At 41.0% G+C, this 72,089-nt stretch overlaps 2 protein-coding genes across 8 annotated transcripts in view; one reads left to right on the top strand and one right to left on the bottom strand.

Moving 5' to 3' along the window:
* Positions 1 to 5,940, top strand: part of KDM6A (lysine demethylase 6A) — a 176,430-nt gene extending 170,490 nt beyond the window's left edge. For 4 of the 6 annotated variants that reach the window (XM_019529051.1, XM_019529050.1, XM_019529046.1 and 1 more), the window contains 2 exons: positions 829 to 999; positions 4,276 to 5,940. In XM_019529051.1, the coding sequence (XP_019384596.1) occupies positions 829 to 999; positions 4,276 to 4,305 (201 nt within the window). In that variant the 3' untranslated portion in view covers positions 4,306 to 5,940. Of the gene's footprint in view, positions 1 to 828; positions 1,000 to 1,866; positions 2,095 to 4,275 lie in introns of those variants that run through there. The other 2 variants (XM_019529047.1, XM_019529048.1) reach the window with 2 other exon arrangements.
* Positions 5,941 to 39,526: 33,586 nt separating this feature from the next.
* Positions 39,527 to 64,653, bottom strand: CUNHXorf36 (chromosome unknown CXorf36 homolog). Of its 2 annotated transcripts, XM_019529043.1 has the most exons (6): positions 64,259 to 64,653; positions 57,434 to 57,583; positions 55,968 to 56,232; positions 45,133 to 45,306; positions 41,395 to 41,683; positions 39,527 to 40,200 (listed from the first exon to the last, which is right to left on the bottom strand). In XM_019529043.1, the coding sequence occupies exons 1-6, from the start codon at positions 64,480 to 64,482 to the stop codon at positions 39,860 to 39,862; spliced, it is 1,443 nt and encodes a 480-aa protein (XP_019384588.1). In that variant the 5' UTR covers positions 64,483 to 64,653; the 3' UTR covers positions 39,527 to 39,859. The 2 variants fall into 2 exon arrangements, with proteins under 2 accessions (XP_019384588.1, XP_019384589.1); XM_019529044.1 differs by lacking the exon at positions 57,434 to 57,583 and having other exon boundaries at positions 64,259 to 64,650.
* Between the last annotated feature and the right edge of the window lie 7,436 nt (positions 64,654 to 72,089).

The following is a 72,089-nucleotide window of genomic DNA, read 5'->3' as shown; positions in this document are numbered from 1 at the left end:
CATTCTATATGTAAGAAGGACACAGTACCATTTCCAGAAGAGCTTACAAGCAAGTCTTCTAGATATATGTTATAGTTGTTTTTGCAGTAAGAAAGCAAGTTATTTTTCCATTAGGGTAGATTCTTAAATTAGTCCATCTACACTGAATTTGATACACTGGGCTCCATTTTTAAAGTCTTTAGGCCTGTTTCTGACCACTGAAATAGACAAACAGCTGCAGTGTGGCATCTTCACAGAACATGTCATTCTTGCTTGGCAATTTGAGTCTCCCTAGTGTTCAATAATATATTGTTTTGAAGAATTGGGTAGCAGCTTTGAAGACCAAATGAAAAGCAGTATTTTAACAGCTCTGAAAAAAATCTGGCTGACAGGTTGTCTCAGGCTAAGCACCCAAAAACAGGCGACTGAAGATCAGTAGATGGGGGAAATATTGCCCTTAATTTCAGTCTTTACCCAGCTCTGCAAAATAGGTAGAATAAGGCTTTTAAGTTAGCTTTCTTTACAGGCGTGTAAGGATTATAGGAGTAAATGTCACTCAGAATGTGAAACTTGCTTAGTTAATACTGGGGAAAGATTTGTCCCTTTCCGAGTGTCATTTAGCCAAACATCTTAAAATACTAATAGTAGCATTACCTCTCTGGATTGAATAAAAGAGAGTACCTTATCCTGTGTCTGAATCCTAGAAGTTTGGATTTTCACTGGCTATCGTTATTTTTATTTTCTGCAGACCCTTAAAGTCAGGATGTAAATACCAAACCAGGCAAGCTTTATTTTTCGTAACTTTCCAAAGTGAGATCTTAACATTGCTTTCTGTTTCTCATTCAACAGGTAGAAGTCTTTGATCTGCTTTTTGTCACAAGTGAGAGCAATTCTCGGAAGACTTACATTGTACATTGCCAAGACTGTGCACGAAAGATAAGCGCAAACCTGGAAAACTTTGTGGTGCTAGAACAGTACAAAATGGAGGACTTGATGCATGTCTATGACCAATTTACATTAGTAAGTCAAATCAATAAGTGGCTGCGTAACTCTCTGATTTGTAAAGCATTTCTACCATCTTGGTGCCCGTTGTGTTAGAGCACTATCGACTGTCTGTTTCAAATGGAGGTATTTGATTATTTAATTTTTACAGGGAAAGAAAATTGATGGGATAGAAATCTGTGGAAAAAGTACAATAATTTACCAGAACGTCCCATTGAGTTTGCAGGGACTGTTGCAATTCATAAAGACGTGGCTTTAAAAATCCATGCGAGACCATCTGAAAATCATAATGGTTAAATCGAGAGTGAGGAAGAATGAGGACAATAAAAGTTGGAGACACTAGCACCAATTTCAAGAGCAACTCTAATACATTGGTCTGGTAGGAAGTCAGTACAGCTGCAAGATGTTCTGTATACTAAAAACCTTAAATCAGCCTTGTTTTCCTACTGAGCAAGTGGATGTTCTCAAATAATTTTTTCTTTGATGTGGGGTCTCCTTTGCATTTCTAATACAGAGCAAAAAAGACCAGGTCCATATCTGTCTGCAGACTTGTGCTGTACGTTGTAGCCTGTTAGTTTGTACCAGTGCATGATTACCTGTATGTTTCTCTAGGTTTTGTAGTTGCAGGCAGGTCAGGTGGCGTGGCTGAACACAGTGTGTGTGTGTGGTGCTGGATTTATTCATGACAAATCTTGCCTCCTTAGCAAAGTAAACAATAACTGGAGAAAGTGTTTTGAGAATTTAGAATTGTAATTGAATATGCAACCCAGAAATTGTTACGGCTTTTGATGCCTTTCTAGGTGCAACAAAAAGTGTTTGGAGATCTGCTTTTCACTTTATTTAGACTGATTTAGCTCAAAGCTCACTACTTACCTTATTTTTAAGGTTAAACTATCTTTGGGCTGGTGACTTCTTGTTCTCCTGTGCAATTCACCCCCTCTGTTAGTCTAACAGAAACCAACATTGTTGACCTCCACTTCATGCTTAAAAGATCAGACCCATTAATTTTTGTGAAGTCCTCTGGTACTAAAATGATGAACATCAGAAATCCTGCAAATGCCTGTTATCGCATATTTCTGAGGGAGAGAATTGTGCAGGAAGGGTTGTGTAGAGGCAAGTTCTATTTTTAATATTATGTTCACCTAAGTAATTGCTGTGTTGATTTTTAAATTATTTTATCTGAGCCTGAAGTAAAAAGATTTTGACTTTTGGACCCCATAGCTAGTATCTTCAGCCTTTGGGAGCCATTATTAGTATCATTTTAAGAGTGAACATCACCTTTTAAAGAACAGATGATGTGGCTGGTGTCAAGAGTAAGTGTAGTCACAACTGAGGAGAGAAGAAAGAAGCGTCAGTGTTGACAAGCCAAGTTGAGTCTTTGCAGAGGGAGCAAACAGGGTTGGCAAGTCACAGAAACAAGTTACCTCAGTACGTTTAATGAAGAGGACGTGGTATGTTTGGGTGGACAAAAGGGAATCAGCCTGGTGCCAGGTAGTGTTTTACGGCTGAGTCTGGTGTTGTTTGTTGTGGGGAAAATCAGCCTTTTGTAAGGAATCCTCCAAGACCTGGTGAAGAGAAATCAATGCGGACATGTCTTAATGGTGGTGTGGCACAACCAAGGCTTTGAATCGAATGGTCAAATGTCATTTGGACTCAAACTTCTGCCACAAATTGCTAGGAATGAACAAGACCCAGGTTCTTATCCACACAGGGTGCCATTACTACCATGTTCTCATGGATACTTCCTTGTTTTTGTGTGGGGAAGTCTCAGGCTCTCTCCATGGCCATCCTGTAGATTTATGTATGTATCATAAGTCACTAGGTAGTGGTGACATTTGGAGGACTTCTTACCGCCCAAGAACTTGTTTCTGTGACTTGCCAACCCTGCCTGTGGCCAAAGATAAAAGGGTTGAAGTATAGTTGATAGCCAAGTAGCTTTGAACAAAAAAATAGAGTATGTTAATTTGCGTGGCTCTCCATGTTGCCCTGGCTAGACTGCTTCCAGGCCCAAGTTGGCTTATTTTAAAGCTAACTTGGATATCTCTACACTACACTACATCAGCGATACACAAGCTTTTGGCCTTACAGGCCAGATGATTCACAGCCTGGGTGAAGCCCTGTGCACCAAGATTTAGGCCCCTTGCTTTCTCTGCCCAGCCCTGTGGAGCCTTGGCTGGCTTCTGCACACTGGGATCGAGCCCCACACAGGCACTGCACACCAGAATTCAGCCCTGGGACCATGCACACCAGGATCAAACTTTAGCACCTGGTGCCACCCCACTCAGCCCTGCACACCAGGATCAAGCTCTGTATGCTGGGATCTTGGGTCCTGTGTGTGACAGTTAAGTCTGGGCCCTCTGCTACTCCCACCCAGCCCCACATATCAAGATCAGAGCCCTGGGCTCTCCACAGGTCCAGAAATTTAGCAGCAGGAAAGCAATGCCACTGCTCCCCTGCCATCAAATTTTAAGATGGGGCAGGCAATTATTTTAAGCAGAGAGCTGCTTACTCAGTTTTGGCAGGCTGTTGAGGGCTGCATGGGTAGTCCTGCGCCTTGACAGGTGCCCCACCCTCTGGTCACCATCTTGGGACCAGTGTCTCAGGGCCAGCATTGGTGGGGCTCAGAGTGGGGCACAGGCTGGCAGGGGTCCGTGGAGCTGGGCTGGGCTGCACCAGTAGGGAGCTGGCCCGGCTCCATAGAGCCTCTGCTGGCTGGGACCCCGCGTTCCTGCCACCCTGCTCTGGGCCCTGCTGGCATTGGCCCTGGGACACCAGTGTGGGCCCTGTGCTCCCACTGGCTCCCCACCCTGTGCCCCCCAGCCTCACAGTATAGGCAGGGGGCAGCGCACAGCCCTGATCCCCTGGTCGCCAGCAGGGAAGAAGCTGGTCGTTTTTGACAGGAATGAAGGGCAGAGAAATATTAATTTTCCAAATTTTTTTAGGGTCCCTGCAGGCTGTATTTTGCCCACCTCTGTTTTAAGACCTGTGGGGAGCCCCGCAGGCTGGATGATGCAGCACTGGGGAGGGCCGGGATCTGGTCTGTGGGCCAGGTGTTGAGCACCCCTGTACTACACGATGGGTGGTATTATTGACATACTCTAAATGTAAAATACATGTTGTGATTGTATGTGCAGGAAAATATAAGACAGCATGCAAATGAAGAACCCTCAAACATAAAGCTAATTGTACAACATTTAAACGACATGAGTACATATTGTTTGCACACATATTGAATGAATAATTTGAACTTTATACCACTGTAGGAAAGATAATCTAATATATTTTCTTTTTCAGGCTCCTCCATTGCCATCCTCCTCATCTTGACATTTTTCCATGGACATTAAATGAATATTTTTCTGATATTCAGGAAGTGACCCAGTTCTGCACCACTGATTTTTGTAGCTATCCCGTAAGGCTGCTGGCTGAAAGCTGTGTCTATGCAACCTTCCAAGTGCGGAGTGTCAACCAACTGGACAGGAGAGAGCACTGCCTCCTACTCCAGAACTCAAAACAAATAAAGCTCATCCAGCTGTACTTCAAAAAAAAAAATAATTCCATGTTTTGTATATATCTGACAAAACTGGCAACATTATACAGACTACTGACTTGAAGACCACCTCTTTTGTATTTCTCTGTTTCTGGGCTGATGAGTTGGTTTCATTCATTTTCCCCTTCAGAATTTCCCTTGGAATAAGTACTAGCTTAGCTGGTCATTTCTTTGTAAGGTAGTTAGAAATTTTAAGTCTTTCTTTGGGCAACATTTTTTTTTAATGTGAAAAGTTAGGTGATAAATTTTTTACTGTTTTTATGTTTTTCTGTCTTGTTTTGAAACCACAACGGTTACACTTTTGGTTCCTAAATAAAATTTAAAAAAATTAACAGCCAAGTCACAAAGATAAATGGGTTGCACATAGACTAAGGAATAAACTTCAGATTTGTGATTTTTGTTTCTAATCTTGATGTAAATTTACACTATTTATAAATACATATTTATTGCTTGAAAATATTTGTGAATGGAATGCTGTTATTTTTTCCAGATTACCTGCCATTGAAATTTTAAGGAGTTCTGTAATTTCAAACACTACTCCTATTACATTTTCTATATGTAAATAAAACTGCTTAGCATTGTACAGAAACTTTTATTAAAATTGTTTAATGTTTAAAGTTTTTCTATTGTTTGAGTTTTAAAAAGATATTATGTACAGTGCCCAGTTTTTGTTCAGTTTTTGAATCTGATTATATATATTTTATATATACTCTTGTGTGTGTGTATATATATAATATATATAGAAATCTGAATATAAATATGTGTATAAAGATTTAGAGCCTAAATTTTTCTCGTTTTAAGTTTTACATCTATGGTAGATTTGAGGTGTCTACTGTAAAGTATTGCTTACAAAAGTATGATTATTTTTAAAGAAATATATGGTATGTATCCTCAAGATATAAAATGACCTTCAGACTGGTTTATTGTTATATTGCACTTTTTGCAATAACAGACCAATAAATAGTTGCTGCCAAAACATAGTAGTAGAAAATAAGTAATGGCTAAACATAAAGGTCTTAGAAAAATACTGGTTTTGACAGAAGGTTTGGCAGTAGTTTTAGAGGAGGGATGAGAAAGGTAAACATACAGTTGAGTGGGGATGGTATTTAGAATTCAACCAAACTGAGATTTGTATATTTCAATACATACAGTTAACAAACTAAATATAAGAGCTAGTCATCTTGGTGTCATTGTTGACCCAAAAAGGACATTGTTTGTGGTATTTTATTGTATTTTCACATATTTTGTAATACAAATTCATTGGTAAAATTTTTGAAGCACTAGGTTTATTTAGGACAACTTTACAGTATATCACTGTAACAATTTTCAGTATGAATTATTGCAGTATTTATTTTAAGTTGCTCCTATTCTTTCTCAGCAGTTCCTTGAAAACACATTAAATCTGAATTTCAAAGTGTATAGTTTTCTTATCGATCAGAGGTGACTGATGCATAAAGCTCTGCATCAAATGAACAGAATTCTTATTCCTAGTGGGTTACCCTTGCTGATTGCATTGTTATATTTTCCTGTAATCAATGTGAGGTGTTACAGGCATAAAGTGTGCAGATAATATATTTTGAAAAATAATAACTAAAAACAATTGCCTCTTATGTTTGTAATTTCAAAAGGAGAAAGTCTGGTTTAATCAAGAATCAGTACAGCTTGGCTAAGTACAGTTTTGCCATAGTTAAAAAAAAAAAAAATTGATAAGAATCATTTACAGCTGTTAAACAAAAACGGATAGCAATTAAAAAGGTGGTATGACAACTCTTACACTCTTGCCAGCCAAATTATAAACTAGGAGTGAGGAAGCAAATATTTGAGGTTCATTTAAAATGAGAAGCATCTTTTGATAACCAATTCTACAAATTGCTTTTTTAATTATATATTTTGTGCAGTCATAAATACTGTAATCCTGAGATGCTGTGCTGCAGCTGAAAATCTACACATTTATGGTAGTTTTAAATCTGAATACAGGCAAGAAAACCAATCTCAGATGCAAAAGACAACAAAAGATCTTCTTGTCTCTATTACTAGGGAAACTAACCAGGAAAAGGGGTAATCTGTATTAACCAAAGGTCTTTGTAGCTTCTTTCTTCACTTGGAAAGGAGATAGTCTCACATTCTATGAAAAAAAGTTTTTATTACAGCAATGAAGCTGGAGTCAAAATAGATCAGAGACTACTGAGCAACCTAACTGAAGTTTTTTGCTGCTTTAAATGGCTATGAAGCTTCAGTGTTTTGCAGTTATAATTTTTATCTCAATTACAGTATGCTTCTGAGATGTGGACAGTTTTAGCTCTATAAACTGCTGTAATTTAGAGTACTTTTTGTTTCAATTTTATTAAAAAGACACAAGTTAACATAATTGTAATATATTAACAGTATAACAATATTTTGCTACTTTAAAATATGAGGCACCTGGTATACAGTGTCATGCTGTCTGAATGCTTATAAGTAGGGGTCTATTTAAATTGTGGTGGTACTTACCAGTTTCATAGTGGCCATGCCCATCAGCGCTGATTAGTAAAGAGGCCCTGGAGGGATTAGGGGGCAGCTGCCATCTTGACAGCTGTCTGCTCTTCTTCTGGCCCTGTCCCTCAGTGCTGATTGGCAGAGGCCCCAGCAGGAGGAGAAGGGACAAGAGGATAGCTCCCACCAGGGAGCTAGTATTTTATTTTTGTTAAGGTTTATTTGTTGTTGTTTCATGGACAATCCTGGATTTTGCGGTTTCCATAAAATCTATAAGCTGCAAATTAAGTAGATCTCTACTTCTGAGCCCTAAAATTGTGAAGAAAAGTGACTTCTGAGCAGGAGTCAGGAACCAAAACCAACCTATATTCTTTTTCAGTCTTTGAGCTCAACAGATGTACAATAGTTAAGTGAATGATTGGCCCATTTGCTTATTGTTACAAATTGCTTTGGCCAGCAAAATACGTCACAGTGTAATAGAATTAATAGGCAGTTCTTCCTTATAAAAATGTCTCAGAGATGCCCCAGACCATTAGATTGATCCTTCATAATTATCAGTACTCCAGACCCTGACCTTTGATACTGAAGTACTACAAAGCCCCAAGCACCCGCATTGACCTTCCCTTCTCCTTCTCCAGAGCATCGGAGTACAAATCATACAGGAGAGATGGGGGGAGACGTGCACATAAAAGTGCTCATAAAACGAGAGAGAGAGAAATTTATGATGAATAGAAAGTAACAGCAAACAAGTTGGGGTAAAGGATAAAGGGAATTAAAAAGAAATGGCATATAGCAGTCAGTATCTGGTCTTGACCACAAAGTTTTAGGAAACCCAAATAAGCTCCTAAACATTGAGAAGCTTGGAAACCAAATGACTTGTATATTAGGCAGGGAAGGGACGGGTGTCTTCTGTTTGAGGCATTCTGCTTGAAGACTGAAATTACGGGTTCATTTCTGACCCCATCAAAAACTTCTCAACAACTCATTTAATCTCTCTGTACCTTGTGTTACATGTGTAAAATGAGTTAACGCCTCTATCTTACATGGGTGCTCTGAGACTAAATCCACTAGTGTTCATGTTCACGTGCACTAGTATTGGGGTCCATGAAAACAAGTTCGAATGCATGTCAGGCAGGCAGCAAGGCAGCATGGTGTGTTTAAAGACTCATTTAAAAAGGTGCATTCAACAAAGGCTGTCACCTATGAAAATTTACGCCTTTGAACAAGTTTTTGAGATGTCATGTTGCCCTACTTTCTGCTTGACTTCAGAGTAACATGGCTACATACGTCTTTGTACTCATAGATGCATGTTGGATAGTGTATACTGAAAAACATGGCTCAGAAGTTCCCAACGTGTTAAGAAGACAACTTCATACCCCTTTGCAAAGAATTTGAATTCAGCATAGTAAAGAATAGGTTCCTTGGAATAAAGATGCTGCATTTCAGTGAAGCAAATCTCCAAAGAAATTAATAACATGGTTGCATGATACTAGTGAGGAAGTATTAAAACTATGGATTGAGAAATGGATAATTTTAAAAGGCTTACTTGAGGTGCAATGGCATTCATTTGTTCGGGAAAATTGAAAGAAGAGGAAATGGTTGATTACTTCATAATTTATCCCAAGATTAAAACATGGCTTTGAAGACAAGTGGGCATGGGTGTAGGAAATGAGTTGGAAAGGAAAAGGAAACCTTACAGGAAAATTATGAACAGACCAAAAGTGGAGGGGGGGAGGAGAACCTAATCCCAAAAGGAGCGGTGTAAAATAAGCGGTTTTGGTTTGTTTCTTTTTAAAATTAAGGATATGGTGATATGAATGGATTTATTATTTACTTTCACTAGACAGACTATAAATAATAAATGAAGCAGTTCTGGGTGATTTTTACATCCCTAGGTCCTGAAATAATCAAATAATCTGTTGAACAGCTATCATTTACTTTTGAAAAATCTCTCTTGTATAGTGCAAAGGAAAAGGGCAAATGTGGTGAGTATTATCCACCAAATAGGGAGAAACTGCTTTTTGTGATTAAGATGAGGTAAATTCAACTTTAGTCCTTTTTTAACACTGAAAAAAATCTGAATACATAAAAAGTAATGGAACCTATAGTCATTTTAACAGTTTGCTTTTAAAAAAGGCAAGTTTCATAAGATTTGCTAATTTTTTTTAATTGGTTTAAAGATTAGGGCAGGAAGAAGCTTCTTTAGATGACATGTTTATTATCCTTTGTAGAACCTGTGATGTTATACAGGTAGGCCTCGGACTTACAACACAATTGGTTCCTAAAAACCACGTCTTAAGTTGAAAAGTTGTAATTTGGAACCAATTTTGTCATGAGAAACAATGTTATAAGTGGGGGATTGGTTCCAGTACCCTATTTTCACCAAAAATACCCCAGAATTTTGTACTCAATCAATTATAGATGAGTAATATAGCTACGTTAATATATTTACATTATAAATAGCAATCATATTGATTTGGAAAGACTTCTTTGAGGTGACTTTGCTGGTTTTTTTGAAAGGCCCTTGGTTGGACTTTCTAAAGGGTTCTTGGCTAGCGTCTTCTCAGGAGTCTTGGCTGCAGGTTTTTATGAAATCCTGTCTGCTTTCTTAAAGCATCCAAGTAAGTTTGGACAGATATTTTCCAGGGAGATGAGCGACGCAGCAAACTTGTTTGCTGGCATGCTGTCACATCAGATCAAGCGTTATAAAGTCAAAACTGGTGTCATAAAGTTGAAACAGTTCAATTTATAAACGTTGTAAGTGGGGAAGCATTGTAACTCGAAACGTTATAATTGGAGGACTGCCTGTACTGGAAGTAGTTCAAATGGGTAGTATAGATGTACTCCAATCTTAGGTGTCCTATGTAGTCAGATTCTGTAAAATGGTGGTGCCAGGTCCTATCAAGGTATCTTGACAGAATACATACTTATAGGTGCCAATAACTAAGGTCATGGATAGATTTAACATTTATAGTATATTGAACAACTTTATAGCACTAAAAATTAAGTGGACAGATAAGAGAGAATGCTACTGCACTACAAATCAACCTGAACTATATAAAAATGACCCTGGGTGAAATGGAGATCATTCTGAAGTGTATCATAGTAACACTTTAGCTGGAAGGCAGTTGTACTCTATACAGTTGAAGCACTGCAATGAAAAGCTCTTCAAAGAAAGGTGGGATCCAACGGGTTTTATATTTGTAGCTCTCCATATTGGCACAGTGCTTCCAATGGCTTCCAGCCTATAACTTCTGGCTGCAAAGGGGGCTGAGTCAGAGCAGCTCAGATAGGGACTTGGTTTAGCTGTCAGCAGCGAACAAATGAAACCCATTCCTGCTTTTGGAATGAAAAATGAGAACATTATTCCCTGTAAAGACAAATAGTACAGTGAGGTATTCATTGCATGTAATAAGTAAATACAAGAAAATGTGTATCAATATTTGAGAGGTAATTTTTGGCAGGTGAGCAGGCCTGGATTAAGCGGTGTAATCCAGAAAGACATGTCAACTGTTTTTTGGTTTTATCCCCATATTTTTTTAAATAAGCTAGTTCTTGGGATGAAGCAAACCTTCAAAACATAGTGTGAGTGTAAGTAGCAGGGGTAGCTGACTGAATTTTCAGAGAGCCTGAAACAGGGAAGTATGACCCCATTCGTTTCAATGGCTCTCACTCAAATCTAGATCCTTTAAATGTCAGCATCAAATACTTTACTGCTCATTAAAGCATACAAATAAGGAGAGAATGTATCACTGAATATCTGAGCCAGCACTTCACAAAATGAGAGTGTGTATGTGAAGTGCTTGCCGGTATACTGAGCTGTGCAATGTAAAAAAATCAGGATTTACCTTGTTAAAAGCCTAATTTTTCCCCCTAAGGAGGAGATCTATTTTAAAGCTTCCACTTTTGTCCTCACAAGTTTTCTGTTCTGCTAAGCTTTGCTTACTCTTTGCTGTTCTGTGTTTATTCTACTCAACTTTCCTTCTTAGTTTCCTCGCATCCCTTTCCACAGGCTTCCTAGCTCTCATCCTTTGTCTTCCCTCCCACACACCTTTTTTGTTCCTTTACTCCTAGCTGTCCTCAGTGTAGTCTCTCTGCCTCTCTTCCACCTTCTCATATTGTATTTCTGGCATTTGTATCCATCTACCCTCACTCTATCTAGGGGTGAGAGAAAAGGGCAGGAATTTTGGCCTGAGGAACATGTATCAGAAAAGATTACATGGCAGCAGATGTAAACCTACTGCCTGTGCATCACCTGCCTGCTTAAGTGAGGAAAAAATAATGAAGACCAGCTATGATGCATTAAGGAGTGATGTAGCTGTTATAGTCCAGGAAATATGTGGGAAGCAAAGTTTTTTGTGGGTGATACCAGACCAAGTGCATGGAAGAAAAATGGCTTGGGTCCCATAGACTGACTGGGTTAGATTGTTTATACTTCACCAGCCATCAATTTGTGGTCTAAAAACTGTCTGGACCTTTTGAAATTATTATGACTTCATATATTTATAGACATTAAGGGCTGGAAGGGACCTTGCAAGATCATCAAGCCAGCCTCCCTGCCATAGGCAGGAAGTCTGCTGGGGTCAAATAACCCCAGCAAGATAAAGCATCCAAGCGCCTTTGGAAAGAAGGCATTCCAATTCGGCCTTGCAAAATCTTGAGCTATATGTCAGTCTTCATTTAGACCTCCTGTTTGGCCGCCTTGTTCTTGTTTCTTTCTACTCCAAAATGGCATAGCTAAATTTGTGTTTTGTTGGTCACTGCAGTAATTCATTCTCTTTCTGTCTGTTTCCTCCTTGAATTGATCCCCTGTTACTTACCACTTAGAACCCATGATCTTTGCCCTCGCTCAAACTATATATTGCCAAGATCAGTAGATTTCCTTCCTTATCTCAGATTGGGCCTCTATATATGTACATTATTGGCTCCAAGTTTTCAGATTCAATTTTAAGGAAAGCAGCCTTTTCACTAGGTTGAGGTTAATAACTACAGAGAAAGCTTCTGAACTGCCATTGCTTTTGCAGAATCCCACAGTGGAATCAAATAATTCAAGACAGAATCCAAATGAGTTAAATGGACTAAAAATGTGAACATAAGGGTATTCTCTGTACCAATAGTGCTCAACCTTCCATCCCTGTGGACTGAATGAATGGCACAGGACTGGCCCATGGGTGCAGTCTGGCATGTTGAAGTGACCCCAGATGCCAGAGAACAACCTGGCACACTGGTGGAATTTGGCGTGCGGAGTCTAGTCATCAGGCCTGTGGGGCTTCCCATGGGCCTGGAATTTGGTGGGTTTCAGAACAGAGACAGGTAATACCACTACTGCTCCCACACTTGCACTGTGTGGAGCCCCACAGGCCACAGGTTGAGCACCACCACTCTACCAAAGATAATTGTGCCCAAAGCTTATCTTCTTGTCTTCCACCTAAAATCTTGTGGCACTACATGGAATCTTGTCACGGTAGGGGTGGAATGAATGATCCTGCATGGCACCCTTAAGAGCCAGCCATTTTCATGGCGCAGTGTCACCTGCTCTATGCAATAGAATCCTTTTGTTCCAATTATAGGTTAACTCCATGTGTGTGTCAGGTAATTTTTATGGTTCTTGGGAGTGGGGGGAGGAGGAAATTGTGGGCCTATAACAGGAGCAATATGGTACTAGTGCCATAGAATTAATAATTGAAAAAGAACATGAGGAAATGAACTGCAGTAGTTAGGATGGGCCATGCTGCAAAGAATGTGCTGAAACAGAACCAAAAAAACCTGAAGATAGGAAGTGCTAAAAGAAAAAAAAAGAAATGTTTTTAACATGCACTATTTGAGGAAAAGCCCATAAAAATTGAAAAGATCAAATCAAAATATGGCATGTATGAGTGTGACACAGTAAGCTATGACATTAAATAAGCATTCTATACTGTGTTCTCATTGGCTAGTTCTGCCGTGTTATAAAAGTGCATTGTTCTCATCTTTTTGGCAATAAATCAAATGATCTATTCCTTCATGAAGTACTCATGGTAGCTTAGAGCACTGGTGCTTAATATTTTCAGAAATATTAAGGGGAGCCAGAGTTGAGTGATAAGCTGGTGGGTCTCCTAGAGTATTTTCTTTGTACATGAGGCAAATCTGAAGGGTCTCTGAGGTCTGTCTTCCCATCTCAATGCTTCCCAGGTGGAGCAATGCTCACTGAGCTTGTTTTAAGTTGGTCATGGCTTTCTTTCCTTCTGAACTAGAGAATATACTGACAGCATGTTTCTGAAATTTGTGATCAACTTTTTGTAAGGCGGACAGATTTCTGTCTTCTATCCAGGTCTCTCCTTGGGGGAATAATTATATCTAGTTCTCTTCCTCAGATGTCATCATGGATTTTATTTATTTTTAGCTGGAATCTGAACAAAGAAAGCAGAGAAATATAAAAAAAAAAAAAAAAAAAAAGCAAGCTCACATCCACAACTAAGACCCCTGCTGAAATGGAAAAGAAAAAAATTAAAAAAATTCAAGAGGGCCATGAAGAAATGAAAAAAAACAGGCTTTCAAAATTATCAAACTCTTCCTTAGAGGAAAGTAAGTTTTCAGTCTAAGGAGGGACTCCCAAACCAGAAAAAGCAAGGGGGGAATCTTTTCTCTGGACACGTCTGAAGTTCTGAGGGGAAAAACTGGCAGACAGTTCACATATAGCTAGCTGAAAGTTGTTTCAGATCTTGCAAGAAAGAGCTGCTGGAGATAACCTGCCCTCCAAAGTCAAATTAGGCTCACTTTTATCTCTTTCCTTTTCTTTTGACAGTGTACTAAATTCTGAATTGAACTTCCCAGAAAAAGCCAAATGGCTTAGCAGGCAAATTTATTTTCTTGTGTACAAGATGAACTCTTATTTCCCAAAAACTAGAATTGAAGCATACACTATAACCTAAGACATATGGTAAAAGCAGCTTCTGCTACCTGTGCCTCTGCCAGGGAAAAGCAAAAGTAATACCACACATGCTCTATAGGGAGGAACATAATGATCTCACTGGGCTCCCTAGCTGCTCCTATACAGATATGTATTGCTACTTACCAGTATTTTCAAGGAAACATCTTTTTTTTCTTCATTGTGCCTTTCAAAAGCAAAGTGTGTATCTGATCTAGGGCCATGTTATACTCAAGATAATATGGTGATAGTTTGACTAAACCTGAACCTCAAATATTTCACATGCTACCCCTCCTTCCTCCATTCTCCACAAATTCCTGAAGTGAAGGCAGCCAGTTTGTGTAGCTGGGATAAGATTATTTCTTCTAAGTGTTTTTATTCAGAGGATCCTATCAGTGAAATCTTAAAAGATTTCTTTAGAAGAAACTGAACGACCAGTAGCTGCAGTGCAGGTGTTTTTTTTCCATAGATGCTGCTAAAGCCACCATAGGTTGAAGGCATCACAAAGCAAGTACTTTAACATGAGAGAAATTTCTGTAGTGGATGTTTGCTGGGACATCAGATCTGAGCCCTCCAGCACTAGACTGGCATTGTGGCTGGCTTCTATGTTCTTCCAAATTCACTATTCCCAGGGCTATGCAAGAAACCTTTGGTTAAAAGTAATGGGACTAATACTAGCAAATCAAAACTTCTCCATGTCATTTGTAATGACAGCAAGGACTTTTAAGTGGGAACCAAAGTCACCAGATGTGTTGTGTGGAGAGGGACAAAAGAAGGCAATGAAGTATAGTAGACTCACTTGGTTTAGTACCTCAATTCAAGTGGTGCAGACCAAAATGTGGAAAGCTGCAAACTAGGCTTGTGAGAAGCAGCTAGTATTTGCTTTGGATTTGGTTTTGGCTGATTCAGGGGACAGTGATTCAATTCGGTGATTCAAATCACTGTCCCAAATCAATTTGGAGATTTGGCCACTGCTGAATTGGCCAGATCTCTGAATCTAACAGGCCCCATCCCCTGCCTGCTCTCCCAGCCCCATCAATGGCTGCCCTTCATCAGTGGGCCCTCCCATGGTCCCCTCCTCTCTCTATCAGCCCCCCCCCTTTACTTAGCAGCACACAGCCTGGGTCCAGCTCCCTGTGGCAGCGAGCAGGGACTGCCTGAAACTCCTTCAAATCTTTTCCAAATCAATTCAGAGACTTCAAATTGATTCAGACCTTTTTATTGGTTGATTCAATTTGGATTCAGAGATTCAGCTGCTGAATCGGGCCGAATCTCCTCCGACTTGAATCAGCAACTGAAGCTTTGCACAGCCCTACTGCAAACCATTATTTCTGCATATGGCAGGTGAAGGGGTGAAAGCAATATCTAACACGTTTCATTTTTAAAATCCCAACAGAGAGAGAAAAATGCAAATCTTAATAAATTTGAGGCATACCAAGTAAAAAAAACATGACGTATGAGACATAAATTTGTCATGAGAAGTCACGCAGTACGGGAAAATATAAACCAATATATGACTAAATTAAAACTGCCAGCACAAACTTGTGAATTTTGGGGGCTGTGTGAATCCCTCATTAGAAATCTTATCAGACTCACTGCATGCAAGGTTTTCAGGAGAGATTGACTTAACTCTTGGATGTGCTGTAGATATGGCAAGCAATGGAAATGATGGCAAAAAATTGAAAGGACTGGGTGAACCGGAAAAACGTGCACTTTTCCAGATAAGCTCATATTTAATACTCAGTTATAAAGTCAGCGGCCAGTTGGTATCCTTTTGCCAATAAAAGTCTGAGACCAAAAGAAATGAAAATAGGTTAGAGGCGCTAAAAGGTAGTTTTAAATGTGGCTATAGTTATGCTGGAAGAAACGGTCCTGAACATGGGCCAGAATGCCATAGATATGGCAAAGGTAATTGTTTTATCATCGTGTTCCCCACTAAAGGAAGCAGATTTTTATCCTTGAAGAAGCATAAGCAATCATATGAGCTATATCTAGGTATGATAAGTGCTGAGCCTTCTGACGAGTGGTAAGTAAATCTGTTTAACTGTTATAGTGAGATTTAAACTTGATAAAGGGGCTCTGACCAATGTGATGTCTCTAAAATTGTATAATGATTTAACAGCTGAGCCACTTCGCAGCTCAAGTATTTGGTTATTAATCAGCACAAGGGAAAAATGCAAGTATATGGTAAATTTAATTTATCCTCTGGGTACTGGAATAAGAGAGCATTCCTGGGATTTTGGGTGGTAGCATTTGAAACAAGCCATACTGCACCTACTAGCTGTGGTAAGTTTGAATGTAATGCAAAGAGTTGATGTAGTAAAGAAAGAAGGAAAAGATAACTGTATACTTAGAAAATACGAGATATTTGAAGGTTTAAAGTTCTTGCCAGATAAACACACCGTAAAGTTAAACTTACAAGTGCCACGTGTAATACAGGCACCTTGTAAAATTCCATAGCATTATGGAATAAGGAAAAAAATACAAAAGAATTACAATGTATAGAACTTTTTGCAAAAGTGCAAGCTCCTATAGATATTGTGAGCAAACCAGGGAGACATGATATAAGCATGCTTGGATCCAAACAAAACAATAAGGAGAGAATGCTTTCAGTTGCTTAATGTAGAAGAAATCACAGGTAAGCAGAAGGTAGATTTTTCACTGTCTTTGATGCTGGTAGTATCAAGTACAGCTAGATGACAAAAGCTCTAGACTTTGCAGATTCAGTATGCTTTTCGACAGGTATATGTTTACCCCTCTTCCTTTTGGTGTCTAGCTCTTGAAGCGTAGTCAGGAGAAATACAAGTGACATTTGACAGTCTGGTAGACATACAGATGATATGCTTATGTAGGGACCATGAAGAGAAGTGCAGAACAGAGTTTTGGACAGATGTTGCGAAAGGAATCGGGCTGAATAGGAACAAATGCAAAGTGGCTCTGACTGAGAAAATATTTGAATCATTACTTGTCACAAGAACACCCGATAACTCAAAAATTGCTGCAACAATGGTCACAGAACCTGCAAGACTGAATTGCAAAGGCTGGTTACTTTTTTGGGTAAAGAATAGATAACTTAGCAGGGTAAATTTATTCCACATGCATCTACAATAACCGCTAATTTAACACAATAGTACTGGCAAGAACTGGTGAACTGGCCTGGATGCCAAAGCATGAGATGGCATACAGACTTTTTGAAGGAACTGCCTATGGCACCCCCAGTGCTGAAGTACTTTAGTATGTTTAAAAAAAAAAGAGTTAGCTCTGTCGGTGGATGCCTACTGGTTTTGCAGAGAGGAATTAAGTTTACAAAATTAACTTGTCCTTAAAATTGAAAATCATAGTGCCAGAGAGCCTCAAAAGGGAGAACTTAGCTACTATTCATGAAAGAAATTTAAGAGTACAGTAATGTAAAAAAGAGATCTGAGATGCCATTTATTGGCCAGGTAGGGACAGTATGTATGCACCTATAAATGAAGATATGTTCCAGTCCAGCGAGATGTGCTAAGCTACAGAAATAAAAATTAAGAAAGAACCACTGCAAGACTTAGAGGTCCTTAATACACCTTAGCAGGAACTAGACACGGAAAACTAAAAAGGTGATTAAGTACCACACAACTACCAAGTCTTATATCATGGAAACCAAGGAAGGAGTTGTTTTATAGAAGAAACAGAAAATATCTGATGAACATTGAAAGAACTGTCCATGAGGGGAATGATGAGAGAGAAAGAAATCATCTGGAGTCAACACCCCGATCAGAAATGCAAGAAGTATCATACTAGTTTACCGAACTTCCCATATCAAATGGAAAAATTCAAATAAAAAGTAAAAAGTGGGCAATGATATTCTGTTACCACCTCTGAAGGCAAAGTGAGGGGAAAACATGGTGGATACAAAGACTGACTAACTGCTTTATGTTGCCAAAGGGTCAAATGGCCATTATAAAAATGAAGAAGGCAAGCTGCAATGTTGGTTGTGGGAACCAATGCCACTAGAATCTGCTTTATGGGGTGACAGGATAAGGCAGTGTTGTGGAACAAGCACACACGTGGGCTAGGAAAGTAGGCAATGTAGCCACGTATAGATGTATATAGTTGAAATTACAAGTTAAGTAAAGAGACTAATGTTAATTAAAAATGTCAGGTTTTTTTAGTTGGTACACATATTATAGATATTACAGCCTCTCCATAAGGCCAAAAATTAATTCATTTTTATTCTAGTGATCATTCTACTGATCAAACAGTCCTTGAGGCCCCAGCCACAACAAACACGCCTCCCTGAACAAAGTGCAACCAGTACTAGATAAAATCATCTGCCCACAATGTCTGTCTTTCACGTGCTTTTAGAGAAGATGGCCAGGTCTGGGACTTCCTGTCCAATATCTTCTTGCCGTGGCAGGACCTCATGACAGACAAGTAGGTCTGAGAAATATGCTAACTGTTCTGCTGTCAGCTGCCTCAGCTACCATGGAAACGTAGAAAAAAGGCAGGTGGTTTCCACGCAGCCTCCCACAATAGCAGATATGTGTCTGCATTTGGGAACAGAGAGCATTTGGAGTTGTACAGCTTCCCCTGTCATCCCTAGCTTTGCCCATGTATCCTCTATTAGCTAGTGCCCTTTTCCATTGTCCACCCTTGTCCATCTGGCTTGTAAACTAGTTCAGAAGAAATCCACCTGATGAAATCTTTCAGAAACATGGGTGTTGGAATATGATGTCCTGTTCAGAAACTCTGCTCACAATTTATAGCTGCATTGATGATGGCCTTGGTGATTCTCTGCAGTTTGGGTTTTTGTGTTTCCTTAGCATCCCTCTGTCTTCGATTCAGTGTTAACAGTGAGAGTACTCTGTTGGTCTCCCTTTCCTGGTACATCTTTGGACAATTCAACCTTAGACAGAGGCTCTCATCTTTATTATATAAAAGCAACAAACTAAACATCGAAACACTTCTTTCTCCATACCCTTTCTGATGAAGGCATACAACGAAACTATTTTATCTTCTTGGCATTGTTCCTATTCTCCACTGTGATGATGATTCAGTAGATGCAATAACTTACCTTTCCTGTTTCTTCTATCCGATATGCTGAAATACGAATTTGCATTTATTTCTGGCCATTTCATCTTTAAGTTTCTTCTTAAACGGAAAATATAATCTACTTGGTAATTTTCACTTTCACTTTCCACATCTGTTGTCCTTTCTGCTCCTTTCTCTTGGGTCTACTAGGACTGAATCACCATTTGCTGAAGGTGACATAACTGATGCAAATAACTCCACTGACCCCTGCTTGCTCTGGGATTTTCTTTTAGCCTTCCTGCTCCAGGGATGGGAGTACCTTCTCTGACTCCCTTATGCTGTGCTTCAAGTGCATCCCTGCTAAGTTGGGGTGAAAGGGAGAGGTTAAGCTACACTACCCTACCAAAAGTGGTTCTAAAGTCTCTTAATGAGAAGGATATTAAAATATTCAAGTGAGAGTAGCTGAACCTAACATCTTAAGTTCAAGAAAGCTAAGCATGGTAAACTTTTCCAAATTCCCACAAGGAACAGGAAGGGTTATTGAGTTTCATTGGACCTAATATTCTACCATATCATTTTCTAAAATGTAATGTAACTTACTAGAGTACAAAATAAATTATATATTTTTAATTCCTGAGAATCTTTTAAAATGTTTAAGTTATTTGGCTACCGAAGTTTTCCCTGTTTTATTCAAATTTTTAATTATATTTTAATTGATGGACTTTTTAAATATTCTCCTGCTCCTAGAATTTAAAATAGCTGCAGCTTATAAAGTTATATCCATCTACTGCTGTGAATGATGAATGGGAGTCCTTATTAGAATTCTGCCGTCTGTGTTCTGCTTCTCATCAGACTGTCTCTCCAGGGGAGTTTCTGTGAACTGCTACCTCTGGAGCAGGGGAATATATTTCAGGGCACCAGGAAGTATAATTTGGCTTCAGTACTTCTTTCTCTCTTTGGAAGCTAAATCATGCTATTTGCCACTTACATTCTTTGAAATTTGTACTAAGTCATGTTGCACATATATGGAGCCATTCAGCTTTGGGGAGTATTGAACAGGAATCTAGAATTCGACAAATGATTTATCTTCTAGGAGTCTTCCATTATTTTGGAATCTTTCTTGCCACCCATTTCTTTTTGTCTTGATCAAGCCCTTTAGTCAACCTAGTTTCCCAAACTGTAAAGCTCCCTTTCTGGCAGTACAATGTGGGAAGTTTAACATCAGTGGCCCTTCTATGAGTGAGCATTTGAGCTGATAGATAACTGGTCTCTTGGGGTTTGGGCAACTGTCCTATCCCCTTCCCAACTTGCTGCAGAGATTTTCACTTTGAAACATGACAGTTGATACAGTTTACTGTATTTAATTGATTTTTGTCCCATTTAACAATGTAACATTTGTCATTGTCATTGTCATCAATCCCTCAGTTTTAGCTAGGATTCTGCCAAGGCATGAAGGGGCTCTCAATCTAGTCGTCTTACCAGATGGAGACATCCATTGGCGAATTCTCTGTGATGTGATGACTTCATATATGAGTGATTAGACCAATTTATGACAAAAAGCCATATTTCATATGATGCCCTCTTACAGTCCTAGGGCAGGTGAGCAGTTTTTTATGCTGCTGTTGGTGAAACCCAGCATGTTTTTCTTGCAGATCAGCACTGCATTGTTCCTTAAAGAGATCACAGCCCTTTTGATCCTTACATGCCCTGGCTTTCTCCCTGCAGCCAGCAATTCCCAGTAGTCATGATTGTTTTATTCTGCACAAAATGGAACTTCATTAGGACAACTTCAACTTTGGCTGGCTTCACTTTTGCTTGCCACATACAGCTAGTTCTGCATACTCCAGCTTCATGCAGCATAGGCAGCCCAACGGAACAATGCCTCCATTATCAGTGGTTCAGCTCTAACAACCAGCCCACTGCAGAACCTCAACATAAGATACTCAGTCAAACCATTCCATCCTCATGAGGGAATGACATGAACAATGGTGGACTTTCTCCAACTGCTAGAAGTGTCATCTGTATAATATCTTGGTTCACACCCATAAAGTTAAATAATAAGTGGCTTTAAAAATCCTTTAATGGAGACCTTGGTTCCTTGTTGCCTCCAAACTTGCTTTCTCAGTTTGCCAATGGCTGCATTTACTTGCAGGATGCACGAAACATGCTCCTCATCAATACCAAGTCTGTCAGCACACTGCCCACGTATCAGAAATCATGGGTAGAGGAAGTCACTGTCCTCTAACATGCGGTGTAGGCAGCACCTAACTAGCGGTGGGTGCCAGCTAATAGATGGTCCCTGTCTTGTTAAACTATGAGCCTCAAACAGTCACAGTCAGCCATCACCTGCAAGCCCTGTTTGGAATGTGCCCCTAACTAAAACACAGTTACTTTCATAGAGTAGTTATTCTACTCTAACATAAACCCAGATTTCAAATAGGACCCCATGGTATCAAAACCATTCTGATCTGTTGTGATCTTTCTGAGTTCTTTGCACATGAAAAATTGCTCTATTCACTTTCTTTAGTCAAAAAGGATGAGTGAAAACTAAGAGCTGGCATTTTCCAAAGGGAGGCTTTGGGTCTGGAAAGGTTGAGAACAACTGGCATAGCCTGCTCAAAGCCTTGCACAATTGAATAGTGACCCAGAGGAGTGGAATCTTAACATCACATCAACCAAAATGTCATTAACCACCTGCTTCACAAGTGCTGCATAGGCCAGATTGAACAATATTGGTCCAAGCTGACAACCTTGTTTCACTCCATTGGAGTTGGAGAAAGGCTCAGACAGATCAATACAAATCCTTACTCTGTTGCACATTTTTCATTGAGTTATAATTAAACTCCATTACATATTTTCAGGACATCTGAGCCTGTCCAGCTGGCTCCAGAGGCAACACTAACAGACCTTATCACATACCTTCTTGAAGTCGGTGAATACCATACAGAGATTGCAGTTCCATTTGTGATATTTCTGTTGACAATCTTACACAACTGAAATCATATCCATTGCCCCAATTCATTCTAAATCCACAGCTGAAGCACTGGGAGCTTGCCATCCACATGTATAGGAGGAGGCAGTTGAGGAGTATGAGTGCCAATATTTTACCAGCAGTCACTAACAGTGAGGTCCCTCAGGAGTGAACTACATGCAGCTAACTCTCCGTCTTCATTGTACATATTGCTTATGGTTGCATCTCTGAACTCTGGAGGGAAAACTCCATCCTCCCAAATTTGGCAGAAGAAGCTCACACGTAGGGTTATACACTCAAAGACTTTAACTGGAATATTATCAGGCTTAATTTTTTGTCCGGCTTCCAACATCTGCATGACATTTAGGACTTCCAAGCATAGATGCATGGTCTCAGACATCAGTACATCTTGCCATATGTTGACTTGCATATCATCAGCATTAGATCAAGTATTCAACAAGTGGTACCCAACAAGGTCCATAATTAGCACCTAAGTTGCTGCCCTTTCCTGGCAGTGATTAGTCACAAGCAGGACCATACGTGGTCTTAAGCCCCCTGTAGAGCTGCTACACAATGGGTGCATCTACACATGCACTGTAGTGTGCAATGGCTTATTTTACTCCACATTAAAGCAACACTTACAAACAAGTGTGATTACACTAATGTGCAGTAAAATAGGATACTGCACATTAAGCATCACTTTAAAACCATGTACATTTGTTACTGTGCATTAAGGCAACCTAATGCATATTTTTTTCATATTTTACATTGGAGGTACTAAATTTAATGTTCTTTAGAAAAAGTGTCTTTGCACATGTAGACACATCCAGTATGTATATCACGATGCTGTTGCAGTTCATCTGCTTTGACATTCCACCTGTAAAGGTGTTGAAGGGTTTCCTCCAAGCTTGCATGCTCAATCAGGGTGTTTGCACTCTTGGGACAAGGATCTGCAGCAGGCTGTGAACACAGAATGCTTGCATGTGATTGAACAGCTGTAACTCCAGGGCAGGAAACCCAGGAAAACAGGGGAGACAAGCTGGGGAGACGGGAGCTGAAGCTGTGCAGAGAAGGGCTGCTTCTGAGGGGGCTGCTACCAGGACAGTTGTTTCTGAGAGGACGACTGGCAGAAGAATTGCGACTGAGTGAGCTGCTGCTAAGGGTGGAGGAGCCACTGGCTAATGAGTAACCAGCAGGATCAGCTGGTATCCTTTACTAAAGGAGCAGGGGTTGTGCAAATAGGTTCCCCATCCCAATCTTAAGTTTCTTGGGAGCAGGGAGTGACTGGGAGGGAATTGGGGGCAGGGGTTGCTAGAGGGAATCATGGCTGTGTGGGAGCTCCACCAAAGCTCAATAAAGCACAGCCGAGAAGGGGCACTCCAGGTGCCAAACATGGGAGCTGCCTTGGGAAGTGTCTGGCGGATGGTGTGATTGATTGATTGCAGGCACCCAGGAAAGACTGGAAAAGGAAGAAACCCTGGTCTCCAGAGCAGCCACACCTGAGATTCTGACAGGCACCCACATCTTCTGTTCAGACGAAGGTATCACCACCCCTCTTCTGAGGCAGAGCGAGCACAGCTCTACTTTGCTGCACACAGAGCGATTCTGTGGGGTTCTGGCTGATTAAGTGTATACACCTGTTATAAGTTGCCTAAGTGTTGATAATAAAATTGTTTTTTGCTATATACTAAGTATTTGCTCTATCTGCTGGTATAGATTATTATTGAGCTCATTGAAAATTGTTTGTTATTTATGGGATGTTGAATTTGCTACTCTCTCAGTTATAATTGTAAATAATAAATTAATGTAAGTGTTTATTTAGTGTGTGGTCTGGTGCAGGGAGACCCACGGGAGAGCACTCTATTGAGTGGTGGCTCCTAGGCTGTAGTCGGAGTGGGAGTAGATCAAGATCTATTAGCACCCCAGGACCCCGAAAATATGGATGTGGCTGCAGGTAGCACTGCCACCAGGGTTACACACCAGTTGTTCTACATTTGATCAAGCAGGACATGAACCTCATAACAAACCTCTAATTCTATTGACAGCCAAGGGAATCGGGAGTCGAGACATTTCTGATGAAATGTCCCCTGTTTATCTAACAGCTTTTCAGTTACATCAGTATTTGCATCAAATCAGTCCTGATGGTGCTGGGTCAGAAATCCAACCATTTGCTTAGAGAGGTAGTATGCAGAGTCCCAGATGTTACTCTGTCATATCAACAGGTACCATGATATGACCAGACAAAGTAGGGGTCAGAGTTTTGAGTAACTCCATGTGAACCTGTTTGTATTTCAATGGATCCACAGAACCTATTTGTATTTCATCGGATCCATATTCAACCTTTGTGGAAAAAATAACTGCAATGACATGCCATTTCAGATGAAATTTTTGGAGCCAGTTGTGAACAAGTCATCCAATAATCTGTGCATCAGTCAGCCCCTTGCATGACTTGGTTAACCCTGACATCATTAAGATCTCTCTGCTGCATGGCATCTTTAATTAGATGCCACTGGCAGGATCACAGAGGTGTCTGTCTTTTGCCTGTTTGCTGAAAAAATGTGGTTTTTTTTGAGCCAGCTCAAGATTTGAGACAACTGCAGAAGTATGTGACCACAAGCAGTGGCAGATCCAATGCTATGCCTGCCTAATTCATGATGCAAGCTATTTAAAAAATTCCTTCCAGGTGGCTTGAAGTCCTAGGACAATCACTGTGTCTGATTCGGGAGTTGCAGAGAAAAGTCAAGTCCTGATTAATTTTTCCTCCTCTTCACTAAGCAGCCTCGGAGCATTCTCTTTAATCATTGTAGCATGTATGGCTCCTAGATTAATGGGATACACACCTATGTCAGTCCATTGCCTATGCCTGTTGGGAGGCATTGTAGCTTCCTAACAGGTTCAGACCAAATAGCAAACCCATTTCCATAGAGGCATGGTTCTTTAACTGTTCAACCTCTCTCTCTCAAAAAAAAAAAAAAAAAAATCTAACCTGCCGCAGTTCCAACCCACCAACCTGGTATCAGTCAGAGCAGCAATACTGAATATTATGGCAATCCATTTCCCTGGTGACAAGTGCTGCCCTCCAAGCTGTAGGGCTATCCAGCAAGGTGCAGACATTCCACAAAGCTATGGAGAGGGAGACGGCAATACAACTGGTTTGAGGGCTGTGATGTATGTCGGTGATTACAGAATGCTTTTGAAAGACTTTCCCAAAGGTTTTTTTGGTGGCTGGTGACAAAGAGAATGACCTACCAGACACAGCTGTCTGGTCAGGTCAGTGAGGAGAATGGGCTCCCCCCCACACACCTTTTTTTAGGACAACTTTGCTAAAGCCTGCATTTATGGCAATTGTACTGGCCCTAAAAAAAAAAAAAAAAAACACCCAGAAGCCTAACAGAAGATGCTGTCATCCTTCACTTGCATATCCTCTGGGACATCTACATGCTGGTCTGCTTCTGTGGCTTCCCATGACACCATCACGTCACCACTTAAAATTATTTGTGCTGCCACCATCCTTTCTTGTCTCTGCATCCTCTAAGTTCAGCAGAAGACCAAACTGCTCTGACTGGAAAGGGCTGGTGATTCAGTCTAAAGATGCATTATCACTAAACAGTGATAAAATTTAAAAGTATCATCCCTGGACAGGACATTCGAACTGTTTGCTGTACTTGGTAGCAGAGTTCTTCCAGCAGCTGCTCTCTGTCCATTCCTATCCCTCAGCATTACTTTCATCATATACAAATTCATTCTGGAAAGACTGTCAGGTATTTAACTTTTTTTCCTTTTTAAGGGTACCCAACCTATAGAAGCTTGAGGGGGCCAGTAAGCTAAGCTCTGTGACAGTGTGTTTCAGTCAAATTTGCTTTGTGTGCTCCTCAGATACACAAAAAAATAGCTGTGTCAGAGGCTCTGGCCCAGCAAAAGAATCTCTAATTGTTCCTAGTGGCTTGCTAACTTTTCGGAGAACTTAAAAGAGTAGAAAAAGCACCTTTGGTAATCTATCGCTAGAGAGAAAAAACTGACATGCTTATATCATTTTGAAAGGAAAAAAATCATAAACCTGGCATGACTGACAGGGTCCTTTTAGAAGATGTAATGCACTGAACTTTGCACAACTTCTGTGGGCGGTTGTGTAAGTAGTAATCTTTCTATAGAACTGGAGCAAATAAACAATGTGAGGCAAGGGCTGTAACTACAGACATTGAGTAGTACTGTAGATTGTAAAACCTGTCTAACTTGTTCTGTTTAAAGCAACAAGACACGTTCCCCCGGGAGCATGCAGGCGTATTCATTTTCTGTTTTAAACAATTGACGATTTGCTCTTTCTAAATTCAGAGTTGAGGTTAATTCACACGGGAAAGAAAGTTAACCCCCATGACACAGACTGACTAATTCTAAGGAGTTTAAGCCTTCAGTGATGACTTGTTCTGAAGGACTTCAGAGGATTCGTCCACCCAGCAGTTGCAATGGGTCCTAGCGGGGACAAGGCTGAGCAGCACATGTAACCCACCTGGGCCCACTAACCCACTCCAAACTGAAAAGTTCGCCAGAGATGCTGATCCCCCACATGGTTCTTTTACATAGACCAAGAGCTCAAGGGTAGGCACGGAGGGCTGAGCCTGGAACAGCCTCACTGGTGTATATCCAGGTTTGGAACATGCCTGAGGATGCAATGGTTGGGGGGAGACATACTCAACTCTGTCCTGTCCTTCCAGGGACTCACTAACCCTATTGACATGGTATAAATGAGCCAAGACAGGCCTACAAAAAGTGCTAGCAGCAAGGTTTTGTGATGGGGGAGGCATAACTAGCTTGGCTTTGCTTGAGAGCTAATCTTGTATCATCTGACTAATCTTATGACTCTGACTAGCCCCCATACGCCTCCCCTAATGGTTATTGTGGTAATTAAAAGCAGCTTGCTGTATCTCAGGCGTTCTGGCAGCACAGGCAGCCACAAAGTGTATAGCTGATGGGGGCTAAATTCTCTTGGAATAAACATTCCCTCAACAGCAATTAAAGATATATGGAGAAAGAAGTACTTCCTCAGATTCTGCTCAATAAAGAAGGAAAAAACAGCAAGAAAAATTAAACAGTAAGAACAAGGTGTCTTTTTCTCAGAAACAAATATTTCCACCATCTCTTTAACTTTTACAGTATTTCCATTAACACACATCCCTAGGATTTCTTCTTTCCTCATTTGTCTACCAACATACAAACTTTTCTCACATACCACTATCTTTTAGGAGGTCTTCTCTTCTCAACTATGAAAAGATTGGACTAGGGCTTGATGGGTTGAATGCTCTTCTCATGCCATGACTGAGCAATAGTACCTTAGCCAGGGAGCTAACCCTTCTGGGTTGTTTTGCAGTTGTCTTTTTACCTTTTCTAAACCATAATATACTAAACATTGAGTTCTGAGCAGAAGCAATTATCAGAGGTGATGATTCTTGTCCAGTTTTTCTCTCTGAAATGTGTATGTGTGGGGTAGGGGGCTGCTATAGGAATCCCCATAACTTTTGGATTAGTGAACTAAGGCTACAAAAATAGCAAGATTTCACTGATTAATCTAATTTCTGCGTCCTGGTGAACAGATTCAGAATGCAGTTGCTGGCACTTGGGATTTTTATGACAAGACTCATGGCAGTTGATATTTTTCTGAAAGCCCCAGCTTTTAGGTTCATGTGATACAATAATTTCTCCTTAAAAAAAAAAAGGGGGGGGGGCAAGGGGAGGAGGTTCTTCATCCCCTGCGTGTTGGGATTCATTTGACAATATGACCCAGGTATGTCCAAAAGGGTAAAACACAAGAAGAGAAATACAAAATATTTACTATTTATTACTGGCTGAGCTTATGAAGGCATTGTGCTCACCTTGATGGCATTCCTGTGTGTTTGCCTACACATGAAACTCAGTTACTTTTGAACATCATATCTGATCAATTTTAGACACGCAGGTTCTGCTTGAGGTGATGAGGCAGAACGATATTGACTTAGGGGGCATCAGTAAGTCATAAAAAGGTCAAAATGAGAGGCACATGAAGTCCCTGCCATCTGTTGAGCACAGCCAAAGCTTGAAGCACCTCTGCAATGCCCTGTAGATCAAACAGTGGTTGATGGTACCCACTAATGCTGCCCAGGATAACCCTGTCCCTGCCTATCCTCCTGGTAGAGTTCATGTGCTACCGTATTTAATCAAATATAAGCCGAGGTGTGTCCTGTCTCTCCCAGTCAGCATGGGGAAGAAACCTCTTGTATTACATTCACATACAAAATGGAGTGGGGTGCAGGTGGCTTCTGCAGCTCTGACTTTGTCCCTGAGCCTGGGTCAGGGACAGTCGGAGTCGCAGCAGCTTATGCCCTGCGCCTCCACTGCACCATTGCCTCCCATCACCTTCCCACGCACTTACTGTCAAACACAGCTTGGCTCCAGCTTGGGCTGGAGTCTCTCAGGCATGGGGCATATGGAAACTCCTTCCTCTGCCCAGCCAAGCAGCAGTGCTGACACTGCTGCTTGGCCAGGCAAAAGCTGAGCTTCCATGTGCTGTTCCCCAGGACAAAGCAGCGTGAGCAGTGTCTGATGGTAAGGGGAGCAGGGAAGATGCTAAGACTGGGGGGATTGCTGGGGGAAGGGGCACAGACTGGGAGAGTCTGGGAGGAAAAGGCAGAAACTGGGAGGGAGTCAGGAGGGGCATCGGCTTTGGGGAGCTGTGGGGTGGGGGAAGGCATGAAGGCTGCAGAGGGAAGAAGTGGGTGGGACAGAGGGCAAGGGGGCTGCCTGATACCCGCAGCCCAGCCACATCTTTCCCTGCTGTAGCAGTGCAGTAGGGGAGCTGGGATTCAGGACAATCCTCCAATACTTGGATTCTATACCTGGAAAATTATAACAAATGTATAATTTTTCCATACACTCTAATTATTGTGGGGGGGTTGTCTTGTATTCAGGTAAAAATGGTAATAACCTGACACCTTTACTGACTTAGGTCTCAGAAGCAATGAGGACGTGAACACAACCTTTGCCATAGGAAGAGAATAGGAGAGACAGTGATGGTGGTCACAGAGAATCCCTGGTGGTGGAAGAAACTGGAAGGCCATGGTATGACAGTAGGGACGCACAGAGGGGAATGGGAATATGCAGACAGCCCCTGGCATGGCGGGGAATGAGGGAAATAATAGTAGGCAGAACACTTAGCAGAAGGAGGCTTGGTGAGGAAGCAGGAAATTTCTGCAATAGCAGGGTATGAGAGGGCATGTATACAGGGAACACCTCAGGAGGAGGCAATGGAGGGAGCCCTGGGTACGTGCCAGGTGATGGAAGTCACAGTGTGTTATTCCCACTAGCTTTAAAAATCTCATACTCTTTTGGAGTCTGACTCATGATCTTTACACTTCTGGGCCTGGCAATACTGAGAATGCCCCACTCTGCAGAGAACCATATGAAAGCAACTCTCTCCTGCTTTCATATGGCATCAGATATCAACTTCCAAATCTGAGATGCTGTTGGTATTATTGCTCAATGTGCAGAGTCCTTCTGCCTTGTCTGGGCATTTGTAAAGATTGCAGCTTTTGCTGGTATGTTAACATAATGGGCTGTCCAAGATGTGCATTTTGTGAAGTGTTGTTCTGAAGCATCCATATTCAGATCTCAGTCTCTTCAGCTTGACTCTTGCTTCTTTGTCAAGGTTGTGCCCAACAGGGGTCTCATTTGATGTTGGTACAAACCACTTTAGGAGTAGGCCTGACCCAGGGTGGGCACAATGCAGCCTACAGGCCAGATGTGGATCGCCAGACCATTCTATCCATCCTGTGGGGCCCTAAAAAATTCAGAAAATTAATACTTATCTGCCCCGGCTACCTGTCATGCAGCCCTCGATGGCTTGCCAAAACTCAGTAAGCGGCCCTCCGCCTAAAATAATTGCCCACCTCTGGTGACCTTTCCCAGCGATCAGCCCTCCCCATTGCTGCCCATAGATTTTCTACAACATTCCCAATCTCTTCCAGGAGCTTGTGGACTTCATGTACTAATGGAAGTATATGTGTATAAATCCAGAGAATTGTATGTCATAAACTCGGGGTTTGTGAGGTGTCTTACACAGTTTCCTGAATGCATTACATGGATATGTTCCATGGGTGTTGGTTGTAGCTGTGTTGGTCTAAGGACATAGGCAAACAAAGTTCTTTGGGTAAATGTGATGTCTTTTATTAGACCACACCAGCAGACTCTCCCTATGCCTGAAGAAGGGTGCTTGTGCCCAAAAGCTTTCAAAAAACAATATTTCCAACTCTTTAGTTGGTCAAATAAAAGATATCACACTTACCCAAAGAACCTTGTCTGTTTTGCTAACATGGCATGTGCAGTCTCTATGTATAGGAAAAATGAAGCTGTGTTCAGCCTTATGGTTCTTATGTCTATAGATTGTGATATTTGAAGTAAATGTAATTTTGCTATATCTTTATATTATAACCACAGTTGTTTTAGTGAGGCTGTGATTAACTTAGGTGGACTTCACCCTTTTCACACTTAGAATTAGCATTTGACAGGGGTTTATTGACTCTTCACTCTTGTTATCTGTGGTGAGGCACAGGGGCTGGGCAGACAGTGGTGAATTTACATTTTAAAAGGAAAAAGTCTAGCATGAAGTAACACCTTGAAACAGGGAGAACATTTCCCACTGAAGGAAATTAGGAGAGAGAGGGTATATTGGATTAGCGAATCTCTGTGTCTGAAAGGACGCAGATATTATCTTGGTCTTAATAAAAGCAGGAAAATCCTGTAGTCTAGAAGACATGCACATTGGGGGCTGAGGGAAAGCAGGTAATTACTGGCATAGTGTGATTCCCCCCTTAGATCTAATGGGTGACATGCATGAGATTAGGCAGCTACACTTAAGCCTGCCTCAAAAGCATGGGTGGGTCTTCAGTTTCTTCCTGGGCTTAGGGAAACACTGAAGTTTCCCAGCTGGTGAGGTGGGTGGATGCTGCATTCTTGGATTTAAAATACTGTGTAAGAACAGGTTATTGTTCTGACATCTTTTTTTTGTTTATTCATGTATCTCTAGCTCTATCTCAGCATATGGTTACTGATTATTTCTTATGCTAGTTCTTGGGTTTTTTAATCATATTCCCCTTGTTAAAAATCTTTTTACAAACCACTTGTCAGCAATGCTTGTGATTCCAGAGTATTTGACCATACAGGCTTGCCCATTTTACAGAAAGGAGGATTCATTTTTTTCTGAATAAGTGATTCTTATTCAGAAAAAAATTCAGATTATTCAGAAGGGTATGATCCTTCTAGCCTGCAAAAATCTACTCTACTAAGGGTTGGCAAGGCTTAAGTGAAACAGGTAGGGTTGAAGCACCACAGGCCAAAGAGCTGGCTTCTGCCACATGTCAACTGGTTCTCAGGGGTCAAGCAGCACATGGCAGGGAGGGGTTTACAACAGAAAAGCACCCCAAAACATGGAAGCACCAGGAAGCGTGCCTCAAAGGCGCACCCAAGATTGCATCCAGGGCTGGGGCATGTCATTCTGTGTTTAGTTGGAAATGTGTTTTAAGAAATTATTTTGTGGCCATGGTTTTCTTTTGAATTTGAATGGCAACTTTTGTTTCCCAAGACAGTTATGACTGAGGGAACAGGCTGGGTTATGGCTTTCATTATGGAAAAACCAGAACTGTCTGTAAAGTTAGGTAAAGTAGTTGCTCATATCTGAAAAGTGAATCTTGTTTGGGAACAGGATGTGGTAGAAGAAGCTTCAAAAGTTTGTTAAACTTTATTTTTGTCTGTCCATTTGTTACATTTCTGATCTGATCATTCCTTGAGAGATACAGAAATGGAACTTACAAGTTAAAAGTGTTTATATTTTTAAATAGGTGTTTATAGTTATAAATAATTTGAGAAATGTTCTTGCATGTAAGCAACTTGAAAATGAATTCTGTTTTAAGAGAACTGGTCATGACAAGTGTTTTATTACTAAATAAGCACCAGTTGCTTTGCTTATTTTAGATTAGTAAAGTTTACTTGAAAATGTAACAAATTTGTACATACCCTAAAGCATTAAAATTATTGCCTTCCTGAAGAAAGGGAACATTTGTTTTAATACCAGCAACCTAATGCTTTTCAGCTGCAAAACATCTCCTACAGATCATGTAGCTTTAAAAAAAACCCCATCAGTTAAAATAATTGATGCTTAGCTATTATTGGGGCACCTTGTCACCTCCAAATGGGAGAACCTAAGTGCTGCCATTTGAAAGAGTAACTAAGCTGAGACAGCAGTTGATAAACTCCAGTGGCTATCCATGCCACCTTGGTCGTGGTGGAATCATCCATCTACTCAAACCTCCAAGCTTGTCCTTGAGACAAAACTGGTGGTATACATAGGAGTCCAACAATACATATCATATCTCAAACGCCTTTGCAAGCATCAAGGACACAGAGCATGGTTGGCAAGAAGAATTTGTCAATGCTGGCAAGTACAAGGGGTGATCAAAAAGTTCTAAGACTTAGCCTTTATTTTAAAGAATAGTGTACAAACAACATTTTTATGAGCTCTCCCCTTCAGTGTAATCTCTCCCAGATGATATGCACTTGTCCAATGTTCCTGCCACTTTTGGAAGCAGTGCTGGAAGTCTTCAACTGTGAGTTCTTTGAGTTCCGCTTTCACATTCTTATGGATGGTTGGAATGTCATCAAATCTCCTTCCTTTCAGCTTTATTTTGATTTTTGGGAACAGAAAAAAATCACATGGGGCAAGGTCAGGTGAATACGGAGGGTATGGTATCACAGGAATGTTTTATCAGCCAAAAATTCTTGAATGGAGACAGCAGTGTGTGAAGGAGCGTTGTCATGGTGCAGAAACCATCGACAATTTTCACCTAGCTCGTGGTGGTTTCTTCTAACTTTATCCCTCAATTGAATCAAAACCTCTTAATAAAAGGCCTGATTGATTGTTTGACCACTCAGTACAAATTCCTAATGAACAATACCCTGAACATCAAGTCTTAGAACTTTTTGATCAAACCGCTTATTGTCTAGAACTAGACTTTATGAACCCTACAGTATTTGTAGTACCTGAAGAACATCAATCCCATAAATCAATTTTAGAAAACTATCTTGATGTCATTTATCAAGTGGAGAATTAGGGGATGGCAAAATCAGACTGAATTTAGACTTCTGGAGCAGCAGTTATGAATAAATAAATAACTGTGTATCTCTCTGATAGAAATGTTTCAGAGGTTCTTACTGTACGTTCTTGGCCTGGTTTTCTCCCCATGTGTATTATTGTGTGTTTTGAGTACTGAATGATGAAGATTCCAGAAATAATTGCACACACATTTCATTGTTTTAAATTATAGAATCAGAAAACATTAATTCAAAAGGCCATTACTCTTTCTTTATTTTCTCCTAACCTGTTTCCACTCTTCTTTCCATCCAGGAGATGCAATTAGAAGTAGATGCTATTGCCAGAACAATTTTACTTTTGGAAAATACCTTTCACTGGTGACTGATATTCTTGCTGTTGGACTAGCAATCTGTCGCATTGCTCAGAAGAGGTATTCCTATCTTCTTTAACACAATGAACAAATACATTGAAGTGCTTTGTATTTCTGTATTGACACAAATATAAAATGACCCCCCCCAATAATTAGAATCTATACATAGGAAAGTTAGAAATTTGATAAAATTTTGCAGGTATAGAATCTAATTATTGGAGGTTTATCCTGACCATGCCCCTGCCCCTGCCCCTGTTACAGCAGGGAGAATAAATCTGGATGCCAGATAAAGACACACCCCCAGCAAAGGATGTATGTGCTAATTAGTTCCCCACTCATGACTTCAAGTGGGTGTTCTTGTCATGACTCCTGGGATCCTCCAAAAATGTATATGCAAATGAGGCATGTGGCAACCTGGTCCAACTTTGCTGCATGAAGGGTGGGGCTCTGCAATAGTCATATGTGATAGGCTGAGACAAGGGGCTGATAGAGGGATTCTGAGTGATGAATTGGGGCCCAATTTGGTGATGTTTGCCAGACATCTAATGCTGGTAAAGAAAAAGGAATCATTAGAAATGGGAAAGAGAGGTACAGCTCAGCTATGGGAGTATGCAGAATGTAAGATGAGGGGCTTGGGCTTTTCTCTCCACACTGATTGGAAGGAAAAAGGCTTATCTTATATTTAAGTAAATACAGTAGAATGTGTTTTGCAGAAGAATTCACATAACAAATGCTGTACTTTCAATAAGAAAATACTCTATTAAAAAACCACTGTGTGTCAGTTGTTGGGACAGTGCCCTGGTATCTGTCTTTAGTTCAAAGAGAGCTTGAAGAGTGTATGGGTAAAAAAGATAATTGAAAATGGGTGAAGGAACTGACTAGGATTGAAACTCAGAAAATCAAGGATTTAGGATAGCAGCAGAGCAAAATGACAACCAAAGGTGTATTAAAAGAGGAATATCACTCATCAATGGCTGCTATATTCAGCTCCTGTCCCAGAGAGACTTGAGCCTATTAGAATATGCCATTAACTAAGATTCTGCAGGAAAGATGTATGACTACTGTAGGTTCACTTGCTATAAGTCTTAAAAATACCTAGGACAAAAGGATAATATGAGAAGCTCCAGTAAAGAAGAGGAATACAAAAGCTGCTGCAAAACTTTGGAATCTATGAATAATGGAAGCACAATAAATTGCAGCAAAACTTGTGTGTCTTATTTCAGTCTGGAGACCACAGTAGCTTCTTATAGGACAAAACACATTTTAAACTAGTGTCAGGAACAATCTGTAAAGACTAGCACAAACCCACTGTCAAAAATAACTCAACATTGAAGAAAAAAATCACTAGAGAGAGAGCTCTTGGGAGAGGTTTGGTTTAAAATAATTGCCATTTATAACTGAATATCACAACTTTTTGGAGCCTGTCTTACTAGTATTTCTAGGCCTGATTGAAATAGTTTCTAAAGAGACAGACAGGGTGGGCAGTGATTCCATGATCTGACTGCCAAAAAAAATTGGCAATGTCAAAAAAAAAAAGCAAAGAAACACAGCTTGGAGATCTGAGATTCAGTGTAGGACAATGATTGCTCTCCAAGCCATAAACTAATTCTGTGGCTGACACATCACAGACCTATTCTTATGTGACTCCAATCTTCCAAGCCACACTTGAAGAAAGACTAGGAACACAGCTCCAATTACTTTTTTTTCATCAACTGCTTTGTTACATTTTTAGTCTATATTAAGTAAAGTCAAGCAAAGCCTGAATCAAAGCCCATTGAAGTCAATGGAAAAACTCCTATTGACTTCAGTGGATTTGGAACAAGCCCTATTAGAACACATGCTGTATGCCTTAAAACTTCTTTTCCCTACAGATTCAGTTGTGAATTTGACAATATAAGGTGATTTCTGTCCTTTTATTTCTTCTACCTTGTCTTGTGTTTCAGGATACTGATGAACACAGAGTAACAAATAGGAAGCTTATCCTGCACCCACTGAAGTAAATGAAGAGGCTCCCCATGATTTTAATGGATGCAAGATTGGCCCTGAAAGGTACAGATTCCCTTTTTGTGGTTCTTCACACTGTGCACACTGGTATATGCTTGCAATATGACTGGTTTGAAGGCTTGGAGTTATGCTTGGTGATCACAGATCACTTTTGAAAGTCTTGCTCAAATCTATGCAATAAACCAGCTGCTTGCCTTAGAGAAATCGTGTGGATTAAAAAAGTACAATGGAGTGGTACAAGCAAACTAGAAGCCCATCGCTGCTGCAGCTACTGGCTGTTGTTTGAGACCAGGTCAAGTAATTACTAGGTCATAAAGACAATATGCAAATATAGTGCTGCTGACCACAGGCTGGAGTAGTCAGTTCAAGTCACAGAGTGACTTTACAAGGAGCTTTTTATCATCTTATGATTTGGAAATTATATCTGGTTGAGTGTGTCTGATCTAACCAAAAGGAATCAAAACTCATGGCAGAGGTGAAATATTTTATTAGACCAGCTAGATATTTGCAAAAAAAAAATAAGTCTTTATTTGCAAGATTTCAGGAACAGGCACCCTTCATCAGGGTGACCTACCAAGAACTTTGTCTGAGCTCTTCCTTTATATAGTGTAGCTTGTCCTACTCTAGTCTATGTGAAATGTCCTAAACAGGGCTTAGTGCCATTGGTAGTTGGGTACCAGGTTACTAGTGACTTGGCATTATCTACACTGGTAGCAATTAAGTGTTTCTGATAAAACTTAAAAAAGATTTTACTTCCCTTTTTAAATGTCCTGTCCCCTGAGTAGAGGATGACAAGGCAAGTACTTGCTCTAACCTAGTACAAGAGACATTTTTATCGATGCTCGGGGAGGGGGAAAGTACTGAATATGATGTCTGATTTTCATGTGAAATTATAGACTGCAAAATGGGCTGAAGACAAACTGTTGGAAACAGATTGCTCATCAGTCTTACAGATTTAGGCAAACAGCACTTTCTTCTTACTGGAACACAGCCATAGGGTAGAAATAGATTGAAATCATAAAAGAGAGCTGCAACAATAGCTTATACTGTATATTTAAACATTTCTGGTGAGACACCATCTGGGCCCACAGCTAAATTTGCCTTCCGATTATTTTAAAATGTTTCCACTTCTTGAGAGGTGAAAAGTGCACTTGATAGTTTGATCCATTTGTGATACTAAGAATTTGAAATAAAAATCCCAGGTCTGATTTTCACAGGATGAAACATGTAATTTGCAAGCCTAACCTGTGTCTATAATGTAATACTTTGCTCCACACTAGTGGCAATCTACACACACAAAGAAAGTTATACACACTTCTGCTCACAGAAATGTCTGATCTGCCTGCATGCTTACAATAATCTGCCATGTAATTTAAATGCACAAATGCAGTCGCTGCTTTTTGTGGACATGTACATGACTGATCTTTTTCAAACCACAGCTAGGAAAAGATGGTCTTGTGGTGAAAAATCCTTACCTGGACTCAGAAAAAATCTAGGTTCAGTTCTTTATTTTGCCCACTTCTTGTGTGACCCCAGGTAAGTCATTTATTCTCTGTGGGCCACATCCTCAACAGGACTTATGTGTGGAGGTGCTCAGTGTCACTACACCTAACTTGTAAGTGCATTGTCCCTGGCTTTGGATTCACAAACCTGAGTTAGGCAGCAAAGAATTAGATGCCTCAGAATAGGATTTACACTAGGCTATATGCTTTGCTGGGGGCTAGAGGGGTTGACTAAGCAGCTAATAGGGATTGCCAGAGACAGAGAGTTGTTTAAAACCTTGCTTCTATCCTGGACTAAGTTGGTTCTTTGGGCACAGATGATTGACTTGCCTTCCTTTGTGAAAGTAGCTAGAGAAAGAGGTGCTACCACTCATGCTTGTGGGGACCCTTTACCTAATAGCCAGGTGGCTAGGGTACTCACCCAGGAAATGGATCTCCCTCCTGCATGAAAAGACGCAAGCTTACATCATCCACCTCCAAGAAGAGTGCCCTAACTTGCCTGGAGACCTTGATTCCACTCCATGCCCAGCATACTGCTCATGCATTTTGCATTTAAGAATCATTGGACAAAAATGTGGAACAGGGACCAGAACTCAGTTCTTTCTCTCAGAGGTATGCCATTGCCACTAGGTTATGCACTTGTGTTCACTCTTGTTTGCTCTCTCTCTAACCCAATGAGTCTTATATTTGTGGCTTGTGGTAGCAAAATTTCAACAGGAGAGATGAAGAATGGTTCCATCGCAGCCTTAGCTAATGATTAAGCCACCTCTGGAAAGTGGGAAGAGGGGTTTGGACTCCTTCAGGGGCCTAAGGACGTAGGTCTCCCACTTGCTCTGTGACTGGCCTACCCACTAGGCTATTATATACATTTCTTTTCTCCCTCAGCCATATTGCTAATGGAAGTGGCCAGGACTACTGTGCTGTCTTTTCAGCTGAGAGCTGTTGGTGTATCTTAGGCATGGTCAGCTTAGATCCTGGGATATCTATTTTGTGAATCCCAAACAGGCTTCAGTGTGAGATGGGTGATGAGCAGCTGACTTCAGCTAATATTTCAGGCCCTGAGCAGCATTACTGTAGGTGCCTATGGACCTTCAGGGGCTTAAGAGGTTAGGCGAGGTCTTATGTAGATCATGCTCTTAGATTTAGGTGCCTAAATTATATCCAAGGCCCCCTTCTGGTGCCTAAGTGCTTTTGTGGATTTAGTCCTGTGTGCATCTGTTCATCTTCAGTAGAGGTAGGGTAGTAGCACTTCACAGGGGTATGGTGAAGATGAATCAGTTGCCTGTCAATGCTTCTGCCAAGGTACGCATTCATTAAGTTAAACCAGGGGTTGGCAACATTTTGCTGGCATGGCTGCCCTTTGTGACCCAACCCCAGCCATAGGCTACATGTTTCTAAGCCCCTGGAGCAACCGGCTTCCTGTGCTTACCCCGACCACTGATCCCTATCCCTTCTGGAGCAAGGTAAGCACAGATGTTGTAGAGCAGCAAGCTGCATGGCAGAGGGGAGTGCTGTGGAGGGGATGGGTACCAGGGTATATAATTCATGTCACAGATTTTCTCCTTTCCCCTTCCCCCTCTCCTCTCCACCCCCATTTTGCTGGATTGGACCTTTGTGGGCAAGTCTGGTCCCTGGGTCATAGGATGCTGACCCCTGAGTTAAACCATAGTTTCCATAAGAAAAGCAATTTTGCACAAAGAGGTGAGGTTTTTAAGCAAAAAGAGACCAACATGAACCTAGGTGGTCCTCAGCATAGTTCAAGCTTCATCTTAAAACGAGTGAGGCTATAGTGTCCTCACTGCATCTAATGGAAAGCTGATTCACAGTGTCTCTCATCTACTGGTTTTTATATATATATATATATATATATATATATATATGATTATGATATAAAGTAATATAATTGTGACAGTTTTATGTAACTAGTGAGAGCAAAATGAAAATATTCATTCGGTGAATCAGCTCTACTGTTTATTTGTTTTCTTAAATGGAGAGTATCTGTTCAATTCCCATTATTGTTTCCTAATCTACTAAAGATTAAAAGCAATGCTATTGGGGATTATTGAAGTTGCATCTGAAGAAATAGGGACTTTAATTTTTTTAATGCCATCTATTATTTATTTCTAATCCACATCAGATCAAACTTCATAGAATCAATGAGTTGGAAGGGGCCTAGACAGACCATCTAGTCCGACCCCCTGCCATGGGCAGGAAGGAGCACTGGGGGTGGCAGGGGTCATAAGACCCAACCAGGTACCTATCCAGTCTCCTCTTGAAGATCTCCAGGGAAGGTGAGAGCACCACCTCTCTGGGGAGCCTATTCCAGGCTCTGGCCACCCTTATAGTGAAGTAGTTCTTCCTAATTTCTAACCTAAACCTATCCTCCCTCAGCTTGTGGCCATTGTGACTCCCTTGGAGTCACCAGGAGTTGTGAAATTTAAAAAAAATTCAAAGATTGGTTGTGATTGTTAACAGTAGCAAACTGATCAGATACAATTTTAATGGCACTAAAAATTTCTGCAAGGGAAGTCTTAAAAGATTCTATTTCCCTTGTAGCAAGTGTCTGCCTGCCTTGGATCACTAAGCTTGACCAGAGGGATGTAATCTGCAATAAACCTATTCCATCTAGTAATAACCCAGATGCCTTAATATTTAATTTTTTTTTTTATGACTGCCATGGAAAATTCCTTTAGGAACAAAATGTGTGAACAAATTGTATTAATCTTTTAACCCCCATCATGTACAATGATGTTTTAACACTTGGGCCTCTGGATTGCACCAAATATACAAATGTCATAAACATGCCATCTTTGAGTTCAGATGTAAACCCCAGGCATGTTATCTTTCATCTTTCTCTGTCACATAGGAAGCCTTGGCTTTTATGAATCCTTTCAGCTGCCTAATGAAACTCTTTCACTCTTTGAGATAGCCAAGTTGTGACACAGTACTCCAGTCTTTCCAGTAGGAGCTTCCTGTCAGCAGCTAATATTTGTCATTGTACTTGCAGTCAGGGTAGCGATAGGCAAAACGGGAATCACAAGATCGCAGAGGTCTCAAGAACTCCGTCAACTTCGCAGCTGCATCGCTTACTTCTTGGCTGTCCAGGAAGCTGTTTGCACAACGCCTTAGGAAGCTGTCTATTTTCTCCTGAACAGGTTGAAGGAATTTTCCCTTCAGGAGTTTAGGCAGAATTTCCTGACATACCATAATGAAATTCTGGTTCTCTCTGACTGTTTTACAGGACAGAAATGTAGACTGGCAGTCTGAAGCCAAACAGCTAAATATGTCTCTATATTCCTGTTGGCCATCAGTCAGTTGGCTACCTAATAAAGAAAATTAAAATATTTGTTAGAAACACCCATGCAAATCTTTCATAATCATGAACATTTGTAACTTGGTTAGAAAATGTCACTTAAAATCATGGTATGCTGCTTATTTATGCCAATATAACCTAGATTAAATCAGCACATTTCATTCCAAAGTAGGGTGGACTATTTCTCTCACTTCTGATATGCATATGCTCTTGATAAATAAATAAGTACTCCATATTACCCCGGAATTCTATTTTGCAGATAGGAAGGATCAAGTAATGAAATAGCAAAGGAATTTAGTTGGGCAGAATATAAATACTGATGTGATGTTACTATAAAAACCATAACAAATAGTCAAGACCTCAATTTTCCACCTAATAAAAAATCATTAAGACATAATCAATGATTTTGCACTAGTGAAAAAAATGGCAACTGTAAGATTTTTTTTAGGCAATTAATATCAAGTTATGAATATTTGGGAATTATTCAGCTGGCTACAGAAGCAGAGTGACTTTTAAAAAATAGAGTGTTTATTTAAAAAAACAAAATTATTAACTTAATTGGTTTACTACTCTTGGACCAGTTCTTGTTCCACTGGTATCTTACTGAATATTCTGTGTGATGAAAAATGGAGCTTAAAATAAGAACAAATGGAAAAAATGGTGTTTCCTTTGTTAATATATATTTTTTAAAAGTGATAAAGTAGCCTAAAATCAAAACAATTTGCTTACATTTCTACCTGCTAACTTACTTTTTTGTGACACCCACTATGTTTCAAACCAAAAAAATGACCAAGGCTCTGTTAAATATTAGTATGAAAATACTGCTGTGTTGTCTACTGTGGCTGGTCATGGAAATGGCCAAATAAATGTGAAGCTACCATGTGGTTCTGTGCAGGCTGCTTTAGATGCATTTTAAAATTTAGTGTAGTCACGGCACCATCACCCTTAACTGCACAAGTACAACTTGTATATTATTCCAAAAGTAGAGTTAGGCATGGTAGGACCTGGTTATGTTTTTGCTGTCACCTCTCAAAGTTTTTATGACCTAATTTATGAAGCATTTCTTGTGGTTAAAAAAAAAAAGGGCAAACCAAACCCAAAACAAAAATATACCAGCATAACAGGTGAAAGATTCCCCCTACCTCCCTCCACCTATCTTGCTGTGGCCTGTGACAGATGCTTATTCATTCAACATGCTGAGTACCTTCCTGCTTGTCAATGATTCCCAGTGTGCTGGCATCCCGGATGAACAGATGTCCATTGTTAAAAATGCCAAATGTGCTAGCATCAACACGGATGAAATAAAATAAGTAGTTCAAGTCATTGTTCCCCATAGAACTGACAACAGAGAGGAGCTGGAAGGCCAGGTCTGCTGCCACATCAGGAGAAGAGCTGTAAAACTCCCTCAAGGACCTGGTGCTGGCACTGACAATCAACCGGCCACAGGATCCCAGATACCTTGGAAATGGCCACCCCTCCACGTCTGGGAAAATCTGTGGGGAAAAAAAGAATATGATAGATACTCTGGTATTTTTGGTATGATGGTATGTGTATGTGATTATATGCAGGTGCAGAGTGTTTCTGTGTGTGCGTGCAGTATGAGCCAGGGATGTTGTATTGGCTTTCCCCTCCTTCCCTTCCTAGGATGCAGGTGGGTGGATATAGTTTGAGAAAGTTGTTGAAGGGGAACTGTAAGCATTCTTGGGAGTGGTGCTGCCTGTTGCCAGCTCTCAATTAGCAGGCTCTGCTGGTTAGGCTCTGACTGCATGACAGAATTGTTGGATTTTTTTAAGGGGCTGTGTTGCTAACTCCTATGCTTTGATGACAAGTCTTGCCATTTTGTTTTTTAAACACCCACCCTGGGTAGAATCATGTTATTACTTGAAAGTGAGGTTCTTGCTTTAAAAAAAGCGGGGGGCTTCAGAGGAATCTAGAAAATATGACCCCTCAAGACAAATGAAAATCAATCGTCTGCTTATAGTTTTCTATGAAGTGGCTAAATGCTCCTGCATCTCCAATTCTGAAGGATTACAACCCAGTGTTGTAAAGGTCTGTGAATACCACACATCTAATCAGCATCAGCATATTCTCTTTAAGCCCTAGGTTCTGAAATTGTGGAATAGGTATGAATCTTTGCTTGCTTGCTTTTTCTTTTTTTCTTTTTTCTTTTTAATAATGACTTCCATTCCTCCTGGTTTTATACAGGACCATGAAAAAGTGAAACCAGTGTACTTTTAATGACTTAAAAACTCTGAAGAAAAATAAAAGGAACCAAAGTCTCAAAGATTTTTGAGCCAAACTCATGAATTTGGGGGGCCCATCTTATGATTTTTGAATGTTTGGGTTTGGACTGGGACTTCTAGACATACCAGATGCTACAATGTCTGCTTTCTTTAGCCATGCATGTGTTCACATATAACTCTAAGAGAAATCTTTATCACAGGACCATCTAATAGTAGAAGCACGTGATATACTTATCATACACTTTTGGCCATTTCACTTCCCCTTTGCCCACTTTATCTGTGTACCCAACTTTCAGGATTCCAGAGCCCTGAGATGTTTCCAAGAGATGCTTGTATCTTTTAAAATTAACCTGCCACAAAAAATATTTTTTGTTCATTATCCCTTAGGGAGTTACTTTTCTAAAATTCCCTTGAAGTGAGGCACAGCACAGTAGATAATGCTCATTTTTGGATCAGCTATGTTTTTTTTATAATGAATCCATTGTCTGCTATCTCTAGAGTTTAACATTTTAAATTCATAAGAAAGGGAGACTCAAAACTCACTGAAAAGGCCAAGATAATAATAGACTTTAAAGTCATGAAATTTTTAGGCAGAGAGAGCGCTTATTTTAGGTTATTTATGGAGGTTTTGATGGCTCCTCCTGAGTCCCATACAGTTGAAGTCATGGTGACTTGCGTAGAGTGGGCTGGAGGGCAGAAATAGTTTCAGTAATTTGAAAAAAACCCCTCTGAACCATTTATAAAATACTTTCTTGTTGCAGAGAGAGAGCAACACAAGGCTGATAAAGTATCAAAATTCTACCTTTACGCCTTAGACTTCATTTAATGCAGTTATCCCATATGTGTTCACATCACATCAATTTAAAAATCTCATTCTCTCGTAAACTCTCAGAAAACAAATATTTTAGTTAGATTGTTACTCTTTCCACTCTATTTTAACTTGTTTTTGTCTCCCTAATGCACTCAAAAACAAGTGCTGGAGAAAGACTTCTGCTTTTAATGGAATGGCTGTCCTAATATTCCAGTTCTGTGTGGTTAACCATAGCAAAACAGGGCTGGAAGCAACCTCAACAAGTCATCTAGTCCAAGTCCCTGTCTAAACAATTCCAGATAAATATTTGTCTTACCCGCTCTTAAAATCTACTAAAGCTGGAGTTCTACCACCTCTCCAGGTAATCTGTTCCAGTCCTTAAGCATCACATCTATGAAGGCTGTTATCAACCCCACCCCACCAGTATTTTCTTCTCCAAACTGAATAAACCTAGTTCTTCAAACCTATTCTCATTAGTCCTGTTTCTCAATAATTTTTTGTTGCTTTCCACTGGACTTTGTCCAATCTTTTCACTTCTTTCTTGTAATATGGTGTTCAAAACTGGAGACAGTACTCCAGGTGAGGCCTTGGCAGTACCTGCTTCAGGCTTTTGTTAATCTTTTCTACAAAGACATTTAAGGCATTTAAAAGAATCCAGACATTTTTTTTTCTTTTGTAAAGTGAGACTTTGTATCTCCAAAAATATCAGGTGGTTCAAGAAGCTTTGTCAAGGTAGAAGCTTATTCTTGAAGTGGTTCCTTGTTTATACCATCTAGTGCACTAAGAGGACCTGACCAATGTCACATAGGCTACCAGACCAAGGAATAAAGAATAATAGACGCTTGAGGTGGCCATTTTTTCAAAGAAGCTCAGCAGCCGTCAAATAGGCCCCAGTTAGGCTCCTACAAGAAGTAATCAGATCTTCAAAAAATGCAATGTGCACTCAGAGAAATTCCCTTGAAGAACATGACAAACGGCTGGTACTGCATGTATTTGAAAATCTGGACATGGAAATGATCTCCATCCTGTAGTCTTCCCTGATTATGGAGATTACTTCTGAGTGGGGCTGGAGGATAAGGAACAACCTGGGAGAAATGAGTCTGTAAGAGGCTGCAAAGTATTCCAGAGGACAGGTTGGAGGAGAAAGACAATGGAAAGGCTAGTATGAATTTGCCAAGCTGAGCAGAAGTGGGCAGTGCTATGGAGGGGTAGTAAATATTTTCTCTGTGAAATGGCTTTTAGTAAGAGGAGAGGATAATACCAATCCCATCATACCAAAGTTGACATAAGGGTAGATTTGCAGTTCCCAGGAAATACTGGATTAGGTTTTGCCTGTAATTCAACCAACTACCTATGCAAGACTAAACCTTGACGTAGTTCTAACGTATTTGTTGCATAGCTAAAAGAAGGCTCAGGCAGCACTAAGGATGGAGAAGTCAAGCACTAGTGTAGCAGGAGTGCTCCACGGTAACTCTGCCCGATTTTTGCATGGCCTGCCTCATTAAATCATTACAAGCAATTTATGACCAAATGCAACATATTCACAATGCGATTAGAACGTAATGCATGCTGGACCTGTGCACAAACTCTGCAGATGCTCAGTTATGCAAGCTCTGATTCTTTGAGCTCGTGACTTTTTCTGGCTTCAGAGGGTACAGTGAGTACTCAGCATCTCCAGATTGCAGGTCTGAAACTTCAGGCTTGCCATCATTTTTAAGCCTCAATGATCAACCAGGTATAAAAGAGCATGCCACCCCATAATGCCAAGCCTAACTGTGACAAACCCTGTGGGGCTCCTTAACACCTGGAGATTGCCACATTCATCATTCCTGGGTTATCTTGATGTGGGTTTCAGGAGAATATCCCACCCCGAGGAGAGGCACTATACCTGTAACAGGATGGGATGTGTGTTCACAGACAGTGTGTAGAGGAGGCGCAGCTTGTCCCTGTCTGTGAGGTGATCCATATAGATGCTGCCGGCATCTGGTACTTCAGCATAACGTCTCACTATTCTGTCCAGGAGCCTCTGTGAGGGACAGCGCAGCATTGGACTGGGCAGACCCTGGAAAGGAGAAAGACGCTTGTGACGATGCCACTTTACAGCTGAAAGAGCAGAGTGAAGTACTATAATGTGCTCTATACAGGCCTATGCTATATTTGATAAGTCTAACAGCAGGTCCTTATATTAGATAGCCACCCCACCCTAATAGATACTTTTAGAAAGGGCTCTTCTGTATTACTAGTTATATGGATCAGTTCTGTGTTAGGCTTCTCATTTAAACCCTGAACCTGCCTTGATCACAGTCTCATCTTCCAATCTTTACCTATAGCTTGTCATCATGCAGGTTTTCAAGAAGGTGTGTTGTGGGCAGTCCCTGAACTTCCAATAAACAGGGAAGGTGACAGGCTTCCAATAAACAGGGAAGTCATTGATGACTCCACAGATGACTGAGGAGGCTGGATCAAGATCAAGACAAATCATTCTGAGATGAAGGAGTAGATCCTGATGATGTCAGGTCACAGCTCTTTCCCTTTGTCTTTCTCATTTATCTGGTTCCATAGTGAGGTGACTTTCAATTAAACGATTGATGCTTTTCTATGAAGAACCAGGGGTGTAGGTTGTAGCCGTGTTGGTCTAGGGACATAAGCAGACAAGGTTCTTTGGGCAAATATGATATCTTTTATTAGACCAACTTAAAAGGGTTTTTAAACCCGAAAACTTGCTAAGAACATTTTTTTCCAGCTATTTAAGTTGGTCTAATAAAAGATACCAGATTCACCTGAAGAACCTTGTCTGCCTATGAAGAACCAGGCAAGTCAGTGAGCTTGTTCCTTTCTATCCCTGCCACCACACTAAACTTGGTCTGCTTCTATGGTCAGCATCCCTCCACACAACTGTTTTTGGAGCTCTGCCTTTTAAGTCATTGAGTCTCTCTCTCTTCTTTTAATTAACATTTTCCACACATTTCCTGTCCACTTTAGCCTGTGACCCGGTTCTTCTATGAGGCTATTTATTACAGATGTTAGATACAATTTTAAAACTTGTATATACATGTTGTATGCAAGTGCATGCATAGGATAAATTACCTTTCTGATAAACCTCTTTATATAAATTATCAACAAGAAACCTTAATATCCTGCTTATTGATTCTTGTAAATAATATCAGCAACTGAATCTTAGGACTATATAGATTCATCAGTTGCTGTGTTCCTTTTTTAAATGTGAATGTTTGAATTGTTAAAGTATATACAAACATCCACCACTGGTATAAATGGCAATGCTTATTTACCCTAATGAATATTACCATAGATTAATTATTAAACAGTTGAATCTTCTTCTAAATCATAGAGGAAAAAACATGTAGAAATTTCACTGTCTTGTAGTGTATAAAAGGTACAAGTAGGCCATACAAATAATAGGAGAGTTTTTTTGGTTTGGCAAGTGAATAAAGCTAATTAGCTTAAATTAAATCAAATTATTTTGGATTGGTTGTTTGAAAGTTAGGATTTCTCCTGGGACATCTGAGGCCACAGTTCAGATCCACTCTCCACCTAATCAGAGCAAGACTGCATCAAAAGTCTCCCACATCTCAGAAGGTATCCAGGTTGTAGCTGTATTAGTCTAGAGGAAAAGGTAATCAGGACTCATAGTAGAGACAATATCTTTTATTAGACGAACAAGATTTTTGCAAAAAAAAAAAGGTATTGGAGAGAAGATTGTAACAAGATTACAACTGTAGTCTTTTAATTGTAAAAGATTACAATCTTAAAATTGTAAAATTAAATAAATGATTTAATAAATTAAAATTAAATTATTCTTAACATTTTAAAATTACAGTCTTAAAATTGTAAAAGAATACTATCTTTTCTCCAATGCCTGATGAAGGGTGTTTGTGCCCAAAAGCTGGCAATTAAAGGGTTTTTTTTACAAAAATTTTGCTGGTCTAATAAAAGATAACATCCCAGAAGGGCTTCTTATTTGTGGAGAGTCTGCCTCAAACCCTTCTGATGGAGCTATTCACTTTATCTGAAACACTGAATGGTCACTGAGCCAGCACACAAGAAAATGGCCCCTGGCTTTGTGGTTAGCGCACTTTATTGACAGGAAAAAGATACAGATTCAAATCCCCTCAGTCAAAAAAGAGAATTCAGCACCAGTTTCCCATCTTTTGGGTGGGTCCCCTTAACCAGTGAACTATTGGGTGGAAATGGGACCCTCCTGCTTTAGTAGTTTAATAACTATAGCCATTTTTGTTTGTTTGTTTTTTAACAGCAAAGACTAAGTAAATCAGAAATTTCAAATCATTCAGAAATGACAAACTATTTTCCAGCAAATAAACAATTTACCAAAAATACTTCACCTTGTTAGAGTTACAATTCCTTATACATTTCTCCTTTCTGGAACAGCCTTAGCAAGAAAATAAATATATATATTTTTGTCTAACATAAAATTATTAAGGAAGAAATGGAAGTTTTGTCTTACAGTTCTCTCTGCTGTGTTATTGCTGACTTTTTTGTCACTTTCCTTTGGAAGAGAAGTGAGAAAAAAATGAACAGAGCAGAACTGTGTTAAATGAGAGATAAATGGTAGAGAAATTCACTTATAGCTGAAAGCATATGCAAATATTTGCAAAGTTAGAAAGCACTGCTGTCTACAAGTGTATGTGATTCAAATGCTGAGACCCTTAACTAAATAGAGTACCAGCAGAAATGGCAATACTGTAATGCAATCAAAAAGTATAATTAACAAATGTTCTAACTCCAGAGCTTGTCCTATTGCCTGACCTTGTTCATATACTGTAATGATCATGACTGCTCATTTCCGAAAGAACTATTTTTGGTTTTTCCTAATTAAAACTATGACTGACACTTAGCTCAAGCTCTTATTCTTCCTTTTCCCCAGTACAAAAAAATTAGAATCGTACTGTATAGCGACTTGATTCAGATTGTGCAGCATGGATCTGGTAAGTGAATTTGAAGTATTCGGTGTAAGTTCAACAATTACTCCACAGGCAGAACACACCCAGTTGCAATCAAATAACCTTCAGGCTGCCCATTCATATTCACTGATTTGCAACCAAATGATAGTTATGGTATGGAATCAAAAAGATTGACTGAGTGCCACTAGAAGGTTCTGGGGGTTTTGGTTGTAGCCGTGTTGGTCCAAGGCCATAGGCAGGCAAGGTTCTTTGGGTAGATGTGATATCTTTTATTAGACAATCTGAGTAGTTCAAAAAATGTTCTTTGCAAGCTTTTGGGCACAAGTGTCCTTTTTTGGGCATAAGAGGCATTTATACATATACATTTGTCTGCTCTGACATGCTGGAGCGTCGGACTAGACTCAATTAATCGAGTCTGCTCTGCACATGAGCTGACATGCCTGGTGCTGTGGTGCACACATTTGTATAAATGGTGAAATGCATGTCAGCACTGAGAAAATGGTGGCAGTGCACTTTTGAACTAAAACACCTTCAATGCTGACGCACATTTCACCACTTATACAAATGCACGCACCACACGTATGTGTACAAATGCCCAGGGAGTGTCTGGTGTTGTTCTGAGATCTCCAAGGAATGAAAGAAGCAGAAAGTGTGACGGGGTTAGTGAGAACGTAAATGGGTAGAAATTAGGAAAGCAAAGGGTAGAGAAGGGAGGGGAGGGCAGGAAATGAGGGGGAAATAATGCCAAAGGTAAGCAAGGGAGACTCTGCTGTAGTTGAGTTCTCCAAGGTAGAAAAGAGGCAGTCTGTGAAAAAGTAAATAGTTGGACATTAGGAAGCAAAGGGTAGAGAAGGAAGGAGGGCAGGGGGAAGTGTGAATGGTAGGGCCAGGGGTAAATCAGGCAGGTTGCAATATGTCATGCATCCAATGTCTATATTGAGTCCATGATCTTTTGTATCCAGTAGATTTATCATGTAAAGTTCGTAGGCTCATTTGTGAAAGGTATTTTGTAAGTTCCCTTTGAGGATTAGAAGTGAGAGGTCAGAGCGGGAATGATTGTCTTGTAAGAAGTGGGCACCCACAGGTAACTGGATTTTTTTTTCTTTGATGGATTTTTGGTGTGCCTTCATGCCAGTGTGCAGTTGTTGTTTGGTTTCTCCTACATATTTTCCATCAGGGCATTTGGTGCACTGGATGAGAGAGAACATTTCTGGGGGTGCAGGTGTAAGATCCAGGTATGGTGATGGTTCTGTTGTGTGGTGTGGTTTCTTTGGGAGTGGTGGAGGTGTGTTGCCAGATTTTGCATTTCTTGTCCTGGCATGGTCTGGATCCATTTAGACTCAAACCACACCAATTGTTCTAATAAAAGATATCATATCTACCCAAAGAACCTTACACCAACAATTAATCCAAGTTCTTGGAATTTTAATTACTTAATAAAGCCCCAGTTCAGCAAAGCTCTATGCATTGTAGATACTCCAGTATTAAAGGCTTTAATAATACTGCTTGGGTATTTAAGGTTTAGCATTTGGGTAAGTATTTCACTGGCCTGGGACCTAATGCTGCCTATACACAGGGAGGAGGAAGGAGGAGGGCCATTTTAATTAGAGCAGTTCTCAGACAGCCGCTCTACTTAAAATGCCTCACCTTGTGTATTAAGACCCGGCACATTTAAAAATGGCTGTGGGACACTTTATCTAAACCTCATTCAATGAGGTTTAGATAAAGCACCCCCCCACAGGCATTTTAAAAAACGCAGGGGCTTAATGCATGATGCTGCAGTGACACTGGAGGGTGCTAATTAGAATGCAGAGCAAACTTGATTAACTGAGTCTACTCCAATGCATTCCAATTAGAATATCAACAAGCATGCGTATAGGCCACCTACATTTTTAGGGGAAATGAACAGGGATTCTGGCTTTTCTGCTACTGAAAACAAACTTCTCGTTGTCAGCTTCACTAAAAATTGTCTGGGAGAAAACCTGTTTTTTGTATACAAATCCCAAACTGTTACAATTCAGAGGGATGGAAATAATAGTTTGTCAATGTAAGATCTTAAGTATCTTACCTCTATACTGACAAAGGTATGATGACTAAGCTGTCTGCATAGTTAGTTCCTGGTCAGTTGCATGATTAGCCAGCAAAATATGTCTATAGTCTACTGCAATCTTCTTTTTATGGCATGACTTGCAGTGACATATCAACTGGCCTCTCTAGGTATTTATGTAACACACTCAGAGTTTACCCTAACCCAGAGGAGTTCTGTGAAAGTCAGTCTTCCTGACTACTCTACAATCAAAATCCTACCAACAGATAAGCAAAGGATACATTCAATTCAGAAATTCTGCCATCTGCTGTTCATACTGAAGCTGTACTGTATGATATATTTTGTGAATAAATCCTTTAACATGGGTGGTGGCCAACCTACAGCAGGCATGGTACAAGTAGCACAGGCAGCTTCTGTGGGTGGCACATGGCAGATCAGGGAAAGGACAAGTAGCACAGCAGCAAGATAGGGCAGAAAGTAAAAAGCAGAGCAAGAGTTTGGGCAGGGAGCACAGGGCAAGGAACAGAAAGCTGAGCAGCGGATTGGAAAGGGGGAGGAGATTGGAGTGGCAATCAGGAAGGTGCAGGCTTAATTTGTGCACACCTGCCAAAAAGATTGGCCACCCATGGCACTGAAAGATGAATTCGGGCTGCAAACACTAGGTCTGGATTTTTAGCCACACCTAGTTTTTTTGAGTCTGGAGGGAGGAGTGGGCATTTTTCATCCCATTACAGAGGCTTACTGCAAAAGTTAAGATCTCGCCTCATTTTTAAATTCCATCACTTTCCTTATCCACTTGAAGTTGGTGTTCAGACCTAGAGGTCTGCTTCAAGCACATCTCTAATGACAAAGAATCACTGCTCAGTCTGGGCCCTGGCTAAGGGCAATGGCAAAACAATTCTCTGGTCCTTCCCTGGAAAGGTCAAGCCATTACATTAATAAAGCACATGTTTATACTGATTTAGCCAGGTGAGGCTATACAGATTGTGCCTCAGGGGCTAAATAGTTTATAGCTCCTTTCATGCGATTGGAGTGGACTGATACTGATCAGTGGCTTCAAGCTTGAACTTAATTGTACAGAAGAACACACTGTAAAAATTGAGATTTCTGAAAGCACCTTGACATTGAGTTTATCTTTCTCTCTCCAGCCCCTTCTTGGCTGCTCTTCATTGTTAAGATTTAGAAATAGACCCTGTGGGAGATCCCCCTCCATCCTGTTGTTGCAGTTCACCCCAACCAGGGGTGAAGAAAAATAAGCAACATGGTTTTAAGCAATGAACTTCACTGTTCCAAATGCAGGCACTGCAGTAGGCAGCTATTACTACCATACAGGATAATCCAGTGCTTATTCACAAACATGGAGTTAAATCCAGGTTGTCTCTGGGGTAAGCGAGATTTTAGTATCAAACTATTTGTAGCTTGCAATAAAACTTTTCTTTGTGGCAGATGAAATAATCACAGTGGCAGGCAGCTCAATTGATAGCTCGGTCAGGGAGGGCAGGCAGTGCAAAGTGAAAAACATTATTTCATGGTCTGTCATTTTGATTCAAGTATGTTAAGGTTTGTCATAACTCACTGTTCTATAGAATAAAATTACTTGAATCCAGTAGCTTTACCAGGTCTTCGATGTACCTAAAGCTACAAGGAAGGACAGTGCAAGCAGTAACTGAGTGACCGTGGGATGTACTGTTACCCTGAGGGCATCAGTGAAACTCTGAATGTTACGAGAATAATGCCAATTACTTCTGCCAAGTGGTTGCTGTTACTTATTCAGAGTTGGAGGGGTGAGGGTTTCTGTCAGTCAGGCCATGCACAGGTACCAATATGTTGATACTGTGCAGATACTATACCATTGAAATCACAGCTCAAGATGGCACACCTAAGGAGCCCTCTCTGTTTAAAACTAAGAAGGTAAGTGGGAGAGATCTCCAGCTTCATGAAACTGAACAGGTGAGAGGAACACTCAAGAAAACCTCCTGTGAATCATTTTACAGTGGGTCTGTGTCAGAAAACTTGGATCTGAATTTAATCTCATCCCCTCCTCCCTTCCCCCCTCACCCACAACACCAGTATAGGGATATTTGGATTCCAGCTTTAGGTTCCACTTGCCATAAGAAGAGTGGCCATTTTGTAAAACTTGTGTCCTTTTGGGCATTTTTGATCACCTCCAGATATGGGGCTGGAATCTGGTGGTTTGATTTGATTTAGAAGTGAAAGGAAACAGAGCTCTGCTCTTAAATGTGTCCAGTTTAGATTCCATTAAAATTAATTTATATCCCATCCATGTATGGGATATGATATATAACATGTATGGGATACATATGCAAGTATAAGATGCAGTGTATGAGGGTTTGTTTTGTCAACTGCAGTGCAGTGTGCCTGCTGTGGTGGAAAGACCATGAAGATTTGTTAACTGCTTGAAAATTACCAAGTGAATTTGTCCCTGCGTTTGAAAGCTCTTCCCTCCCCCAGTGCTGAGACCAGTAATTTGCCTTGCAATTGCACAGCAGCCAACATGAATTCAGCAATGTCCTCTGCCTGCTCCCCCCCCCACCTCCGCCCCCCAACACCGTGCTTCACAGAGGCGAAATCTGATCCTGTGGGAGAAATTGGAGAGGCTGAAATGCAAAGGGGTACTCAAATGGAGCTCACTGTGTGTTTAGGATTTCGCCCTGCGTGTGATATTTGTATGTGACACAACCCAGCCCAGCTGAGATTGGGTTTCAGAAAAACTGAGAGTGTGGGAGGTGAGAAGGAGGTGTAATGTAGTGGCAGAGGGAGAAGAATAGCACTTTTATAATTCAGTCTCTCTTAAGCAGATCTCTGAAAGAACAGAGTATTTCCCTACTTGGACATACATGAGCAGTTTCAGTAGATGGAAGTTTTATGCACTTCAGTGCTTGATTTAAAGTCATTTTACCCCTGTCTCGAGACAACGCAGTATTGAAATATACTCCTTGAGCAAAGCCTGCTTGTTAGGTGGGTTTCCCAAGCTTGCCCAGCTATACTATTGTTTTTTCCCACGTTAGCACCAGTAAAGCACTCCACAATGCCATCTTGTGGGGAGAGAACTGCCTCAGCGTGCATGGGAAACTAAGTTCACTGCAGTGTTTCAAAAAGAGGCATATTAGCACCTCAGAAGAGAATGTGGATTTTAGGTAAAGAATATTCTTTTCTAAGTGCTGGAAGCTCCAAGTCCCTTTCCTTCTTCTGTTTGATAAGATGATTAAACAAGGCACAAGGTATTGTTGTGTATGTTCAAGCTTCAAAGGAATATTTCCAAAGGGACATTGTTGTCATCATTGGGTCCCATTCCTGTTTTGCCTTCTGCATCAGATGTGTGCTCCTGTCTGCCAGCCTTGCAAAGCTTCAGCTCTCAGATCCAGCTCTTTTCCCTCCTAGCCTCCTCACCAGTCACCACGGTTCTGTTGGTCCAGACATGCTCTCAGTGGCAGCAGGGTAGGGTTTGCCCAGGTGCAACCTGGACACCTTTGCAATGCCACAAGGTCACTTAGCATGTGCCACACTGCTGAAATGTGCGTCTGCCTGCCCTTAGTGTTACGTCAACTGTGTGACACCACCCTCAGAGTCAGCTCTGCTGGCTTTGCAAGGCTAAAAGGGATGAAAAGCAGGCAAAACTCATTATTATCACGAAGACAGCAGAGTTGAATGAACGCACCCAGCGTGCAGTGCTGTGAAGGGAGAAGATGCTATTTCTAAGAAGTTCCTATTCAAACTAAATCCTCACTTTAAAGAGAAAATGCCACTTTTCAGGGATAAAAAATATCCAAAGTCTTCCTCACAGGTTAGATTTTTTTTTATTTTTATTTTAAATATGCAGGTACCAACCCTCTTTGATCCTCTCCTTGGCAATGGATATCGCAACACTGCCTCTAGTTTAGGGTTTGTCTCTTGACTGAAAACCATACTCAGCTGAAGCTGGCATCCTACCCCCTGGCAGGAGGGGCAATATCTTGGTCAGTCAGGCATGCTGCAGCCATTGCTTAGAACTCAGTGCTTCTTCTGAGTAGGTTTGTTTTAAATCAACTCCCTCCAGCTCTGCCTCTTCTGCTGCCTGGTTATCAGCTCACACCATACGCTTTTTCTCTCTCTCTCTTATTTTCCTCCCTCTCTCCAGGACCAGCAACTGTCCAGCAGCTCCTCTGCAGCTAAGAGTGTGAGTGTGGCACGTCTCCCTTTGCTCAGCCTTTGACACTTAAGGATTCCAATAAAAAGGCCAGCAAACTTCCTCTTGCATGATGCATGTTGCTATAGATGACCTGGGGATTAAGAAATAGTAACCCTAGTTTGCTGGGCTCCAAGCCTCAGGAACGTGACCTGAGCTGCTCTGTGAGGAGGACTCCTGCCTTATGCCTCAGAGGGGATCTTGGATGTTCCTCAATGCACTGCTTCCACTGAGGCACCCACGTGCACACAGGCATCAGCTGAAGAGGCAGGTGCTCTCTTGCCCTTCAGGCAGCAGGAAAAGTCCCTGGTGGTGGCAGTAGAGAAGGGATACTAGTTAAAAAAAAAAAAAAAAAAAAAAATAGTAAGATTTCGCAGACATCTGTGTTAAAAAAAAAAAAAAAAAAAAATGGTGCTACTGTCCCAAAGGTTTTGCTTCAGGGTAAAAAAAACCCCATTTAGGAATCAGGGGTCAGGCTACCCTTCCAGAGATGAAAACTACATGCATTAATTTTTTTTAAGTGACTTATATAGCAACTGGAGAGGGGGACCAACACATCCTCTGGGTTCATTGTTGACACCTCCTCATTATTGCATCATTAGTCATGTGATAATTGCAAGGCTCCAGGTGCTAGAGTCACACGATCATGCAAGAATTTCAGTTTTCATTTTTACAAATAGGGTTGTGGCTGCAGAATCTCAAACACCAGGCAACGAATTAAAAAAAACAAACAACCCCCACTGTTCAAGAAAATCACAGTGTTTGGGGTTCTGGTTCATGATATTTGAAGCTGGCAATACTGGGATATATATAACATAGCTCTGGCTAGAACCCAGTTAGGATAAGTCAGAACTGGAATCCTTTTCTTCAATGGCCAAATGTGAATCCTGAACTCAACCCCCCAGAACATTAGGAACATCCAGCTTTTCTGAGCCTTCATGGCTCAGTTGTATTTGGACCAAGACAGTCGATTCTATTTCTTAAGGGCCAAATCATAGTTGGAAAATAAGGGGGGGCTAATAAAATGAGGGTACGTTCTGCCTCTCCTCCCTTACGGCTCAGTCTTGTTCTCTCCAGCCACTCTGAATCAACACCTTCTGACAACCAATTTTGGTGAGACACTTCCTGAAGGGCTGTAGACAGGTACTGATCAGCAGAGGAGGTAAATGGAGCTAAACAGGTTCTATAAAAAAACCTCCCAGCTCTCCACTTGTTGAAAGTTAAAATAGGCTGATTTTAATATTAACCTGATTCATTTTCTGTCCTGCCTGGCAATAATTCATGTGGCACTGAAGAGCCCAGAGAGCACTTTTGTCCTGTCCTTGTGTCTCTCTTCACAGTCATAGTTCTTGTGGAGCTTCATTAGCTTAGAGCAAGCTAATGTGAAGGTAGATAAGTATAGCAAGCCACACCAGTTGTGTGTTTATTTAAAAAAAAAATAGCAGCTATAATCTCCCAGTTTCGGGTAAGTGAGATGAGTAACGGGGAAATGGCTGCCAAACGGCTCTGCTCTACATAAATGGTATGTTTTTTGGAACTTGCTTACTAACCTGGACGAGGTCCGGGGTGAGGCGCTTTGCTTTCAGCCACTTCTGGAATCTCTCTGTCTTCCTCAAGACACGCTCAATGCTGCAGGCTTTTGTATTGGAAACCGAAGTACAAATTCTCTTGTCAGCCTGGTCATGCTGGTATTTGGTGGTTAACCTGGTGATGTCAACCAGTCGCCAGCTTTTGGCATCATCAGTGTAGTTCCCAGAATAACTGAGAAGGTAGTTGGGAGGCAGTTTCAAGTGAGGAGAGAGCCAGCTATCAAACCTGCCAAACCAAAACAAGGTCCCAGTGGAGAGCATGTTAATCAGCCACATGAAATCGGATAACCTGGGCACCACTTCCAGCTTTTATGTTAAACTCTACAGGCTAGAAAAAGCATTTCATCACTCTGAAATTATGGAGGGCAATAGTGAAAAAGAGATCAGCAAGTTTCAGAGGCTTCAAATTTGATTTCTTGGTAAGCCTCTTTCCCTGCTCCTTGGACTTCCTTGTAAACCTTGTAAAATGCCTGTAGGTATGCTTAGCAACCCATGATGTGGCTATTTAACAACAGTGCCTCCATACCAGTAGCCTGGTACTTCTGAGTGACCCTATGAGATACAAAATAATGCACTTTCAGTAGAGGAAAGCCTTGGTAACCAACTCAGTTTCATTTTAGGCTTATGAGCCTGTACTTATAAAGGTGGGGGGGGGAGGGAGACAAGTCCTGTCAGGTATACAACATGTAGTAACCCCTTAAAAAGTCTGGAAGCATGCCAGCGGGCCTCTATCATCCGCTGCAGAAGCCACCAGAACTCCAACAAAGAAGTGTGTATATACAGCCGGCCCTTGAACAACGTTATATATGTTCAGATATATATGTTTCCTAACAATATAGAAACAATTTAGAAAACAGCTGTGTTCATGTGTTTTCCTAATATATTTAATATTGTGTGGACTGCATGGACAAATGGTTATAAATGAGTAAAGATTCAAATAATCAATGTGAATACATTGTACAAAGATGAATGGTGAACCAGGGAGGGAAAAGAGGAAGAAATAAGATTCTTTAAGGGTTTCCGCCAGATCGTCCAGGTCTGTAAATCTGGGTCAGTCATAATGGCAATGGTTCTGTTCTGAAATCACCTTTTTACAATTAATGTAATATACCCAGGGACTGCAGTACAGATCGTAAAAGTAATTACTAGTAAATATAGCCAGTATAACAAAGCTGAGGTCCAAAAGTAGTTCTTGTTTAATAGGGAAAAGATTAACTGTGCTTCTGTGAGGGACTTTTCCTATTTAAGGTCTCACAAAACAATTCATAAAATAAAAAGTTAAATCCTGTCAGTGGCATGGGTGTGAGAAGCAAAGCAATGGCATGGATAGCAATGCTTAGCATATGTTGTTTGTGAATGTGACCACTTGTCCAGGAAACAATTCAATAGTTCTTTATAAACTTCCCAGAGAGATGTCACTGTGTTACCAAATGTCTTGCTGTTGTCTTATCACAATGGCAACTAGTGGGGTATCAGCTGTCATTGCTGATAGTAAACATGGATATTTTCCAGGTCTATTCCAGGTATTCTTTTGATGTGGTGTGATTACATGAGCCATGCTGCATGTGATGGGGATTCTGTAAAGAGAATGAATACCCACTGAAGTCCAAGCTGCTTTTTTTCTACCTACAAGGCTAGTGTATTAAACAGCACTGATCAGTGCCTCTTTCAGTTGCTATTTGATTGTCTTTGCACCCTGCCCCTGTTTTCTTCCTAATACACTGTAATATAGCATGTAAAATTGATCCAGCAATTACACTCCAGGCTGCATAGGGTGGAACGAACCACCCCCTTCAGAAAATACTGTGATGGAGCCACATGAATAGAGATATTGACCATAAAGGTATTTTCTTTCTCCTAAAAAAAAATAATGCAGTATCCTGTGAAGCACACTCCTACAAATGTTGGGTTGGAATGACGGAGTTATCAAGTTGATCTCAGTGAAACATCTTGTTTCAAGAAGGTTAAAATGCTTATTTTTGATGTGCATTGTATTATATATTAGTCAAAATGATGATGTTGAAACTAAGGCCCTTGAAAATGTTTTTTTGTGGAAAATTTCTATGAAATCAACACATTCCTATGGAACCCTTGAGTCCACTGAATCAGCATTTTTCAGCAGAGAATTGTTATGGAGGAAAAATCAATCTGCTCTAGTACACAAGATAATCCTTAGGTTTGGTTGTCTTATTTTTTTCCTAAGCCCTTGGCCAACAAATTTTAATATGGGTAGTTCAAGGGGGAGGAAGGGCATGCTATAAGGCTCTCTTTTCAGTCCTCAGCTATCGAAATCAGAGGTCTGTCTGAGCCCATTATGGCCTATGAGGCTAGTGAACTTAAGACATGATGGTTTCTATAGTCAACATGATATGAAGGAATGAGATGACCAGTATCATGTCAGGCCACTTTTGGTCCCCAGCCTAAATGACCAAGGACAAGTTGACTGGAGGCAATGCTGTAGTAAGGCTCAAAGCTGCACTTCCAGAGTCACCCTAAGATGCTTAACCATGCCTTTCAAGTGAGTTGGTGGGCTTAGGAAGACTTCTGACCTTGACCTTTTTGTGGACCATTACTGCCCTCTACATACTTAGGGATCATAGCTGGGGTCTGGCAGCTAGCAACAGCATGGCTCCTTACTCAGCTGTGATCTCATGGCAAGGGGTGGAGGTGGCATAGGAATGCCAAGGGGTAGCCTTCTGCATAGTTTGGCAGTAACTAAGGTGAGAGAGTGTTTGAACTGCCCAGTTCTCTGGGGAGAGGAAAACAGAAAGGGCAATTGCTTCCAATGCACAACTCGACTGTAGCTATGGAGATATTGTGCTGATCTGTTCCTCTCCACACAGCATTGCATAGGAGGAGAACATATGGGCTGTGCAATTACATGCTGAAGAGTTTTCTTGTTTTATCAGCCCCCTCAGCCATGCCCACACATGTATTTAATATATAATAATATAAGGGCACAGATGAGTATTTTGTAAGTAAATCTGTAACACATGCAAATAATATGACTTGAACTCTAACTTTCCATAGCATAATGTCAAACATCCAATGCCAATAAAGTCTCTGAATTAGGAAATCCTTTCCTATGCACTGAGGAAAGATTTATAATTAGATCTCATCATAAATTAAAGTTAATAATTCAAAGTCAAAGTAGGATTGGCAAGAGCTTCGGTGGATACAATGAGATGAAAAGGCATTACCAAATTAAAGTAAGTTTGAAAATTGAAGCTGAAAAGTTTTTGATCCTGAATAAGGCAAATAGTGCAAAGGAACTTTGAGAGATACTGTGTGGAGAAGCATGGATCAGTGCAACATCTTCATAGTAACAGCAGAGTTGTACAAGAGAAGCTATTTCCCGTTCTTTTTTTCTTGCTCCACAAAACTGGGGAGTTCAATTCCCTAACCCCCATCACCCTAGATGTTTATTTAGATTTCTTCTGTTCAGAAATTCTGCTTTGAGTGTTAATATGTTTAATCTATCCCTGCTTTGATCAGTTGATGATTTCTAGAGCTAAGTGAATCATTTGCATCAAATAAATTACACCATAAATTACCCAACTGTGGAATGGTGCCGTTTCCTTCTTTTAGTTATATAATGTAATGTTGCACTCCTCTCCATAACCCAAAGTAGAAGGAGTTTGCTATGGCACCAGCTCTCACAAGAACTTGGCAGATTCATTCCCTGTAGCGAAGGTTTGAAGTTGTACACATTGCCACCACATTGTACTGGAAACCTACCAACCATCACAGCTACTTTCATGCTACCAGCTTTCATCCTAAGCACACCACTAGAGCCATTGACTACACCCAAACTGTGTTACAGCCAGATCTGCTCTGACCCCACTGACCAGGACGAATACCTTCAGGACTTGGAGCAAGGATTCTTGCAGTTACAATGCATCCCAAAACTGTAGCCACTCAGATTAACAAAGCTAGACTCAGATATTGCTCTGACCTGCTACAATACCAATCCTGGGACAAGGACAACAGACTCCTTCTGATTGTCACCTATGTGCCTCAACTTGAACACCTAAGACAAAACATTAATGGCCTCCAACCCTTCCTGGAAAAGGATGATTGTCTCAAGACAGCCTTTGGGGACAAACCTGTCTTGGCTTACAGACAGCTTCCCAACCTTAAACAGTGTATGTCAGCATACTAATGAACATCCATTCTCACTAAGGCTCCAGGCCTTGAAATAGACCCAGATGCCTGATCTGTCCCCACATCAATACAGACCACAGCATCACTGGACCTAATAACACCATTCAAGATTCATTCATCTACAATTCTACCAATACAGGGTGATCTCTATGTGTAAGTAAGAATGAACACTGTTCCGATGTCAGCTACAGAAAGACACAAATACCTGGGGCAGAGCACCTTAACTTGCCTGGACACCCCATTACTGACGTCAGGACTGCTGTTCTCAGGCAAAAAAAAAAAAAAAAAATTAAAATCCAGTTTTAACAGGAAACAGCAGAATAAGAATCTGTCCACGAACTAGACTCTGTTAAGTATGGTTTAAATGGGACTGTGGATTCTTATTTCAGTACCTGAATTAGTTTTTGTGACCCCCTTTGTTCCTGTGGGTTTACTGCTCATTTGTTTTTCCCTCCTGCCACTCTCTGTCCTGCCACTCTCTTCCTGTCCCTGTTTCTGTTCCCCACCTCTTGTCTTTTCTATTCTAATTCCTCTCTCCTTTTTATACTCAGCTTCCTGCATGTTCTTTCACAGCATCTGATGAAGTGAACTTGGGTCCATGAAAGCTTGTGCTGTACATATATATCCTATGTAGTCTATAAAGGTACATATCTACCCTGCCTTCATGGTATTTATCATCAACCTGAGACTTCTTTTCTGTAGACAAGTTAGGGTAGGATTTTCAAAATAAAGAACAATAATGCTTATTTATTATTGTGGTTTGATTTGCATGTTACTTCCTTAAGTCTCTAATCAGTAAGCAGCCTGCTGTGCTAGGCATTGTATGTTGCACAACTGGAAGTAATTTTTTAAAATGTTGAGCATAGGTAGGCTTTATGATTTGAATAATTCAAATGTGCATATACATTCGAGCCTTGGGCCAAACATGCAGATGGATAAATGCAAATTGTTGCTTCTTACACAGAGCCATATACAGATGCATGAAATGTAATTCTGAGTGCTGGTTTGAGAAAGAATGACATGATTTCTTCAGCAGAACTTAAAGCATAGTAACACCACCATCCTCACAATGCTTCTGTTTGGCATTGTGTATAGCAGAGACTTTGATGGCATGACATGCTCTCCAGGTACAAAATTCATCCTTGCATGGTGCCACAATAATAAATTACTTGTATCAAATCTTACAGTTGGGGGTCTGCAATTGCTTGACCAACACTAATTGATGAAGATTCTAAGCTGCCTTCACAATTAATGTTTTTGTTTCAAAACATTTTTCACAGTGATAAACCCAAAACGAAAAATTGGAACTCCCACCCCCACTTTCATTATGGGTCAGATTGAATATATTGTTTGACCCAAAATAAAATATTTTAATTTGGGCTGAGGTTTTCAACTATTAAAATGAAATTTAGGTAACTTTGCACCTGAATGTCCTTGCAACCCCCCAAAAATAGAACACTTCATTTAAAAATTGTCAACATGAAGCATTTCACCATTTTCAGCTGCTTCTTCCAGTTGCTTGTATTTGTGGCTGGATTTATTTAACTAACTTTGACACACAGTCATTGAATAGTTTTTGTCAACCCCATTCTACTTTTTTCAGTGATTAGGACATTGATTGGAGCTGGGGGGAGTGATGATACTAACCACTTTAGAGAAAAATGTTCAAATAAGCTTATCAGTCTGCTAGAGATCTGTTTTGAGTTGTTTGTTTTTCTTAAATCGCTGGCAACATAAATGTGCCTTATTACTAATTAATTTACATCATTTGACTGTGCAAAGTGTAACCATCACAGATAATTAATAATTATTGCACTTTTAGTAAGGCAAAAGCTTAGATTGGAGGGCAGAAGCAATCTTCTCCTTTAAGGGATATGTACTCCACTGTGTACAGTATTCCTATGGGGTCATAGGAGAAGCTCTTGGACATTAGGAAGCTCCTGCACATTACTGAAGGCAAATTTAGATACAGAAACAGCCAGTTCAAAAGTCTGCCTAGGTCCCTGTTCTGCACAGGGCTCTGCTGTTTAGAAGATAGTTTTTTCCTCCTATCACTATGCAACACTCAAAGGACATGCGCAAATATGCAGATGAAAGAACTTCTTTATGGTAAGGGGGACCAGCATCTGGAATAGACTTTCCCAAGGAGGCGGTACAGTCCCCAGCCTTGGAAGTCTTCAAGAGGAGACTGGACAGACATCTAGCTGGGATCATTTGATCTCAGCTGTATTTTTGCCCAGAGCAGGGATGTTGGACTTGATGATCTTTCGAGGTCCCTTCCAGCCCTTCATTTCTATGATCCTCTGATCTTCCAGTGAAGAAGCTGCCTTCCCTGCTGAAGCATCTTGTGCTCAGGTGACTACTACAAGCAAAAAATATGTAGAGTCTATGCTTGCTTAACCTGCTATAAGACATGCTGGTCTTAATAGGAGAGCAGAGAAACTGATCCTGGCACCTTACATGAGTGTTCTTTGCTGCCTGGGGTTATTGGGGGGGGGGGGGGTTACTAGTACCACTGCCCCAGTGGCAATGGAATGCTAATGCTGTTACCAGTGCACATGGAGAAGGTAGCGCAGCCCCATACGGTGATGACAGAGTAACCAAATCTGTATACCTGTAGGTGATGGCACTCTGAGTACATTAGCAGACTTATTGTCACTATATATCATTCATGTATATTGCAGTAGGTCTTCAAATCCCCAGCCTGAGCTTCAGTATCCGAAGTCAGTGGTGCTATGTTGATTAACAAAAGTGGTGGATCTACCAATAGTATATCAACTGCAAATTCACTCTGCTTTTTCAGAGCATGGGCTGTATCTCACTTGCAAAGCATCTAGCACATGGCATCTGTGCGTTGTTGCAAGACAAATACTTGACAACAGAAGAGAACTCCTCATAAGTAGTAATGTGTACTAGCTACTCTGCTTTTATTCTGCCTGACTTTCATGGTTGATATAAGAATGCCAGTGTTGTGAGGATCACAAGCCCCACAGGCCAGAGATCATCTTTCCTCTATGTTCTTGTGGAGTACCTAGCACTGTGAAGCCCTGAGTCACCGTTGTAATAAAAATAATAACAACAGAATTGATGATTTTATAGTAGTACTGAGTCAGTCTCAGAAAAAAGATGTTATGGTTTTACCGAGGTACATTTTATATGATGATGTAGAGATACAAAATGTCATGTGTCTAATATTACTGTAGTTGCATTCCAGTACAAAAACTATACTTTCACTACAGTCCTTTTCCCCTTAGGTTCCTAGATCTATAAAAGAGAGTGTCCAGAGCTCTATAAATCACATTAGAAACAATAAACCTTTCCCCTTCTTTTCTTTCTTCTCAGCTACAACAGAGTTCTGCTTTTAAGCCTGAAATTGGCTGGATCAGTCTGCAAATGACTTAGATACAAGTTTAATTAATCTAGAAGCACATGCAATTTTCACAATTGTCTTTATGTTTGTAGTGAAAACTCCTAAAAGCATAATAATGCTTTAGCCTTATCTGCAATTAGGCCAGTGTATCTAATTTGTAAAAGTGTGTGTGTGTGTGCGTGTGCGTGCACTTGCACGTGCACAGACTTATATATACATTGAACTTAACTAGCATGTGCACATTTTGTGATGCAGTTGGTACTAACTTAAGAAAAACCCATATGGCTCTTAGTGCTAATGCTGTGGCTAGAGTGACTTTATACAGCCTATGAGGAGCTTTACTCCTCAAATGTACCTTCCCTTTGGTTAGCTGCTTATTAGAAAATAATTCCACAGATATTTAAGCAGATAGGTGTACAGTTTTTCCCCCAGTGCTGTTTCAAATTGGTTCAGAGCCATTCCATAAGCAAAAAGTTATGAAGTTTAACTGACTTCATATTTAACTTTTAAAAGCATGACTCAGGACTGAAATGTGATGATTTCTTTTTAAAAAAACCCATACTGTAGACATTAATTATAAAAACTTGATGTGGTAATGGAAACCCAGTGATAAATTGCTTTTTACAGTAGTTTCTTCCTAAAGTACTTGGAAATGTTAAGGCATCTTTCACATTACTACGCAGAACATTTTCAAAACGATTGTGCTGAGTTTTCTGACCTTATTTCCTCTTTAAAGAATTTCTTGCAAATCGACGTCCCGATGCAGGCATTGCACTTATCAAGTCCCAGAAAAGTCCGGCCAAAACTGTAGCTGGGTTTGACGTGGGGCACCGTAGGAGAGGTGGTTGCTTCTGAGAGAGGGCTGCAGCTCAGAGTCAAGAACTGAAGCAATGGAAACAGACCTACAACATTGCTGGAAAGGTAGTAGATCCAGTACCCCATCTACAGTACCTGCAAGCACTGCCTTTTGGAAACGGCTTAATTCTATATTCTTTGCACCTTTTGATGATCTCTGTCTGCGGTTGTTGGCCTCTCAGTGCAGTGTGAGGAACTTGGTCCAGGAGAGGCATAAACCATCCCCATCCTGCCAGCTGGTTGGTGGGTCTATAGATTTGAGTTCTTGATGAGAAAGAATATGGTGCATGGTGGGAGGTGAGGAAACGTATGGAGGATGCAGATAACTTGGGTTGCCATAGTTACCTTTCCTCTACTTGGTGCAGCTGTTTCAGCCCCTGTTGACCCCACCCATCACCAGCTTGGAAAACAACAACAAGAAATGCTCATCTGCACTTTATGCAGACAAATGAAGGATATCCTGTTGCTGTAGCCCAGGGCATACAAAGGACTCTGTATAGAAGTTACCTCAGATATGACAATGACATGGCAGAAGCACACAGTTTAACATAAGCAAAAAGTTGAAACCGTGTCTTATTTGCATTACTATATATGTAGAAAAGGCACAGGGCCTTGGCCTTTGCATAGCCCAAGATTGCTTTGCTTCTTATATATCCCCTTGGCTTACATTTCCCCTTATAACAGTGAAGCTCTAAAGATTGCCAGGGGGTGCGATTGCTGTTCTGTTTCTTGATAATTGTGTAGTTTAAAGGTTATCATGTTGCAGTCTTTCAAATTGTCTTAGATGCACATAGAATGCAGTCTAAAACTTTCAAAAGCAACTAAGTGACTTAAAAGTGACTGATGGACTGACATACCTAAATTTCCACAGATTTCAACAAGACTGACATTTTCTTCCACTTTGGGAGGGACTTGGTAAAATATCCAAATATTCCTAAGAAGGTAGTAGTTTTAAAAGGCAATAACAATTACTGTTGCAGACAAAAGACTGCTAAAATAATGTTATTTCTAGGGTGTGAAATCAGACACTCAAAAGTTTAGGAAGTGCTTGAATTAAGATTGCTCCTAAAACCTTAATTAGGCCTCCTTGTGTATTTGCATTATGGTATAGTTCATTAGTAGCATGATTACATGCTATTTTCTCCTCATGACCACTGCCTCATTTAGTTCATAGGTTGCTGTTGTTCAGGGAAAGAAAGAAGGTTACGTGGTGGATGAGACTTGTCAGTAGAATCCCATCCCATGCTAAGAAGGCAGACCTACTGATAGTCAAGATACATAGCTAATTTACCAACTCAGCCACAGACCTTGGGCAAATGATTCCCCGGTATTTTTAAAGAAACAAGAATATAATGCATTTTATTATACACGTCTGTAACAATCCTTCCATCACATACCATCAGGGCTCAGCCCTTGATCCTTCGGCATTGCAGCATATACAGCTTTATACAAAAGCTGTCCTACCAGCCAGGAAGAAAAGCCAGTTACTTCAGAATGGGAAATAAGCTGGCTAGGAAGAGGTCTAGGGTCCAGGGACCTGGCCAGATTTTGTTGCGTTTTTCTTTTTTCCAAAGCTGAGAAATAGAAAGTCTCAGTCCCACCTGGCTTCCTTGGGAAGGAGGCATGAGCTCCCGGGGCCATGTGCTGTGTCTGCAGGAAGTACTTTACGGGGAAGAGCTTCACCCCGCAGTCTCTTCCCACGTCTCTGAGAAGGTCTCTGATCCCGGGATTCTAGCTGGGTCCGGTGACAACCGAGGTGCTAAACTTCTGGGGGAGAGAGTAGGGTGCAGCTCCTTAAAATGCTCCTTTTGATTTACTTTGGCATTTGTGAGAGAGCCATTGTATCCCCTGCACTGGCACCGCAGCTAACCTCCATGACCCTGGAGCAATCTCTTCATCACCCTGCACTTCAGCTTTCCCTATGTGAAATGGAAATAATGACAGGTACACACCGCTCTAAAGCTGGCTGGAATCTACGCATAGTAAGAGTCAGAAATTAGTATTCATTGCGTGTCTCACGCAAGGTCTGTTCACTTTGGGAGGGGATTAGTCAAATATTCAATTGCAGTGCCTATGTCTTGCTGACAATCTGTGGGGCAGAGGTACTGCAGCTCCTAAGTCGCCAGTAGGCTGGTCAGTGGAAATTGGGCGCAGCAGACAATCTGCCTGAAAAAGTCATTGGCCTGCTGTCCCTGGATAAGATATAACTAAAAAGTGCTGTAGATTGAATGCTTTTAGGAACCCTTCAGCAGTGACAACTTCCGTTTGATTTCAGGGATGTGCCCAGTCTAGAACTGCTGTTGCAAAATATTTAAACAATGGGAGTTTGATGACAGAGCGTGAATGAGATCTGCACGTAGGTGACGAGAGTCCCTTTTTTCCCTTCCTGTGCAGTTTCACTGCAGAGCCAGGCATGTCTCTGAACTGCATTCATTCCAGAGCAGACTGGGGGGGCACAGGCAGCGTGAACTGGTGTCCATCCTTTCTTCAAATGGACCGTCTGTTATTGCTGCCTATTGCAGCACTGATGCTGTGATGTCATCTGGCACTACTGAAAGCAGTCGTTAGAGTATATAGAAGTGTATCTGGAAAAGAAGACAAGTTAACTAACTATATGTTATCTCCCATTTTACACAGGGGGAAAACTGAGGCACAGGTGGTAGAAAGGATCAGTGTTTCAGCTGGCAGTAAAAGGTAGGAATTCATGAGTTCCAGATTCATGCACATCTTACTATTTCTACTTGTTTATTCATTGCAAAAAAGATGCATATTCAAGAGGTTTCAGCTCCTTGCCCAATGTTCTACACAGCTATAACGGTCCGGCTGTTGCGGGTCATCCCTGCTCCATATGTCTGTCCTGTCCTCCCCAGACCAGTCCACACTGGTCAGGTGGATGATCAAAGAATGTGACATGTGCAGACTTGTCTTTGAACCCCTCCTCCTCCTTGAAGAGAGACTGCATGGACTTTCATTGGCAGTGGTCAACTGCAGTCTCATCCAAAACTGCGCATTTGCAAGATTACGTGATTTTATCACCTTGTCTCAGTTTTCTCCTGCGAAATGCGAATAATATATAATTACTTACCTTTTACACGTATTAAGAGGATAAGTTAGATGCACCAAGATCATGCTCTTTGTATTTAGAATGGGCAGAACTGCAGTGCTTAGCCCTGTTCTCTTCATATTGCTTAGCAGCAATTTAAAATAGCATTAGCTAATGCGAGGCAAATAAACGATGGGTTATAATCACATTCTTTAATCATGGGGGCTTGACTAGGCATCCCACAATTTCACTAAGAGTTGCTAGGCATGCCACCATTTGCAGTAAAAAGCACCCAAATTGTAGAGAGCCTAGGAGCAGCAGCTTGTACATGGAGGTACCTGCCTACAGTGCAGTGTGCTTATTATTGATATGGTACTGTGTTGTGGGGATGGAGCACTTTGGAAGCAAAAGTAGCTTAAACAGCATGGGGTCACACTTAAATTACATTGATACACTTTTACCAATACACGCCATATTAGTGCAACTTTCCCATATAGACAAGGCCTAAGATGCCCATCTTATCTGACACAGTTCAGACTAGGGCTGTGTGAAGCTTCAGTCGCGGATTTGATTCGGAGGAGATTCAGCCTGATTCAGCAGCCAAATATCTGAATCTGAATGGAATCAGGAGACCCATTAATCTCTCCAAATCAAATTGGAAGCTCTGATTTGATTTGGAGAGATTTGACAATTTGGACATAGATACAGCTTTGTATGTTTTTTTCTACATACCTCAAGGTACCAGGCAGTTTGTGAATGCTGAGATGGTGGGGCATTTGAAGCATCTCACGAGAGTGTGGGGGGGCCCCCAGCGCACTTGGTCGCAGACCCGGAAGTGGCAGCGTGCTTGGTGGCAGACTTCTGGGTCTGCCGCAGAACATGTGGGCCCCCACCCCACCCCCTGGCTCGGTGACTGGTGCCTCCTGCCCACAGTCAATCACTGAGCCAGGGGGGCACAGGAGGGGTCCCCAGTGTGCTTGGCGGTGGACCCAGAAGCGGACCAGAAGTACTTCCGGTCCACTTCTGGGTCTGCTGTTGAGCATACAGCGTCCCTACATGCTCCTGTGGGACACTCCATCTGCCCCACCATCTCAGCATTCACGAGCTGCTCCTGGTACCTTGAGGTATGTAGAAAAAACATATAAAGCTGTGCCTATGGCCAAATTGCTGATTTGCCAAATCAGAATCGAATCTTCAGATTCAGATTAATTGAATTGGGACAGTGATCTGAATTGGCGAATCAAATCACTGTCCCTGAATCAGGCCAAATCCAAATCCAAATTGAATATGCCCCATGCACCCGTCAGGCCTTGATCATTCGGTCCTGCGCTGCTCGGCTCTGGATATGTAGGGCGGTTCTTTGCTCTGTCCCTATGGTCTCAGGGTGTCGGTGTTTCTCCCCGGGCGATCTTATCCCTCAATCCCGCCTGCCACGACTTTGATGATTCTTTCAGTGGAGGGGTCTTGCCACCAAGGTATGTCTATCCAAGGCCTGAGGGCGGTGGTCTTCCACAAGGCTCCAACCTCCCTTGTACCTCGCCCTGAACCCAGGCATGACGGAGTGCCGATGTACTTTGCAGCTTACCCTCCCCATACAGGATCCTATCTCAGGTCTTGCTTGGGTCCCAAGATACCCATAAGGGGCCTACGTGCCTGTCTAGGTCCCCATCTAACATGAACTTCCTTAATGCCGGGAGCTCTTGGCTTTCTGTTATCCTATGTCCTGCTCTCTTCCCAAAAGTGGAAACAACAACGGAGAAACAAATGAAACCAACAACGAAAGTTATCTACAACTATCGTGATCCTCTGATTATTACCCTCAGGCAGCTTAGTACTAGCATGCCCTCAATCGTGCCGTCCCACCACCAGCTATTCCCTCTGTACCACCTTTTTCGCCTTTTCTTTTTCTCTTAGTGTCAAATACATTAAACAGACCCTCGACGTCCTTCCTAGCATGGACTATTGATTTTCCTCTGAAGGGTCGTCGATTCTATTCTCAGCAGCATCAACTGCTGTCATGGCCATTCGCCTCCCTCTTGGGAAGATCCCTGGGACCGGGCTAATGATCCCTCTTGACCTGGTGCCTTGCGTCCCTTGGATCCCTCTTTTCTCCAGGGTTTTCTCACCAGAGTACCTTACTTACTCACCAGGTCTCTGGAGCTTCTTCCCGGGGTCCTAATTCAACATGCAGCCTGGCCACCTCCTTTTCTCTTGATCTGGCAACAGCGTCCCTCTCTTGAGGATCTCCGGGGCAACCTCCTATCCTGTGGGAGGTATGTTTGCCTGTTCCCTCTTCCGAGAGGGGTCCTGGGGATACTTCCCCCCTGCTTCTCCTCAGCCTCCTCCCTTCCTCTGCCTCACTAGCCACTCTTCTTATTTCGTCATGCCGGGGCTCCTCCCTCCTCTCACCAGCTGGCCAAACTTTTAAAAAGACACAGCTAACAAGCTGCGCGGGTCCCCCCGCCGCTTCCAGTCCCACCGCGGTTCCTGCTGCAGGTGAGGAGTTTTTGTTTGTTCTCTCCTTTTCTGTGTTTCCCCTGGGGTGTGCCAGTTCCCAGGGGTCCTCCTTGACACTTTGGGGTCCGTTCCTTGCCTTTTCCCCAGGACACCCCGCTTCACATACCCTAGTTCAGACATCTTCACCCAAGGGAATATCTTGGAAGAGAGAAGGAGGTTCAATTGTGGAGTTCCACTCTTCTTCGATTTCCGCTCCTCTCAAGCTTTAAAAACTCTTTCCTGGGAGGGGCAGTGGCATTTCTATTCAGGCAGAGCTGAGAGAGTTAACTGACAATGGCTCATTATCGCTCTGATTTTTGCTAAGCTCTCTCCACTCTACAAGTGTTAACAACTCTAAACCTCTTGATGTTCCACTATTTAAACTGTCCTTTTTTCTGTAATTTTGCTGACTGTTAGCCATTCCTGGTAATGTCTCTCTTTGTTTCACAGCCCTGTAGATTGTTTCTAGGACTAGCTGAAAACCTTAACACAGGTGTGGTAATATTAACTCAGATGCAAAAATAACTGTCAGTGAAGAACTGGAGGCACTGTCAAGATGCTCAAGAAGGCAAGATTTTGTTTTATGAATCTGAATAAGGCATACATTTAACTATGATGACTACAGGACTAATAATGCTATATCTTATGATTATTCTGACTATTTCTGCTTAGTTTGTTGTGTGTTTTGAAACTTTATCTATATCTAGCAAATTAATGCGCATTCCAATAGCTATATTTGTTTTTGCATTGATCTTAAAATGAATAATATAGTGCTAGTTCTCTAGCATATTAGTAAAGCATCTAGTTTCTCTTTCATGGAAAAAAATGTGTTGTGCAGTGCTATATGTGATGAGGTGCTACACCATCTGTACCCCCCTGTTCAAAATCCTAGATCTGCCCATGCTTTCACACCACAACAAAACCAGCTAGGAACTAGTCTTCCAGACTTCTTCCACTTCAGACCCTGTCCTAATACCTTATCTTTCCCATAAGTTAAAAAACCAAAGGAGCCCTGTGGGGTTTCCTGAGGCTCAGCAGACTCATGCTATTCTGAACCAAGAAACAGAGTCGGTTTTTTCAGTTACATCAAAGTGGTGCTGGTTTGAGCACTGTTGAGCTTGCTGATTTCCACAGCTCGAGATCTGTGCCAGATAAATGTTCCTTATTTAATTTGGGATTGGAAATGGATGTGCATAGCAGGAATTAGAAACATTCCCTTCCTTTGCCTTTATTCTTTCCTGGTGTAAAAGACAGGATGAATTAAACAGACCCAGAGAAAAGAAGGATGTTCCCTTCTCATACCACAGTCACTCTTCCGTCCAAATAAGACCATGCTCTCCATGTTTTTATTGAATGAATCCACTAGATTTGTAGGAAGCCTGAGGCTGAGTTTCTCAGTGCCAAATGACATGTTTTGAAAGCCAGATCATTTGTTTTGGTTCAAGGCTCAAACTTGCTACAACCATGCTGCAATATCAGGAGATGACTGGGCCGCTGGGCAACAAGATGTTCGCCAGGTAGGCTCATTGATTCTCACGCCCATATGGAGGGTTGCTGTTGGGTGATGACATGCTGTTTTTGTCCTACTGATCCTGTTTAAACCTCATGCTGCTTTGGCTATGCTCCCTAAATGGCCATGGCAAAGCCTTGGGAGATGATGGAAGGGCTGACTTATTCCCCAGGTTATAAATCAGGTTAGGGTTTGGTATATAATCAGAACTAAGATAATAATTAAACTATAACCAGGTAACCACAACAGACTGCATCTCATATTGTTATCTTGTAATCCTCTGAGGATTAATACTGGAATTGCTTAATAATTTTTCAACATTTTGATGAAAAGTAGCTCTTAAAATGCAATGAAAATTTTGAAAGGTATGAAAATATCCATTTCCTTTTTTTCCCTGGCAACATGATTGTAAATGAAAAATGTATGTGGAAGTAATCTGTAGCAGCAAAAAAAAGGTCTGCTTCAAATGGGAATGAAAAATTTTTACTTTACATTTTGTATTACCTTTCCATTTCTCCCTTTTTTTTCCCCTTGGAAAAAATGAAGGGCTAAAAACAACCCAGAAAGAAAAAAAAAAAATGAAGACTAAAAAGAGTGGTGGTAGGGAAGGAAACCCAAAATGATTTCAATTCCCTTCAAATTATT

This window comes from Crocodylus porosus, unplaced genomic scaffold (assembly GCF_001723895.1).
Source record: "Crocodylus porosus isolate Cpor-Errol unplaced genomic scaffold, CroPor_comp1, whole genome shotgun sequence".
NCBI classification, from domain to species: domain Eukaryota; kingdom Metazoa; phylum Chordata; order Crocodylia; family Crocodylidae; genus Crocodylus; species Crocodylus porosus.
The sequence above is the reverse complement of the archived record's forward strand: the minus strand, read 5'-3'. Positions and strand labels throughout refer to the sequence as shown.

Bases quoted from the DNA above. Each gene is read 5' to 3' on its own strand.
- CUNHXorf36 (XM_019529043.1), bottom strand. From the start codon at position 64,482: ATGGGGTACTGGATCTACTACCTTTCCAGCAATGTTGTAGGTCTGTTT. The intron at 57,584-64,258 runs GTCAGAAAACTC...TTCTCTTTACAG, and splicing joins TTCTTTAAAGAGGAAATAAG to AATCCCCATCACATGCAGCA. The intron at 45,307-55,967 runs GTTAGTAAGCAA...TCTCCTTTCCAG, and splicing joins TCACCCCGGACCTCGTCCAG to GGTCTGCCCAGTCCAATGCT.